Consider the following 70,764-nt stretch of genomic DNA (forward strand, 5'->3'; position numbering starts at 1 on the left):
ATTAGGGAGGAAATAACAAGAAGGATGTTATTTAACAGTGCAAATGTTTCTATATCCTCACCTGTGCCTGGATATTGCCACTGCCCACACCTCAAAGAGAGTTTACTCAAAGAGAAAGAAAAAGTTAGTGAGAGAGAAAACAAAAATTGTATTGAAAGATGGAAAAGTTAAGCAGAAAAATCTTGTACCCCATAAAATCCTCTGGCTTGTTAGAAAATGTTTATCCCCCTTAAGTCTAAAGGAAACGAAAACTTCCAGTTCCACAAAAAAGACTGGAAAATTATTTCTGTTTGCCCACTCTCATCACTTCTGCCCCAGGGACAACCTCACCGTTTTAAACTGATTTTCTAACTCTGCAGTGGTAACCATCCCCAAAGTACATGTCTTGCGATCAGCTTTGAATCACAACGGGACAAAAAAGCCACTTCACTTCTCACACATGACTGTCCCACTCACTCTCCACTGAAGACAAAAACCTGGGAGGGAGTTATTTCTGTTTTCTCTGAGATGCTGATCCTGGGGGGACAATGAAGCCAACTTTCCACAAACATCTCAAGACTAAGACAGCTTTTAGAAAGGGGATCAGGCATCAACAACACACCTGAATGAGGGACCTGACCTGGCTGGGAGGGAAGTTACCAGTATCCCAGTGGGATGTGACATAGGTGAATCCTTCTGAAAGCACGGCATCCTCAGCTCCTTCAGCTTACTCTAAAAGGCAGAGCTTTGAAATGAGTCATGTTCAAGACTCCAAGTGGGAGTTGGGGACAGTCATGTTTTAATGTCTTCGATGCAGCAGCCCAGACAGCACTCCCTTGTGATGATGAGGACTGGTACTTGGCTTTTTTCTTAAGATACAGTCAAGAGAAATGGAGTCATATACCAGGAGAGAGAGATTTATCTGCACTAAAAACTGCAATAATTCCTTTTGTCTTCTTTTGCAGAAATGCCCTGCATACAGAAAGGCTTCCTTACGCTGTATGTCTGATAGGTCCTACAATTTCAAAATGCACTTCTCTGCATGTAGTCACATCCTCAGAGAGGGCATTTTTGTTCATCTTTTATATCACACTGGGGGCTCTAACTGCTGCCTGACTCCTCCTGCCCCTTGAAGCAGTCACATTTCCACCTAGAAGAATAGCAGTGAAGCCCATCCCAGGCACATCTCTTATGGCTGAAGTGCCATTCTAGAGAAGAGGAGATGCTTTAACTTCTGCTTCTTTTTGCAGCTTTCTTATGACTGTTCTCTTTATGCTTGGCTTAGCCTGTTTCCCAAATAGGCAGGACCACTTCCCTTCCTGTTTGGGGACAGTGCCACTTTCTCACTCTCATCTTCTGACATGCTGTAGATGTACTGAGGTGTCCAGCTCTCCCCAGGAAAGACGTTTAACAATCATAAGATGTCTCTGCGGAAAATGCACCACTTTTCAAGTATGTCAATATTCATACAAGGCAGGAAAACCCTTACTAAAAGAGAAAAAAATCACTACATTTTTGTTCATTCTTCTTGAGGGTGTCCCTTCAACAGCACTCAACAGCTGTTAAATGGGATAATCGCTTGCTAGCCTCATGTCACTAATTCAAATGCTAATGGCTCTCAGTGCATGAGAGGTTATTCAGCCATCCGGCACCCCAGGTACACTTTGCTTGAGGAGCATGATGAAGGGATTAAGATCCCTTCTGGGATTCTAAAAACATTGGAAAGAAATGCTTTCAAATTAATTTGGAGGGGAGATGATGGCCAAGACAGTGTATTTGGTTTGTATGGCAATGTTTTTGTAGTGGGGTGCTCTAAGTGTGGCCTCTGTGAGAAGCCGCCAGAAGTTTCCCCCATGTCCAGTGGAACCATTGCCAGCCAGACCTAAATGGACCTGAAGCTGGCCAAAGCTGAGCCCATCACTGATGGTGGTAGTGCCTCTGTATAAGGGGAAAAAGTTGACACATCAGAGCAACTGCAGCTGGAGAGGTTGAGTGAGAATATGTCAGAGAAACAGCCTTGCAGACACCAAGGTCAGCGAAGGAGGAGGGGGAGGAGGTGCTCCAGGTGCCAGAGCAGAGATTCCCCTGCAGCCCGTGGCGCAGCCCATATGAGGGCAGGCTGTGCCTCTGGAGCCCACGGAGGTCCACAGTGGAGCAGATATTTGCTGTGGAGGGCCCCACACCAGAGCAGGTGGATGTCCAAAGGAGGCTGTCACCCCATGGGAAACAGATGCTGCAGCAGGCTCCTTTCAGGATCTGCAGCCCTGTGGAGAGAAGAGCCCACCCTGGAGCAGGTTTGCTGGCAGGACTTGTGACCTTGTGGAGACCCACACTGGAGCAGGCTGTTCCTGAAGGGTTGCACCCCACAGAAGGGACCCATGGTGGGGAAGTTAATAAGGAACTGCAGCCCATGGGAAGGACTCACCTTACAGAAATTCATGGAGGACTGTCTTTCATGGGAGGGACCCCTGACTAGTTCAGGAAAAGAGCTGGAGTTAAGCCTAAAACTACTCTGTTATGAAACTGCTGATAATACACGACCCGTGGGAGGTGGGCCATCACTGTCTGTTCTTCTACACAGCATTATGGTGATGATAAAGGAAAGGAACAATGGTGAATTTGGCTTCCACTGCAGGGACTGTTTGATGTGCTTTACCTGTCCCTTCTATTCTTAAAGAAGGGTACCCAGATCCCTGGTGTCTTCTGTCTCAAAAGTGGCAAGTAGGAAGAGAAAAAGAGAATTAACAAATCAATATAATACCCTCGAGCGGGATATATAGAAGGTGATGAGGGTAAATGGCTGGAAAAAAGGACAAATTTTCCACAATTCTCAGCAATGCTCCCCTGAAACACTTGTGACCACATTCTCCAAAGGGATCAATAATCAATGAACATGCACTCTATCTGTTGGAAAAACTATTTTGACGTGAAACCAATGATGTGTTTCATAACTAGTCTTAAGTCCATGGAGGACGCTATTATTTAAGGAATTTTATGGCCAAAGCACTTTTTCAGCCTCATTATTCAGCCTTGACTTCCTTTTTAATTTTGAAAATGATCCTGTATTCAGTTCTACTGGCTTGATATCTCCAGTCCCCTCCGTAGGTTATTCCTAATTCTAGTTCCTCAGCATCTCCTCCTCTGAAGAGTTACTTATGCACCAGAAAAGTTGCTCTCATTTCATGTTCCGAAAAAAATGTGTATGTGTCTGTTGCCATGGCAATGGTGTGGGTTCCAACCAACCATTTTAGCCACACTAACTTTAAAATGGTAACCAAGTTTGAAACTCTTTGGTTTCCTCCCAGAAAACACAGAACCAGTGCAGTCAGCCCAATAATGAGTGCTGGAACACATCTGCCCTTGTGGGCTTGCAGGTGACCCCAGGCAGCCATGACTGGTCCCCTCCATGGGCTGCAGGGCTGACCCAGTTTCTCCTCAGAGCTGTCATGGCAACCTCCATGGTCGTGCTTGTTGCTTTGTGTGGAGAAACCTTCATTTTCTGGCTACAGCAAAGCAAGAACTCAATGCCAGTGGCATTGCAAATTGGGAGAGCAGCTCAGCCCTTCAGCCCAAGTCCTGATCCTGAACAAAACCCATGTCATGTGGTAGCAAAGAAGTTGCACACAGCAGGAAAAGCAACCTGTCTCTTACTCTTTTCCATTCTGGTGGTGCTCTGTTCCTCATCAGGCAGCACATTCAGGCTGGCTTGGTAAAGAATTGAGGCACATGGAGCCATTTCATGTGTGCACACCATGAGGCACAGCCTGTCCCTCTTAATTTCCAATCCTCCCTGAACTCAAGGTCACTGCCCACACAGACCTAACTCAGCAGAGGTTTAATACCCTCAGATCCACAAAATTCACAGGAAGAGTCCAAAAAGGGGAGAGTGATCATGACTCCATACAGAGGAAGGCAACAGTGGGAGCTCAGTCTGTACTGGAGAGTTTGCATGAGCAAGGCACAGGTTGAGGGACACCTGCCTGGGCTGCTCCCAGGACCTCTGGTTGTGCATTTACCCATTTCCAGCCATTCATTACTCTGAGAGGGAGCTGCCCACAGCAACAAAAAAATGTCAGCACTTTATACTAAAACCCTTGCCAGTAAAAGTAGAGAGAAAAATGTTCTGAACCATGGGGCAGACACCCAAAAATCCCTCCTGTGTGGTGGGGAGAAGGGAAAAGGAGAGATATAAAAAAGAATAAATTTAAAAATAAGAAAGAACTAGAAAAAAAAAGAGAGGAAAATGCCTGGGAGGTTTGATTTATAAAGGGAAATGAGCTGTAAGATAATGTGCTTGGACTGGCCAAGCTGAGGCGGGTGCGAGAAAAGTGGGTGACAGCCAGCAAGCACCAGAAAGAGCCCAGGCAGTGGAGAGGGAAAAGCACAGCCTGCTCAGAGGGAGTGAGACACACAGAAAGTGCATGCTAAGTAGGAGTGCCAGGATGACATATGAAAAGGGGAAAATTTAGGCTGAGTGTCAGGAAAAGCTTCCTGACAGTGAGATGCATGCACTGGAGCCATCCCGCGGGAGAAGCCCTGGAAGCTTCATCATTTGGCTTGCAAGGGCTGAGCTGGAGGAAAGCTGCAAGTCCTGGAAAGGCCTTGCAGAAATCCAGAGCTTGCAGAAAGTCAAAAGCAAGGTTTGCTTTAACTACGGGAGGCCTGGCTCAGAGGTGAACTCTGCAGGCAGGAAGATTGTCCAGGAAGAGGGGAACTCCCAGTAGGTGACTGGGAGGCAGCAGGTCCCAGGCACAAGCATCATTCTCCTCATGGGAGCCTAGAAACAAAGGGGTAAGCAAGATAGTGAAACAGATAGGGAAATTTTAAAAATCCCTTCTCCTTTAAGGCAACATTATCTCTCAGCAAAGAGCTACTCTGCTCTGGCCAAGGCACAGTCAGTCAGGGCTCAGGCTTCTGTTAGTCTGGGCCCCTGGGAAGGCCAGCTGCCAAAAAAAGAGGGAAATTTTGCTTTAGTCAGGGGGTAGGGCATGGGTGTATTGGGAGGGAAATGAGGGAGAGAGTGAGGGAACTTGCACAGGAGAGTGAGGGAGAGAGGGGGACATATGTATTCACTGTGTCTCTGGATGTGTAGCAAGGCAAGAAGCCCAGCAGGATGGCTTGGGAGTGGGGGAAGAAGGTAATGGCTGCAGGCAGAAGCCAAGGCAGAGAAACTTCAGGAATGATGCTGTTTCTCTCCTATCAAGAAGAAGCCTTGTCCAAAGAAATCTGTATTAAAAGCAGTCAGGGCATGGACTCTGTCCCCAGAGTTCCCTGAGCCACCCACCTTCCCTGTCACAGGAGGAAGAGGAGGTGATTTCCCCTGTGAGGACGCAAACAGAGGTAAACAGCTCTCCTGCAGGGAGCTATCCCTGTGCCACATCCCTGGGTACGCCGCTGGGCCAGCTGTGCCCAGCCTGGCAGGGAGCAGCCTCTCCATTGTGGCACATGAAGACCTACAGCACACAGCTCTAGAAGTGTCAGCCAAGCTCACAAGCAACCTCGTGTGAGCTGAATATCATCCCACAGTTCCAGTGGCCTTACTAGGAGCTGAGATCATCAAGTCACTTCCTCAGCATGAAACCTAATTTGAAACTTTGACCCCTTATGAGCTCCTTCTACCCCCAAGGAAAGCATGTCTGTGCCAAAGGTAGCCACACATTCATGCAGGAGATAGTCAGGCATGGGCAGTTAAAGCAATAACTGAGCTGTGGCACAGCTGCTCTGGGAGTGCCATCCTTCTCCCATCCCAGCTTTTACTGCTGTGTTCCTTTATTCGGATACACCGCCCTCTCCATTTAAACAGCAAGCCCAGCAGGGCAGGAAATGACAGCCCATGCTCTTGCCGAGCCAACAGAAATGAAGCTAAAGTGGAAAGCCTATTTTAAGAGTAAAGTATAATATAAAGAGGTTGCATTTATTTCCAGACCAGACATTACAAACCCAGGGAATTCAGAGTTAAAGTTATGCTTAAAATAAATTCAAACTTGTTGAAGTGTGGCAGTGTGCTACCAAGGAATACAAATAGCCTTAATTCTGCCCTGAAGTGACACACAGCCGTATGACTGTGATTAAAATGTTTTAGTACTTGTGCTCCTAAACTAGATTACCCTGATAAATACAATTTTTTTCCATATTCCCTTGCTTTTCTCCTCCCCCAACAACCATGTGCCCCAGATATAGCCACTAGCACAGATTTCACTGCCTACCAGGGGAAAAAAAAAAAAAAAAGATATATATCACAGGTCCTTCACATCTGTAATGAGCGCCCCGGGCTAAGTGTTCTCTTGGAAATACCCTCCCTCCCATCGTCAGCCAGATCCGCAGCCACCCCTGCCCAAGGCTCTGGAGAGCACAACTGAAGTGTGCACCAAGTGATCATTTAGCCCTGCTGAGGAGAAGGGAAGGGCTTCCCTCACACCTTTGATACCACTGTAGTCTACACTCATGTATTTATTTCACAAGCCCATTAAAACCTTGGGTTTAAAGTGTAGAGAAAATAAAAGAGAGAGAAAGAAACATCATCTGGATAAACAATTATGGCTTTTTGTCAAGGATTCAGGAGCTAATCGAGTCCAGATCTGTTCCACATTTACATTTACATGTGAAATTGTACTTACTGAGCTAGAAAAAGTCAGATTAGCATCAAGAGTCAGCTCTGCCCCTCAGCTACGTAGTGCAAACCCTGGAGTGAATGAGCACCCCCGGGGTGTAACAGAAGGCAAAGTTTGGTCCCAAATACTTAAGGGCCATTTGGCTGAGATGCACATGAAAGTGGCTGCTCTGCACTTCAGCCCAGTTTGAAATGATTCCCCAGAAGTTGTATTCACTTAAAAGAGTGGGTGGCCTGAATTGTCACGATGTGTTCAAATATTTGGCACTAAATCACAGCTGTCCACTTATTTGCACTTTTGCTGCTGGGCAGCAGGAACACCCCTGGAATTAGTCAGACACATTAATGAGCTAACAGATATATTATGGTTTACAGTTTGGGCTTCTTTTGTCCACATAAATACACACCTCCTCTCCACTTGTTTCCCAGAACGGCATATCTTCTTGAACATGTTGACTTTCCAAGCTTTATTTTATCTGGCCTTTATTAATGAGCTTTCAGAATGTTCTGTTAAATGCAGAAAAGCACCTTGCCCTTAGCAGCCTTTCTGAGCAGTACATGCAATCTTGGAGAGACTCAGGAGCGTGAGGGGAAACGGTCCAGCCTCCGAGAAGTTCCTCTTCGCAAGCCAAAAGCCATCCTCTGCATGCAAAGATCCCAAGCAAATATGGAACCAATAACAACCACGAGCAAAGACCTTTACCTAAGGAAAATATTTACAAAGTCCCTGTTACAAGTCATATCGTCTTGAGGAAAACTCTTGCACCTTTGCTCTGCAGAAGGCAAGGATTTTGTTGCACCAAAGGAAAGAAAATCTTGTTATCTGGGTTAACACTCCCATGATTGATTCATCCCACTTCTCCACTGCCAGAAACCTTTTATAAATCACAGATATAGCATAGGTCATGATTTAATTACTTGCCAAGAAAATTTATCCTGTGCAAGAGGACTTCAGGACCAGTGTCAATTCTTTGCAACTTGTATGCCTAATGGATGCTAATTGCAAAGCCTAGTCATTTTTATTAAAAAAATCAAGAGAGTTTTTACCAGGGTAATGCTCTAGCATGGAATCAGTGGAAGCCAGGTTTTTGTGTGTGTGAATAAAACAGTTTTTCAGAAAAAAATGCTTATTTGCTGACACTGAAGTTTCTTGTGGGAATACATCACTTTCATAATTAAATTTTCATCTGGAAGGTTTTTCAGGTCAAAAATGGAATTTCTGGTCAGAATCATAGCAGGGAGGAACACACAGGAAGCCAGGCTCTCAACTGAGCACAGCGAAGCCTCTTGCATCCCGAGCACTTGGCTTAGTTACGGAGCCAGCAGCTCATCTGCCATATGGTTGCTCCTTACCTGGTCTTGACCATTCTTGGCCATACTTTTCCAGCACCATTTCCTGCTTCTCCTTCCAGCCCCTCCCAGGAGCAGGAGGTGCAAAGCCACGGACAGAAAGCAATTGCTCACTGTACAATTGTATTTTCCAGGAAGCATCCCCAAATGGGTGCTCGCCTCCAGCCGGAGGAGCACAAAGGAGCAACCCCACTGCCAGCAGCCACTCTCACCCACGCAACAGGATCTGGGAGAGGATGTCTGGCTATATCTGCCTTCCCCTCCATGTGCAGGAACACACCGTATCAACAGAAAACACCTCTGGTAAGGGCACAAATGCACCTCCCTCCCCGGGAGGCTGCACGGCGTTATCTGCAGCAGTGGAAGGAAGCAGGAGAGCCCAGCTGCTGGCAAGCCTTCCTACCCTCACAGCCTGATTCACCAGAACAGCCCGGCTGCTTTTTGCCACCGCAATGACCACACACCAGAGCTGCAGCCTGGTTTCACTGGCCAGTTTGTGACACTCTTGTGCCCACAGAGTGGTAGTGAATAGCTGGAAGGGGCTGGGGAGCCCCTCCACAAGCTCCTCTGCATTGCATACCTCAGCCAGGCTGCTGCAGCAGAGGATGAAACCGAGTTGTCACCAGCCCCATCACACAGCCTTGTCCTCTGGTCACCTTCAGGAGGGCAAGTGAGAAGTGGCTCAGCTCAGCCACCACAGTCAAATGAGTCTGAAACACTGTTAGGAGGGATTAAAATCACATGTGAGTGTGTGTGGATGTGTGGTTTCACAACACCTCCCTCTCCCCACCACCAGCCACACCAGTTTCCCCAAAGAAAGGCAGAACAGTAGAGCACAGACCCAAAGTTATGCCGTGATGCATTAAAGCCTTGTTTTCCCACTGCTTAAAGAACTGACCCAGCCCCCTCAAATGTTCCCAGCATACTTGAATTGTGAGTCAGAGACCACAATGGAGATACTTGCCTAACTTGACAAAGTTTAAGTATCTCCTGCCAAACAGCAATCACTGATTTTTTGCTCTGTCACTCATGAGTCCTGTTCCTGCTGCTCTAACCACACAACACACACTGCCTCATTGTGGAAGCCAGGATTACTGTTTGGGTGCTTACCTGTAGCATCTCCAACTTTTCATAATCCCTTTAATGAGGAGTGCTGCTAACAAACCAGATGGAAATTTGCAGGTATTGAAAGCTCATGTCTCTGTATCCACTGTGGAAGCAATAGAGGATGGAAAGAATAGCAATACTGAAAAGTGAGGCTAGGAAACACTTCATCTTTGCAGGCACAGTCTAAGATTTAAAAGGAATAACAATTCAAGAACAAGATTTCCACAAACAGGTCTGGCACCTCACTTAGCAAAACACCCTAATTCTTAGGAGTTAATCTGTGATGAACCCTTCCTTGGGCATCATTTGCCATAGCTAAAGCAATTGCCTACCATGAGTTAGCATCCAGAGTGGCAAAATAAGTTTTTACTCTTTCAGTTGCAGTGGCAAAAGGCCTGCAGCACTGAGCAGGGCTCCATTTTCTTCCACACCTCTGCTGCACCACGTGTCATCCAAACAGCTCATACAGCCCTGCTCAGGGCAAAAATATTATTATTTTACTCACTGTAGGTCATATTCATTTCCTATTTGTTAATTTTCCTACACAATCCTGAGTGTAGTGCTAAAAACCTTTTCTTAATTAGCTTCCCCCCACCCCCCCCCACCCATTTTTCTTCCATCAAACGGCACAATTCTCACACAATCTCAGCACTCTGGCAAAGAGGCATGCGGGCTTCAAGGAAATCCCCCAGTAACAGAGTGCAAGGCTTGATCTGCAGTGAGGAGAGCTGGCAGCCCTGCACTGCACCTCAGCACGCCAGCTGTTGTTCCAGTGGTGGAGCTACACTGGGAGGAGTTCAAGGACCAGCAGCTGAGAAAAAAAGTCAGAACCAAACCCTTCAACGTTACATGAGGTCGAGGTTTTGTGTGTGCAAGTGTGTGCATTTTCTTTATTTTTCTCTTTTTTCCCACCACAACTAGATTTAGTATTTCTTCAGAGGATTCATGCTTGTACTTGTACCAAAAAATGATTCCCATTATCTCCTCCATTGCCTGGGCTGCAGCACAGAGAGCAGCCTGCTGTTATCCATCCCTGCTGTCTGGGGTTTGGGACAGCTGGGCTGCAAGGCTGGAGAGATGGGGGAGTATCCAGGCTCTGGGGTGCACAAGGACGAGAGAGATCATTTTGTGTGCTGCTAATCTGTCTCTGCAGGAGCGCTGGTTTTTGCCTCTGTAGCACCTGCCATGGGGTGCCTGGGGGTGGGACACAAGAGCAGGAATTAAAATAACTTCAAGCAAGATTTACTCCCTTCCTTATTAGTTAATACTTGCCAAAAAAACTTATGCAGAGGCAGGGGGTTGAATAGGTCTGAGTGGACTTCACATAACTGATGGAAACATTACACTTTGACATCTCTCTCCTTTCAGGAAGGGGGAATCTTTGGCTGAAGCTGTGTCCAAAGCCCTAGACAGAAACCCAGGAGCTCTAGGTTGTTCTTTTCCCAGTTCTGCCTCAGGCTTGACATTTCAGGACCATGGTGTTTTGCTGACAAACCTGAGCCATGCTAAACTGAAGATAAAATACCAGTGAGGGTTTCAAACCTCCCATCCCCCACCCCCTTCCCCGAGCACAGCACACATTGCTCCGAGCTGTGCACATGTACTGACCTCTCCCAGCTTGGTCCTGGTGACAGGGTGATACACGGCCCAGACCTGCACTCCCTGAACTCCCCACAGGCGCTCATCTAGCACAGAGACAGCACTGGAGGTGTGTAACAGGGAACAAGGAAGAAAAAGAAGCTGTTTCACTGTGCAAGTAGTACTGATCTTAATATTAATCTCTTCTGAGCTGAAAGAAAAACCCTGTTGTATGGTCACAGTAGGTCAGACCAGCTAGTGCAGGGGGAAGCAATGCATATTTAGAGCACACTATTCTGAACAACAAGCTTTGGAAAGTGTTTCTGGAGGTTGGGCCAACCTCACAGTGCTGGCCCCAAAAACATTTAACGCGTGCTCTTCTCAAAAAAGTCGTCTGGATGGCAATCTGAGTGCAAGCAGCTTCTTTCAGCTCTCCATCCTCAGAGGCAGTGCAAGCAGATCAGGCAATTCAAGAGGCTTAAACTGGTCCTGGTGAAGTCTCAGCACTCAGCTTGCTCCTTAAGCCAAAAATAAAGAATACATCGGCAAAACCAATGCATATTCCCCTGGTAAGTTTCTAATGCTGTTTGTCAGAGCAGTGGCTGCCACCAGTGCACACCACAGCCCTCTCTGGTTTTGTGCCACCACCGAGCCATCAGCTGGGCCGTGAGAGTGTCAGCTGCTGCTTGCATTACAAAATCTGGAAAGGATGGACCCTGAAACCAGAGAAGCAGCAAACAAGAACCGCAGCAGAGCAGGACAGGCTGCTCACCAGAAGTACCTCCAGCACTTAGGAGATGACAGATTTTCTGGGCACTCAGAAAACCTACATAAGCACATGCATTTGCACAATGTGCAATGAACGACTGGCTCTGCTCTTTTGAAAAGGGCATGTCGTGATGGGACAAGAGGTAATGACTTTAAATTGAAACTAGATTTAGATTAGATACTAGGAAGAAATTCTTTGCTGTGAGTGTGGTGAGACACTGGAACAGGTTGTTCAGACAAGCTGCAGATGCTCGACTCCTGGAAGCGTCCAAGGCCAGGTTGGACAGGCCTTTGAGTAACCTGGTCTAGTGGAAGGTGTCCCTGCCCATGGCAGGCGGGCCTGGACCTCGATGAACTTTAAGGTCCCTTCCAACCCAAGGCACTCTGTAACTCCATTACTGCACATGAGACTATAAGAGCACCATCTCCTCACATCTGACATTCAGACCTGAGGACTTCAGAGGCCTAAAACAGGGGGTGCACCTCTCCCTTGCCCCTGCTAACTCACAGCAGTTACAAGGCAGGCAGCAGCACATGTCCTCACTCCAACCCACTGCTGGAATCACCAGCAATCCGCCAGGCTGTTACACCCTTACAAAAGGGCTTGGCAGAGCAGCTTCCCCAGCCAAGGCAAGGTTTGTATCAGGGGCTAAAGATCAAAATGTATCTATCTCTGAACACACCTTTGTTAGTTTTGGCTGCACCCTTTCAGGTATCACCTGCCTCCCCAGGCAAACACGTTCCTATCCCGGGCGCCACAGGCCTGCTGCACTCCTCTGAGGGCTGCGTCCGCCTGCCAGGAATCTGTGGACCTACTGCATCCACATCAGCAGCCAGCAGCCAGGGAGGGAGAGCCCCAGCACTAATGTGGCTGTAGCAAGGATGTTGCAGGGAGCAGAGGAAGGAGCTGGAAGCAGATTCACGGTCAGGCTGCTGCTTGGTTTTGTTGGAAACTGGAGTGGAAAACTGGCACCGGCATCCATCCACCCCAACAAACATTGCATTCATATGCAGAGCTACAGAGCAAACGATCTGTCAGTTGTTCATCTGGAGAACAGGTTTCACCAGCCTGGATTAAATGATTATGTTGCCACAGCATGTGCTTCTGGCTGCTCTTGGAGATAAAGGAAGTAAAGCACAAGGAGCCTTACAGGAGAGAGGCCTGACCCTGCAACCCAGCTCCCAACACCTTTATGCTTGAAGAAGGTTCAGACCAGCACAGAGCATGGGAGATGGGGAGCAAGTGTGTTTAAAAGGATGAATTTTGGTGCTGATGCGCTGAAATCAGTAATGCAAGAAAACACCTCATTGAATCGAGAACAGAAGGTGCACACTTTACCTCCAATTACTGCCTCCAGATGTGCACCAGACTGGCTGTATTTCTGAGCCTGCTGCTCCTCGCTCACACAAAGCTGAAGGCAGAGCGAGTGCAGTTGGAGGTCTAACAGCACATGTGCAGCTCCACCAGAGCCTGCGTCCTGCCTCCACAAAACCCCCGTTGAGTGACTCCCTCAGGATGTAATTGCAGTCGACTTTATTCCAGGCCATGAGCATATGTCTGGCTATGGACATTACTGCAAGCACACAAGGAAAGAAAAAAAAAAAAAGAAACATAAAGCAGAAAGTGCAAAAAACTACTGGTAATCCAAGCCCAGTTAGGATAATGGGTGTTTTCCTCCATAGAAAAAGGTTACTTTGCTACCTTTGGCAGTCTGACCAGCTTCCCTGCATTAGTACCTTGTAAGGCACAAGAGAAAGGCTGGCACCAGCTTTGCAGACTCAAAAATACTGCACCAAACCCATGAGCCCCAGCAACAACCCCTGAATCCCTCTGGAGCCCACAAGCGTAAAAAGCAAAGGCCCAAAGAGCTAAAACAGCAATTTTAGGACTCTCACAGACTTCAGAGAGCCTTGAACCCTTGTACCAGGGAGCTCAAGGCATCTTTTTCCACTCTGTGGCCTTTGATAGGTTCACTCCCACCAAAGTTCACCCCATGTCCCATCTCTCAGGGGATGATGTGTCTGTGGTGGGTGCAGTGGGAGGTGCAAGGGTGCAGTCACAGCACAGTGTGGGCAGCAGGAGCTGGAGCCACCACCCTCTGCCCCCAGCATGTTTCACAAGATGAGCAGCAGCAGCAGCACTGTTGCTTTCATATTTGCCTTTTTTTTCTCTCAGAGAGTGGAAACCCCTGCTCTGAGCACTGGGAGCTGTTACAAACACTGCTCTGGGGAGAAGTCCCTACAAATAGCCTGCAGCAAGCACCCAACACTCCCAGCTCAAGCACCTGCAGGCTGGCAAAACCCTGAGCCATCCAAAGTAAGGTCTTATCAATGGGAAGTGCCAGCCAGGCCTAAGCAACACTGAGCTGCCCTCCCCACCTCGAGTGGCCATGAAAACACATAGGATTTGTCCAGCTGGGATGGCTCCCGGTCAGGCATTTACGTTTATGGCTCATGGACAGGTTTTTAAAAATACATCCCAGTGCATGCACAGATGTACTCCAAGATACACTTATATCCACAAGCACATGACCTAGGAGGTGGGTTAGAGCTGAAGTGACTCAGCCTCCTGGTTACAGGAACAAAATTAGCAACCGCTCATACACGTCTTATGTCTTAGATGGGGCTAGATGGCACTGTAAGTTAGTTAATGTCCCTTTGCCTCAGGAGATTTCACTGTGGCATTAAGATCAGTGGAAAACCAGGAAAGCTGGTGCTCCCTAGGGTATATTTTCCAGAGCTGGGCTAGTAATTCACACCAACAGCCTGATTCAACACATTTTCAAGGTACCTAGTTAGGAGCTGTGTCCAATAATTTAGTCATTCTCTGGAATTAACTTATTTTTTTGAGAAAATAATTCTTGGCTTGACAGCATTTAAACATATGTTTTCTCCAAATACTTGGCCTACATTTTCCCTTCTTTAATTTATCCCATTTCTCCTCATTAACCCCTGCCCCCCCACCCCCGTTGTTCCCATGCTGGATCCCTCTACCTCTCCCGGGAGAACAGTGATGAAATGACATTCGCCTCCCAGACCTCTTGGCACATCACCGTTTCTCTTCAGGATCAGCCCAGCGGGGCAAAGAGCCCTTTGGCCCGGAGCCCCTGAATCACTTAAGGATGCACAGCTGAAATGGAGCAAAGCAAAGTGGCAGAGGGAGGCGAGGACCAGCCTTGGAGGGACAGTGCCTGGCTGCATTCAGGTCAGAGCATTCCGGTCCCACGGCCTCGGGTGTCTGCCGGAGCTGGTTGGGAGATGAACGAGTAAAGATCTGCCCTAATCTCACACCCAGACCTTCCAGAGCCTCTGCGCTCCGGCGAGCACGCTGTGGCTGATGGCACCGTGCCACCGCAAGGGAACGGCATCCACGTGGCTGGGGAGGAAGGGGGACGTGCAGTCCTGGTGCAGCACATCTGCCCCTGGGGCTGGGAAGAGGGTGGCCACCTCTTTAACAGAGACCCTATCCATGCATCTAGCTGCAGCTACTCCGATGGGTATCTCTCCCATCAGTTAACAGAGGGAGCAACCCTCTAGGGGAAAGAGAAAAAAAAGCACACCAAACCCCCAAAATCCCCAAAACACTCCTCCCAGCACAGGATCCCATCAGCTCCTTGACTGCCTAGGTCATTCATGCCTGTGAATCGTTTCCTCAAGTAACAGATTAGTCACGTACATTTGCAATGGCAGCGATTCTGCCAAATAGCTGAGGAGCAGGGCAGGAGAACAGCAGCATGACAAAAACAGGCAGAGGAGGGGAGAGGAGAAACAAAACATTTCTTCCTGTTCTCCCATGCCCCTTTGGTTTTCAACAGCGTCTGCATGCACAAGCTGCTAAACAGCTGCATCACGTGGCGGTGAAATCCGGGCGCTATCTGGCCAGAGACTTCGACAGCCCTGCCTTTCCTTTTTCACCCCCGGGCTGGCAGAAGCATTGCCCAGCAGCCAGAGCACTGACAGCTTCTATAAGGTTGGGACCAAAAGCCTCCCATAGTAGGAACAATGTTTGGCAGCTGGGAAAACCTCTCCGTTGAGCTCCCATCTTTGGAGTGACTGACAAATGCCAGACCCCGGCAGGGCTGACATAGGCTCGGGGCTGCAAAGTGTCCCGCTCAGAGGCAAGTCACTCGGAGAGGAAAACAAACAGGAAAAGGTCCCCAAAAGCTCCTGATTAGTATGTGGCTTACTGCAAGCAGTTACTTTCTTCTTCCAACAGCAGGCATGACAAATCACCGCTGTCACTAGAGCAGCAGCGCGTGGAGCTGTGAGCAGGTCAGACTGCTCCTCTGTGCTGTGCATGCAGTGTCAAACTGCCCCTGTCCCAACAAACTCCCAGCCACGAATGGCCTGGTAGGTAACAAAAAGGGAGATTCAAAGCAAGAACACCTGAGTGATCCAGTAACAAGGGGGAAAAAAATGCAGGCTGTTTTGGGTCATATGATTTGTGTGTACATTCCCAGACACTCAGTCTGTCCCTTGTAGTTCAGGGAAATGCTAAATGGGCAGCATGGCCTGGAGAAACTGTAAGGAGGGGAAAAGCAGACAAGTGCCTGGGGGAAAGCTGATGAGCTGGTTTTCAAGACAAGCGTTACTGCTGCAATAAGAGATAGGGGCACATGTAGGCGTTCCCTGTCCTGGTAATAAATAACAGCTACAAAACTCTTATTAACCTCTGTAAAATATGTTGGTTCTGCCAGCCCATCCATCACAAACCTGTCTGTTACTGTGGTACTCACTTCAGCTGTCCCAGAGAAAGACAGAAAACACAGCAGGACAGCCACAGCATCCCACATTCCAGACAAAGGGAGTCACAATTGCAAAGGATGCATCCTTGTTGTCATAAAAATTACACTCCCTTCTTGTATCTTCTGCCTTAGGGGGCAGCACTGAAAGAGGAGACTCATCATTTTTGAGACCCGAACTTCACCATAACACAAAATACAGAAACAAAAAAAAAGACTACCTCAGGAATCTTCTACCTTTCCTTCCCAGGAACAAGCAACCCTGGAGCTTGGCCTGAGAATCTGGCCCGGTGAATTCACTTGGAGCCCAAAGAAAGCCTGGCTCCATTCATCAGCAGGGATGGGAAGTGCTAAGTCTCTTCTCCTCTCACCATCCCACTTCCTGGAGGGGAATTCAAGGAACAAGTGGCCTGATAGCGCTGAGAGGAGTTCTGTCCCACATGCTGCCAGGCTTCCCACGCTGTCCCATTTCAGAAGTAGCATGGGGAGGAAGGGGAAATGCATAAATCAGAGCTCTGATACTTGGCACTACACCAGGACATAGATTAGACTACTCAATCATTTTAATTGCTATCCAACAATAATAATCTATTTAGGTGATTTACTCTAAAACATGCATAGCACTTTGGTATGTTTATAATGCTAATTGGGAAGGTCCTGAACCAAACAGCCACCCTGGGTAGCAAAGCTGTGTATTTGGGGAGATTTATTTGGTTAGCTGTTTTCAGAACTTCACTAGAATGCTGCTTTTCTTAGCTTTTTTTGCTTCAGCATATATATTTTTGTCTATTTACTTGTCAATCTCATGTATTTGGCAGGCATAAAAAAATGCAGAGCAGTAACCAAAATTACACACACTTCCCATGCAACACAGGGTTATTCTTCCATGTCTTGTTTCTGCCCTGCATATTTAATTTTTGTACTCCTGTGAGGACTTGGGTGTTCAGGAAGAATGCCATTTTTAGAATTACCAGACCTAAGTAGCTGCAGCTACATAAATAAGGAGTATGTCAAGATCTGAGGAGGGCCAATTGTTTTACTAGGTCACCAGTTAACCCACATGGCCAGGAGTGCAGGTGTGAAGGAGATAATCCACCTCCAAGACAGATCCCAGCATGCCTCCATGGGAGTTTTGTGCTTCACAGAGGTACTTTGCTCTCCCTTAAGAAAGATGGTACATCAGGAAAAGTTCCTCCTGCTGTACTTGTACTGTTTGTACCTGTGTTATTGCAGGTAGGCACTGGGAAGGATGTGTTTGGCATGCAGAAGCTATTACCTACAATACACTGAGCAAAACCACAGTGAAAAAGATGGTGCAGCCTCTGCTCTGGCTGTGTTTATCCCACATGTCAATGAACAATAAAAACAGGGCACTGAAAAATAAACCTCACTGCTTCAAAAAGCCCCCAGGAGAGTTTCTTCATTGGTATCATATTTTTGTTTCTTTCTGATATTTTTTTTACTGTTGAAGTTGACATCTTTTTCCTCTTGCTGAACCAGCACTTCCTGACAGCAAACCATGGTCAGAAATTTTCCATCCAGCCCTGAAGTGTGTTTCAACATTTGGTGCTTGTGCATGCTTATGAAAAGAGGTTAATATCAATCTCAGAAAATTATCTACATGATGTTCAAAAGGGTACCAACAGTGAGGAGCAGCACCTGCATTTGGGGAAGTCCAGAAGTCTCTCATTTCTTTGCCTCAGAGTTGGGGTCAGCTCTTCTCTGCTCTTTTACATTTGTAATGGTGATCCTCCTTTGCATGTTTACTGCCCAACTGACCTGTCACTTGGAAAAAATCCTTCCATGGGGAACACTCTTTCGTGACACAGCACATCCCCTTCCAAACACCCTGGGGACATCCTGATGGTTTTAAAACCAAACATCTTGGAAAAGAGCAGTGCTCTCCCAACAAACAGCAGTACAGTCAGTCCTCAGAAGGCAAACAAGCAAGGCAGGAGCTTGTGGGAGGAGATGGTAATAAATACGATAGTCAGCTTCTTAATCACCATCCCCAGTGCCTGATAACCATTACCTTGTTTCAGCTGCCCTGTGCATAACAGTGACAGGACGGCCCTCCACATTTGGAGGACTTTACCCAGCAAAATCTCCTCAGGGATGAACAAGCACTGAAGTGTAAACACACCCAAGAACTTTTTAAGGTTGGAAAAGGAAAATCTCTTATGCTGTGAGAGTCATCAGGCATGAGGCAGCCTGGGCTCAGCAGCCTCCAGTCTGCAGCAGTCGCACTCAGCAACCCCAACAGTCAAGGTTTTTTTTGGGAGCAGGGGTGGACACAGTGAAAACCAGCCTGTCCTTACTCAGAACTCCTGCCTGCAGGGCACTCAAGCCAAAGCTGTCTTAATGTGCTTTTAAAAGAAGGCAAATGCAAACAAGGCATCATTTCCTTCAAAGCCCGGCACTTCTCCTCCGCTGAGACATCTAGAGCTGCTATCGTCAGCTTAGGGGGCAGTAACTTCACCAGGAGGCGAAGCTGGTTTATGAGGGGGAGGAGGAAGAGTTAAAGCAAACTCATCAACCCACCCAGTGTCATCAGCCAGCAGCTCTGAGCACACTCTCACCACGGGGAAGCGGCGGAGAGACACGACATCCCAGCAGCACGTCCAAGAGAGGATGTGCCCTAAAGGACGCAGCTGATTCATCATCCCGCTCAGGAATCTCGGGCAGTTTCAGCTGCAGAGGCCTGACCTGCTTGGCAGCCAGCCGGCCGGCATCAGCTGCCTCCTGGAAAAGGGAAAGAAAAAATAAAAAGCTTTGAAACGACAGAGTGGGCAGAGGAATGGGGAGGAGGGGAAAGGAGGGAGTGTGGGGGGGAAGAGGCGGCCTTGCAGGCTCTGGTTGAATAAGAGGCTAATTCCCCCCCCCACTCCCTGACCGCGACTCCATCTAATTACCCTGTTTCCTCTGAGCTGATTGGAAAGTGGCCTTGTGTCTGGAAAAGGCAGTAAGCATCTTACATGCATCTGTTCCACCTAATCCCTAATAACTAGTGCCTGTGTGTTCCGGGAGAGGAGGAGGAGGAGGTGGGGGAGGACAGGCAGGGAAGGGCCGGGAAGGGTTTCCCATGTAGGCTGCCGTGTGGCAGAGGGCAGGGCGGCCTTGTGGCCTGGGCTGGGGGCTTTCAGGGAACTAGCATTGTTCCTCTTCCGCCTGTTTCACAATCTGGAGGCCCTTTCCTCCTTCCCCTTGCAATAATAACAAATTTTATTTAAAAAAAAAGGAAAAAAAAAAAAGGAAAGAAAAGAGAGAGGCTTGTGTTGTGGCTGGGAATAAGGACACATTTTGCTGAGCCTCGCTGCACTTGGGATCTGTTTAAGCCACTCATTTTCCCCTTGCCCTAATCCTGCATTATCCTTTAGGCATGACGTTCAATTCCTGAAGGGGGGTGGGAAGTGCTCTCCAGGGCCCTGCCTGGTTTTCCCAGGAATTTGGATTGCACTTTTTATGTGCAGCTCCGGGAAGGGGCAGAGGGACAATTACGCAGCTGTTTAGTAGCCAGGCAGGCACATTTTCAGCGAGCTCTTCCTAGTGGGAGCTAATTCAGCTCGAGGAGCGCACAGGGATAAACATCTCCATTTGCCAGTAAAAGGATTGTCACATCTGGAATTTACACAAGTTACGAGGAGCCAGGAGCCACTATTTCGTTTCACTTGCGTGGCGTCATAAAACATGTTAGCACTTTAAAAGTGTTGCAGGGCAGATGGATGCAGGACAAGGACAACAACTCCCACAGCCCTGCCATGCCCCTGCCCGCCCCTGCCACCATCGGGGGACACCAGACTCAGCCCTGCATCTTGCTCAATGCCCTCAACTTTGCTCCAGCCCCTGGGAAAGGAGGCTTTTGGCCTCCGACGCTGCCAGCTGGCTTCTCTTCTCCACATTATAGTCCCAGGAGGCTGGGAGAGGGACCCGCTGTGCCCCCTGCGCACCTCGCAGGGAGTGCCAGCCTTCCCCTGAGGCTCAGCCCACATGGAGGAGGACTCAGCAACCAATGGCTTTAAACCAGTTTCAAAAAGGTTGGCTGTGCCTCTGTGGGCTGTTTATTTCCAAGAGCTTTCCACATTTATCCAGCCAGTTTTCCACTGTTTTGCTTTTGGATTTTTGCAGTTGCAAGCTTTGAGCGCTCCTCCTTGCAAGAGCCTCCTCGCTCATCCCTCAGCACATTAATGGTGCCAGAGGTGGTAACGGGCCCTGGGGGCTGAATTCCCATAGGAAGCCCCTGTCCTCACCCCAACAAAAACACTGGGAAGCATCCTGAAAAGAGCAGTGGGATACAGGCATCCACAGGCTGGACCCATCCCATTCAGTAACAGTGGATATAAAAATTAAGGGGAAGAAGATGAAGTCAATGGCCTTTTGACCTTTGGCACTTCTCATCTGCACAAAGGCCTTAAGGATGAGCAAGGTAAAACCCAACAGTCTATATTTCCCAGTTTGTTTTTTCTCTCACTTTTTCTCATGGAGCAGTGGTGACCCAAGAAATCTGCTGCCTGCTGATTTTCATTAGGGACTGAGCCACAATGAGTGGGAAAACCAGAACAAGCACAAAAGTAATCTCTTGACCCCCCTTGCTGCTTGTGAAACACTATGCAGAGGTAAAGGCCTTCAGGTTACCATGTGGAAACCTGGCTGTGATTTACACCTCCTCCTCATCCTCCCTACAAGGGACAAAGGGCTGCCTTGGGGAGGCTCACTTTACCCTGCAAAGGACTGGCAGCATCACTGCTCAATTTGCTGCTTGCAGACAGGGCACAATCCCAGCTTTTGTGAGTCATCCACCTAGCCCATGCAGTATGGGATCCACAGCCTGGAGTCCCACCAGTGCTCACAGGAGTCTCTTGGGGAGCAAACCTTATGCCAGGGATGGCTGCCCTGCAGTGGCATACACAGCAGGAGCTGTGCAAGGGTGATGGGAGATGGGGAGAGTTGGCTGCCTTCTGCTTGAGCTCTCGTGACTGACCAGAAAAGTGAAGTGAAAGAGCACAGTGGGAAGCTGCAAGGTCACACTTTGCTTCTAGTGTTGTCCAGATCCTTCTGCAGAGCCTTCCTACCCTTCACATGCATAATTCATCCCGTGTTGCTCTAACTAAAGTTAAAGCCCCTTGAGGTAAGTTGGTGCAACTTTTCCATGAGTGCAGGCTCCTGACACTGTAAGATTAGCAGCTGAAAGAAAAAAAAACCCGAAAAACCAGCACTTTAAAGTGTCTTCCAAACCTCCATCTTTAGGTAACAGATAAGTGGTGTAAACAAAGTAATGTGCCCACAACCACAGGCAGTTTTCTGTTAATTCAGGCTGAAGTACTCCGAAAAAAAGGGAGGTCACCTTCCTCCCAAAGCTGCAAAGATGACTTCAGGGAGGAGCTGTGACCACAGGTGTCCCTGTAGCACAGACTTGCCTGTATGTGTGAGGGTTGGCATGGACTATAAACAGTAGCAAGCAGATGGTGTTTTAGGAGGAGAAAATATCAAATTTATGGCCAGAGGTTGTGCTTACAGTTACAACTGCAGCCTCACCACCTCCTCCTCAGTATTCTTACCAGCCATGCCACAATGGCTCCAGCCCTCTGAACAACACCTTTTCCATAGCCTGGTCATTGGACCCTCACAAAAAAAAAAAATCCAAACAGGCTAACCTGCTCCTCAGAAGACACACTGGCATGAACTCTGCTCCCCAGCTACATCTCCAAATGACAGGAGCTGCAGAGGGGGAAGAAGGAAGAAAATGTGGCTCAAACAGATCTCCTCTATCAAAGAGTCAGCACAGGAGGTTTACTTGCACCAGAGTGCAAAAGACTGCCAAAACTTACCTAGCATTTATTTGCAGAGCTGGGAGGAGAGCAGGGAGGTGTGGCCACCTAGGCTTCCCTCAGTTAGTGCCTGTAGCAAGAGCAAGTGCTCAGTTCAGGAGCTGTGTCTCACGGTCCTGTGCCATACATAGAAAGTGTCAATCAATCCCTCAATATCTTGTATTCTTTGAGATCCCTTTCAAAGCCTATTTAAGGGTATCTAAAACAACATAGGTGTTTGCATGACAAATCCCACACGCTGCATGCACAGACATGGTGGTGTTCAAAAGTGCTAAAGAAATAAATTCACCGTATCCTGCATCATGCTCTGTATATGGCACCGTGCTCCCAGCCTAGAAGGAAATAAGACAATCACTATATTGTATTATATGGGTTAGAATGAAGTGGCTATTTTCTACTGTGCTTTCACTAAGGTCCTGTCTTTCCAGGATGAAACCTTCATATTTGGGAATACTAAGCAGATTTATTCTGACACCCGTTCTCTGGGGAAAGTCTGCAGCTTCTCAAAGACAGGTCATGGATACAGCATCTTCATGGTCACAACCCACTGAAGCGCACTCATTATCACCCGTCCCAGCTGAGCTAATTAATCCTCAATAGTAATGGCTTGTTTTAATTGTCTGAGCTCTGTTAAGGCAGGACCAAGTGCCCTTAACTCCTCTAATTCTAGGAGCTGCATTTTGAGCTCACTTCATGATTTGTTTTTTTCTTTCACTCTTGCACTGTCTTTGCACTAAATCACATACCACAGACCACACCTTGGGAAAACCCATATCTTGAGGTTCCTGTCCTAGCCCAGGAAAAAGCTGATTTTACATGAAAGATGGCCCTACTTTGAAGGTGTCCCTTCCACCCAAAATGTCTGTAAGATAAAGATATTATACTACTTGAGTGGGGATAAGCAGAGTCAAAGCTGCGTGAAGCTGGGCTGACCCAGAGCATGGCCAGGGCACTCGGTTCCTCTGAGAGGAGATGCCTGGCTGGGGGCCAATGCCTGTCCAGAGATGTCTCCTTTGGGGCTGTTGATACTCAGCAGTGAGTATAAAATAATATCACATGAATGGGCTTGGGGGCAGAGTGACCACTCCTGAAAATCTGAGCCAGAAGCACTCACCCAGGGCTAAGTAGCGAGTGAACTGACAGAAGCACAAGCCTTCATTCTCCTTCTTGCTGGATCTCTCCTTTAGCCACAGACTCCATGGTGAAAACTTAGCTGCAACTTTATATAACAATTATGTCACCATTAGATTTCAGAAAGCACCTGCAGAATCCAGTTAACTTACCACACCAAAAACCAAGAAAAAACAAGGTACTTCAGATGAAAAGATAAAATGATGACATTGTTTTCAAGGGCAAAGCCTTTACAGTTTATAATTAAATATAACCCTCTATTTGCACTATTAACCAAACTTTAATGGAAATCCTTGAGAACTTTACTTAATACACTTTAATGATAAAATGTAAATAAGGCCTTTTTAAAGCAGGCAACAAACTTCTTTTGCAAACAACAGAAGGTATTTTGTCCACATCACCAATGTTACAGGTGATCCAGCTGAGGGGCCGAATGGACACAAACTGTACACTTTTCCCTTTCTGTATGAACTGGTGTAAATCAGGAGAAATTCAACTGGTCATTAAGCATAAGAAATAACACTGGGGTATGCTGTGGCTCTAGCATATTCAGCTATGGGTTTATATTTAAATATTTTTACAGTATCTTTTACATTGGTGCTTGGGGACTCCCAGGTAGTCAGAGATGCAATTAGATAAAAGAGACTATTTGACTTTTCATCCTTATTCCTTCCTGCCTTGCTTTTGTGGGTTTAAAGCACAATCTTTGGACTAATTAAACACATTTGAATATTCTGTTGCATGTGCAATGAATGAATAATTAGGCTCAAGAGAAAGATTATGTGCTTTCGAGCTGACACTAACACTTCAGCATAAAGGTACCCCAGGCACCACTAAATGTAACCCATGAGCTCCTGCTAATAGCACGCTGCCTCTGATCTCCAGAGGATTATCTTACTCTGGAGCTCTTGTAGGAGCTGTATACTGAAAGGGGCCTGAAACAGATACCCTGTAATTTACATCCCTGCGTTAGTGCCTCGGTGAGGAAAGGCGGCCTTTGCTCCAAATTGTAAGTGTTTCTTTCCTTCTCTGCTTTTCAGGTCTGAAGTTAAGGCACATGATCTTCAGGGTGCAGAATGCTGTAAGAAACCTCTGGGTGGTTTCAGGGAAGAAAGTGCATTTTTTTGCCTTTTTTTAAAATTTTAAATTCATATTCAGTACCACCTTTTTCCCCTATAAACACAGAGAAAACTCTAAAATAAATTATATAGACAAAATCCCATCTCTCTGCTCCAAAGTTAAAGATACCTGCTGCTTTATCCTCACCAAGTGCTATTATTTACTATACCTCATAAATATCAGTCCTTTTCCTTTCCTCTACTTGGCACTTTTCCCATCAATTTTATGCTGCTGCATTTTGTTTTTGTTGTTGTTTTTTAACAGAGGTTACCCTCCCAGCCACCACATGATAGTGATTTTTTTTCCCCCCATTTTGTGGTTGGACCAGCTTAGACAACTAGATAAATATTGTGGGGAGCTGACCCTCAAATATCAGGTTTTTCTGTATTTTTTCACAGAGGTCTTTATTTCCTCAAGTTCTGGGTGGTCCCCTTAAGACAGCAGGGAGACAAACCTGGTGTAGTGAAAGGAGGGGGGAAAGAAGAAGCAGAAAAATCCCCTTAGGATGTTTCCTGTGGTAAAACAGAGTAAGGAATATTTTCAGAAACAGTAAGAAATATTTTAGGGCAGCTCCAGAAAAATTGAAATCCAAGTCTTCTGTGGGGTTCAGTGAACCCTGCACATTGTGCATTTCCTCCAAAACCCAAAGCCAGGCAACTTGAACCTGATTTTGGAGTGAGTAATGGGGACCCTGGCATTTCTGTACCCCTTGGCAGCTGTGAAGAGGGTTGTGTGGGATTTTTTAAGATGTCTGTTTTTTCAGAGTAAAGTTTTGCTTAAAAAAACAGTGGGCTAGCTACTGAAAATCAGCCCCTATCCGCTATTGTCAGCCACAGATCCAGATGAGGGGCAAAGCTCCTTTACCAGCAGTACGGCTTTAGCATAAGCAATCTGCAAATTTCCTCTTATTTGAAAAAGAAAATGATACCTGGACAGGCCAGGAGATAACAACAGGCATGTAGCCTCAATGTCAGCAATACCTGTGACATTGCTAGCATTTCCCTCTGGTTAGCATGGCATATCACACGGTGCCATTGCAGTTCAGTCACTTTTCCATAGGGTCAACCCCCTTAAGAAACCTCCTCCAGCAGGAGGCTGGCTTACGGTTGTTGTTGTTGTTGTTTACACTGTCAATAGGGCATGTCCTCTGCCGGCACTGAGGAGAACTGTACCGGAGAAGATGTAGGACCTGTGTCAGTGTACTTGATCCCTGGATTTCATCACACATGACTTCACTGCAACTGCTTTGCTTTACCCCTTGCTCAACAACAGAGGTACCTCGACTTCAGAGCTTTGTATCTGTGCCCAGACTTCAAGGCTGACATACCTCAACATTGAGAATAAAGTGAAAATCTCCTTTACTGTTCCAAAAGCATGCAGTTTGCAAAGTTCAGGGATGAAACAGGTGCTTAGCTAGGGAACATTGTCTGCTGGTCCCAGCTTATGGTGGCCAAATCCAAACAAAGCTGCTCCTCTCCCTGGGCCGTAGGTAGTCAGGTTGGCCCCACTGATCCCCTTCTGCAGCCGACCCGCAGCCATGGTGGAGCTGCTCTGTGCCACTCACAAGTGCTCTGCTTGTCAGGCTTTCAGGGTTGCAGGTACCTGGCACAGGGCATCTCCTGGGACCCTTCTTCACTTTTCTCAAAGCCCTTTCTATTGGGAAGGAAAACCCAAAGTGCCTGCCTACTCACATGGATACCACCTATCTCAATGGGAGCTGCTGAGGCAGATTGCTAAACTTAATTACCAGTTCCAAGGGCTGAGACAGTGAATGACAGGTCAATTCATGCAGTGAGCTAGCAAAGATTGCTGATAAGTGCTTTCTAATTGAAAGGATGATAAAACAACTATTAGTCACTGAGGAGCTTGAAGAATGGGTTAGTCCTGGGGTTTTTTACACTATGAAGAGCAAGAGGTGCTAATCTCATCAGCACTCTGTTGTCATTTCCTACCAGCCTAGTCACTCAAAAGGTCCAGGAGGGATCATGAGTGACATTGCAGAGGGGTGACCAGTCACCGCTCCCTCAGTCCTATTAAGAAGATTGAATAGAAATAATCATTAGCCATGTGGATAAAGTCTATTGGACTCTGGAGAACATCAGACATTTCTGTGGATTAGGGAAAAAACAAAGAACAAAAAATAACCTCTTGCACAGGTCTCTCTTGGGAAACCAGTTGTGTTAACAACACGATGTATCCTTCACAGAGCACTTTTTTACCCAAAGTGTAATATGGAGGCTGTGGCATCAGAGGTCCAGGTACTCCAGTCCCCGCTCCAGCAGCAGCAATGATCTGCTGCATACAAGTAGTTTGAAACTTGGAGGCTGAACTTTGCACTAGAAAAACCTCTACATGGGCACACGTACCTGTTTGTCACTCAGGCATTAGGACAGTCACTCTGGCAGCAGGGCACAGCAGTCATACAGGATGAGAAATGCTCTGAGGTTGTCACAGCACGAAAAGTCGGTAGAGCTGCTTTGCAAAAGCCCTGTGCCTAGACATGACCCAAAAGTTACTTTCTGCTGCATTAAGTGACACAACACTGGGTGCTGAGAAGGCAAGAAAACAGCAACCACCCATTAGCAGGAACCTCTGCTGCCTTGTTTCCACGCTGTGCAACCCTGGATGATTTTTTTCTGCTGCTTCTCTTTCCTTTCCTCCTCTTTTCCCAGTCTTTCTAGACAAGGAGATGTTCAGAGTGAGACTGCCAGTGTACTTCTTCTGTGCCTAACACGAAGGGCTACAGCCCTGGCTAAAGGCTCTGGGTGCTGCTGTCACATGGAAAATCATCCAGGGCACTTGTACACACCACCTTGCTGAAATTATAGCCATGTTAGAGGTGAGCCTGGGACGTGGCCAAGTGACACAGGCCACAGAACACGTATAAAGTGAGGTTTTGCCAAAGGCAAAAGGTCAAGGCATTTTTGCACCCTTAAGAAGCAGACTTCACTTTCTGCATTAGGAAGAAGTGCCTTACTTTCCCTTTTTTTCCCCACCAACATCCACACAGAGTTCTCACTATATGGTATTTGGCATCTGCAGTGTGAAACCCAACATTTTCCAGGAGGTCTCAGTACTCCCAAAACTGTGTTTTCCATGTTTGACTAGTGACAGATTTGCTGTCTGTCCACCAAAAATTGTGTACATTTTTTCTACAAAGAAGACCATTTTGCATGGGAAAGAGTGTGCCTGGCTGGTGCATCTGACTAGATATTGACATCAGGGGAGAGAGACCATATTTACACTAACCAGTGTGTGAAAGTAGTCCAATGATGGCATGATAACTGCTTGTATTTATGGATTCAATGAGTTTGCAAATAATTCCAGATTCCCAAACTCTTGGAAGTGCAGATCAATCTTGATCAGCTCATTCTTTTGCTCAGTATACTTTACCTCAAGTCAAAAGCCCCTGACTATGGACAGACACCTTCTTCACAGTCAGATGTGCAGGTAGATATTTTGACAGAACTGCATGAGACAAGTCAGATCAGCAGCTCTGCCAGTAAAATCTTTTAGATGTAACTTGCAAAGGTGGGACAGGGCAAAACATTCTTCCAGCAATTGCATCCAAAACATTCTTCCAGCAACTGTGGACCAACATGTCCAAAGCCAGGAGTGTAGTGACTACAATATTATAGTAACATTTAAACCAGGAGCCTCATGTAGTGCCTGACCATGAATGAAGGTCACCTTGGGCCACGCTACACCACATCTCAGACTTGATCTCCATACACTCTCCATGTTATAATTATCTATCAAATATAGTTACGCATATATAAGTATGCATCAAATATATATTGGTTTTGTTTATGTAGTCTCTAAGAGTACTATCCCTGTTGCACAGGAACCTGTGTTGGTATAAAACTTTTCTTCACTGACTAAGTAAAATATATTCCTATAATATATTTATTTATGGATATTTTTAAAATTAATTGTTTATACTTACATAAATATTTCTAACTTAGAGATAAGCTGTGCCACTCTACATCCATACAAACTCCTATGTGTCCATTCTCACTGCAGGCTTTTGTACTGGTGTTTGGAAAAGTGCACCTGCTGAAGCAGCCCAGTCCGTGGTTGTGGTGGTTATAAAGCTTCAGCATACCTGCCAGTAAAGGCTCCCTTGCCATTTTCACACATACTATGGAATAAAAGAAACATATCACAATGCCACAGAAGCTTTTCTCCTTCACTCCATGTTTTCATCATCAGTGAACATCCTTTGGATCAAAGATTGATCCCAGGAAAAGGTTAACAACAGTGTCAGCAGTGCTTAGGCAGTTCCTCCAAATGGCCTACCTAGGGGTGCACTACAAATCAGATCAGGCAACTGATCCCCTTTTATTTTAATAAAAACATATTTAATTTTTCAGGGTCTCTTTTTTTTCTTGAAACATTTTTTCAAGCCAGCTGCAGCTGCATCCTTCATCTCCTCAAGCCACAGCCTGAATTAGCATCCATTTAAATTAATAAGACAGATATCCCAAGTTTTATGTTTCATACTCACAGCCAAGCTGAGCAGATGTGATGCATGTTTACAAATGCAGAGACATTTTGGGAGTTGCCCTGTTTGATGTCTGGACTTGTTTTGTACACACTCCTCATATTGCTGAGAGTTCTTGGGGGAGGATTCTTCCATGGTGACTTTACTAAATGAAACAAAATGAAGACTCCTTCTGTTTAAGTCAAAGAGAACTTGGCTTAAAGCTTTTTTTTCTTTTTTCCAGTTGCAAGATATCTCTTTAGCCTATATCTAACTATGTCATCAGTAATTAGGCATGTAAAGGAAATCAATCTCAACAGGGATGTAAGATTCAAAACCTGCCAGTAAGCAGTAGATAACAACTCTTTTTAAGCACAAGCTCTTCAAAATTATGCTTATTAGTGGAATACAGTCTCTGAGTCAAACTCCCAGATAACCTAACAATAATTAATTTTGTTGAAAAGAATAAGCCTGAACTGTTGTGCTGACCATAGGAATACAAACTACTAAGATAAAGCCTGGACAGAGTTCCTCTAGGCTGGGAAGTATGAGCAGCAGCGTGACAATTGCAAGGAGGGACAGCAATGTAAAAAACAAACTTACCAACAAAATAAAAAAAAAACCTCCTAACACAAATTTAGGCCTGGGAAATGCATGTCAGCCAGTAAGGAACTCTCTTGAAGTTACCTGGAGATTCCCGGTGTCCTGACCAGGTGCAAACCACAAGGACCACTTTGGGGGAATTTGTTTCCTCCAGTGGTTGTTTGCATCAAAAAGTTTTCTCTGATAGTTACTGGCACTAAGATTTCCCACCCAAGCAGACAGGAAAACATGGCAAAGCATAATTATTTTGTGATCATACATGTACTTCCACATCTCTGTACACACACAATCACATGCAAACACTGAGAAGGGCAAATGTGGAGCTGAAGAGAGGCAGTGTCCCTTCTTGGTTAAATGTCTGCACACGTAACATCAGGTTCAAACACTGAGGTGATGTAAATTGGAAATGCTGTGTTTAAATCAGTAGAGTAAGGCCGTTTGATGCTCATCCAAAATGTCTTCTCTAAATACGTAGGCAGGCCATGCCCTCCTAAATCTGAGCAGATCCACTGAGTCAGAGGTAGTTTACAAATAATCAATTTTATTCTTTTTTCCTTTCACCTGGAACATATTAATCCATAAAATTTGGGAAAAAATGAAAACCCACTGCAGTGTATTATTAGATTTTGAAAAATCCTGCATTCAACAGTTGGAGTTGGAGTTACTTCCAGGAGTTAGATTAACTAAGTTGCTCTAGCAACACAGTTCTTGAGATGCAGTCAGCAAACCAAGACTACAAAAACAAAGAACCTACAAATCAAGCCCACAAGGACAGGCAGCTAGTTCCATTGCTTCTGACAGCAAGGTAGTTTAAGCCCTGCTTTCATTTGGCCATGTGTGTCCTTAGTGATTTTGAAACTGGGAAGGACCTATTAGATATGTTGAATTGGGGTACTGCCAGTAGCTATTGCTTTCAAGACCTTTACACAGTGAGATGGGAAGAATGTGTCCGTGAAATAGATACTGGAGCCAGTGTGTTTGTGCATGTGTGTGTCAACTTCAGAAGGAAAAAGGCCTGAATGAGTTAGATCTGTAAGCTTAGCTCCCTTTGGGAGAACTCCTCCTCCAGAAACCTTCTACTTTTTCAGAAAATACACATTCTTATTATTCCAGCTCTCTCATATATTTTGTAATTCTGACATGCAGTGAGATCAGTGTCTACCTTGGCATTAAGGACTCCTGCAATTATGGCACAAATGAGGAATAAAATATCGAGACTGCTGCAGAGATACACAAACTGATGTATAGGAAGGTTTAACATGCTGCTTAACATTCACGAATAAGAGTGCAGGTGTACCCAGATACATCTCTATCTTTGCTTTTATAGTTTCCACTGAATGACTATTTAGTCAAAATTCTTCTATATCACAGAAAGAGCCACTAGGAAGACACTTGGAAGTTGAAAGGACATCACAACACTTTGCCTGTCTGTTTCCATCTTGCATCCATACCCTGTGATTTCAATTCCTTGGACTGAAGAGGAAGATAAACCAGCTGCCACTCCAGAGCATCACTCTGATAGGGAGGCAAAGATGTGTGGATGGAGAACAGCTCAGAGGACACACAGCTGGCCGCTGGTCACACTGCATTGCTTGCTGCACCCCTTGACTCGGTGCCACTTCCAGACTTGCCTTGTAGCTCCATGAGCCCTTTTATCAGCCCTGACACCTAGGAATTGCCTCTCTTTGTGATTTTAGAGCTCCCTGCTCCCTCCATACTGGTAATGGAAGCAGCCAGGCATCTGGAACAATTGGCAAGTCCCTATTGCCCTCCCACAGAGTGGGGCAGGCCCTCCCATCCATTTGCTCTCTGGACCAGGAGTGTGGGAGGGGACAGGGGTCCTACCCACATGGCAGCCATGGCAGCCGAGCTCAGCTGGGAGGCGCCTGCAGCTCCCAGGTTCAACCCCTCCACATCAGCAACTGGAATTTCTCAGATGAATGCTCCTGACCTGGAACTCACTCCCCTTGGCAGCTGCTCAGACCTTGAGTCTAATAACCTTCAGGGCGCCACACAAACTTCATTCATTTTGTTTAACCTTCGATTAACTGAGTTTCTTCTACAGTTTTCTCTGGGATTGAGCCCTCCATGGCAAACAGGAGTGAAACAAACTTGTTAAGTTTTTCTGCTAAAGACAGCAGGGCAACAAAGTATCCCATGCTATCTAAACCAAAAAACAGTACTGAAATGTGTACAAGAAAACAACCTTAACATTGATAAACCTAAAAACACTGTCTGTAAAGAGCTGACTGCCTCTGCTTGTCTCTTTGGTGAAGAAAACATTTCAGACACAGAGCAGGGATATAGCAAAGGGCCAAAATAAAATGCAGAATTAATATATTTTTTAATTTGTATAAACACCTGCTATACTAAGGATGCAAGAAAAATATTTCTTTCCTCTCTGAGCAATTGCCAGAGCTGCTGCAGAGACATTTTGCAATTGTGAATACAAAAGCAGGTGGTTTATCTGGCAGTGAAGCTGTGGTTATGATGAAAGTCTGAGGACTCTGTGATGGCATACACATGATCCCCTGTGCTACAGCTCATCCAGTCTCTCACCTTTTTTTCCATGACATTGGATTTTGTCATGATGTTTTTGAACCCTTGCCTGTGGTTTCAGATCATCTCCTCCCTCAGGTGAAGGGACTGCCTCAGGGAAAGACAGCCTAGCCAAAGGCTCTTGTCCTAGTTGCCAGGATGAAGTAGGGGAGGGGAGGAGAGGTTTAAGGGATTTTAGAGTGTTCCCTGTAATTTGACAGTTGTTAATCATGTTCCAGCTCTCTTAGTGCCTCCAGCTCCTTCATAACTTGGTATGTACCTGCAGAACTCCAAGGGTTTCTATGGAGCTGCATAAGATGAAAAGAAAGAAACCTGAGTTGTTCCCAAAGCACTTCAAAATTAATTGGCTAGATTGTGGTGTGGAGGTTTGTTGAGCTTTTTCAAAAATCCTGACAATTTCTGCGGCTCAAAGCAGGTTAGAACTGACTTTCAGAGTCAGCATGGTTGGAGCACATTGCATTTCCTCAAAGATAGGAGAAGAGAATCATTTCACACTTTGCCTGGATTTGCAGTAACACTGGAGGTATGTGAATCACAGCGATAAATGTTGCAATGCACAGCGGACTCCTGATTCAAAGTCTTCCTTTATGAAGCTTTCCTATCTCTAAGACAGTATGATGTAGCTCTTGGGTAGATCCCAGATCTGGGATCCCACTTCAGCACAAACCACTCTGAGAGCTTTGTGGCAGAGATGAGTCCTCTCTTCCTGGCCAGACAGTGCAAACACAGCTCAAACCCGCTCATCTCCTTTGGGCTGGACCTGGTGAGACCTGGAAAAAGGAAGAAACAAACACTACAACTTTTTGTGCCTCAGCCATAGTAAAGGACAATCTGTACACGGCTAACACCTATTAACTCAACCATTAGTGGTCCATACACTGGGCTTTCAGCTCTGCGTATTTTCAGTTTGATCCCTGGTAAGGCAAGGTAGCATCCACCACAGATATGGCCCCAAGCTTTTGGGGGAACCAGGCAAAACCCTGTGACTTCAGAATCTAGATCTGCATCCATATTTTGTAGCTACTGCCCAGCCCTGCTCTGCATTAACAGTTTTGGAAAACACCATCACAAGAAGAAGGGGAAAACAAAAGTTTCCTACTCTGTGTGATGAAGATCCCACTTGGGAAATCACCTACCCCACTACTCCTGCAAACAAGATGCCAGGCATAAATATTTCACCCAGCTGAAAGTAAATACAGATCCTTCTGCTAAACCTGCAGCTCCAGACAAACAGAAAAAGGCTTAAATGAAGGTGTGAGACCAAAAATGAGCTTCAACAGCATGAGTAGGCACAGTGCTGGGGAGCACAGGGAAGCAGAGGTGAAATCATTTAGCAAGAGTACATGGTGGGAATTTGAGTGACTCACAGGAGCAGCAGCTTTCATTATTTCAAACCATTGAAAAACACCCTTGGTCCCCACACCAGGGTGTGGCTGCACATATTGAAGCTGTCTCAGGTTTCAAGTGGTGGAGGCATCAGTGGGGCATCTGGGTACCCCTGGGACTCCTCCCTGCCCCTTGATTCCCGGGCAGAGTGGCAGGATCTGCACATGCTGTGGAGGGCTGCCGACATTCCTGATGTTTCAGGCGATCCATGTGGTGGGGGAAGGTAGCCCCCTGCCTGGGGTGCCCCCCTTCAGGGATACACTGGCAAGGGGATCAGCCTGTGTGTTGCTGTGAAGACAAAACTTTGATCTTCCATCTTCTGAAAAAAGTAAAGTGGTGGGAAGGATAGAGAGGGGAGAGGAGGTCACAGAGCATGTAACCACCCAGAGATATTGCCCACCACCTGGGAATCCCCCGAGCATGGGAGAGGGCTTCCTTTGCCAGAAAGCTCAGCCAGCTGTTTTCCCAAAGGGCTCATTGGGGTTACAAGTATCTATGCATAACAAGGAGCATCTTTTAGCCTGCTCTGCTTTATATTAAGGACTTAGTAAGCACTTTCTTAATTCATTTAGTGACATCTTTCCTTCATTTCCCAAAGTCAGTCACCCACTGAAAAGACTGACCTTAGTAAACACCAGAAAAAGAGTACCATTCTTTTCACAGAAAAGCTTGGCATTAGTTCCCACTAACAACTGCAGAATCCTTATGGAAGAAGCCAATTAAGCAATAAAGCACAATAAGGTACAGGCTATTACACTAACATAATAATTCACACCTACAGTATTGCTACTAGAATCACACCTGCAGTGTTGCATAAAGCCAAAAGCCAGGAACTGTTAAAACAAGCTAGCCAGTTTATTATTACAATATAATTTCTGCCTGGGGATACACTGCAGAAAAGATAAAATATTGGTATGTGCTCTTATTAGAGTGTTAAAAAAAATCTGGGTTTTAAAAGGGAAATGAACAAGTGGTTTAATAGTAAAGTCCAACGGAGCTTGCTTAATTTAAAACTATACAAAGCCAAATGCTGAAAATTAGCTAGTGGGGTGGGAGTCTGCAACAGAACAGGAAAGGAGTGGGTGAGGTGACACCATGGCATCTCGCATCTGGTCTGTGGCCTGCTATCATGGGGCAGGTATTTAGCTGACCTTAACTGAAGGACCTCATTGAAGCCCACAGAGCTATTATGTACATAGAGCTAGCTGCTGGGCTGGAAGTAATTTGACAGAAAAAAAATGAAGTGCTTAGTCTAAGTATCTAGCATGCTTTCTCTTTGAAACATCCCCCAGCGATAACTATCATAATTATACTTCCTTGCTCAGGTTGGTTACAGAGGAATTAGGCAGCCATCACCCATTCTTGCTCTATTGTGAAGAGTTTCAGCTGCGTTAAAGGCATGGGACATGGCAGTACTCAACTGTGTCAACAGAAGGTCATTCCATCCTAAAGCACTCCCAAAAAGGAAGAACTAAAAAGATCCAGACAGTAGAGACCCCCTCTCTTATGGCACTCCCCAGATAGTTAAGAAAACAAAAGAAAGGTATTGTTTTCTTACAGAATTAATGGGGCTGGATGTTCCCATTTCACTTGGTTATGTTCCCATTTCACTTGGTTATGACCCTAATTGGACCAGTTCCAGAGGGAGTGGTGCTCTGGTACTTGGGAAGTACCTTTTCCATTTAGAATTGTGGCCGGCCAGAGAGCAGATGTAGCCTGTTCCTGCTCCAACACCTGGCAGGTTCTGGGGGCTCATGGGGGAGCTGAATGCTGGCATTCAGCCTTAGTGCACCTGTAACAGTGCCTGAAGCTGCCTCTGGCGTCACAGGCAAAATGAAGGCACTGCCCATTCCCACTCACTGGTAAGAAACCTACTCCTTACTGTGGGCTCCTTTGGCAGGCTGGGGCCCTGACTAACAAGCCCCACAGCTTTTGTGTCTCCTCATTGCCCTGATGGCCCCAGGCCGGTCACCTCAGCCCTGCTATCACATCCTCCTCCTGCCTGGCCTCCCCGGCCTCTGCTTTCCTGTCTGCCTGACGAGCTGCCGCAGAAAAAATCTTCCCTTCCCACTGCTCAGACCTTGTCCCCAGGTGCCCCTGGGTGGCGATGGTCACACCAGATCTGCTGTGTGGAGGCTGCAGCCACCTTCCCTGGTAACACTTTAACTCTAAGCAGCCAGGCAGGCAGGTGAAAGGTCAGGGTGGTCCCTGCATTGCCCCTGCTGACAGAGTCCTTTTCCCTGCTGTGGCACACCAAGGTCCCATGTGCAGTCAGCCTCCTCAGACCGGGTATCCATCCTGCCCATGTCCTATCCTGCATTCTGGATCCCCAAGAGTCCCTTTGGGACAACAGCCAGGCATGATGCTTGCCCACCACCAGATGCAGAGGTCTGGAGGGCACTTGACCTCAAGCCATGTCCCTGTGCCCTAAGTGGCCCCTCAGATCTGCAGGCCATGCCAGTCTCCAGGAGTCCATGTGTGACAAAGCCCAGGGATCCAGGCACTCCCTGAGGAACTGAACATAGAACCTGGTGGAAACCCCACAAATTAAAGGCCACAGAGTTATTAAGGATTACCACTAATTAGTTAAACAAACCTTACCCTCTGTGATTTCCATGGAGACTCGGTGGCCCCAGCCTCCACTGCTTCTCTTTGGAGCTGAGAAGTTATCAGGGGCACTTCCCTCAAAACTGGGCTGAATTGCAACATTTTTCAGTGGCAGTGTTTGCTTTGGTCTGAGGATTTCTGTGTGCAAAACAAACAAAAAAAAAAAGAAAACCCAAAACACAACAAACAAGTAGATAATTTCTAGGAACAAATTAATGTGTTTAGGGACCAAGCTGGAAGAAGGGGGTGAGGAAAAAAAGCAAACAGTGAGGGACTTTAGAAATGCCTGGAACATGCCCAGAGCTTGTCCCAAAGTGAAATGGGGTGAAAAAGGGTCAGATCTTTTTCTTTCAAATTTGTATTCTACCTGTTTAAGTGGCTCCTTGAAAACTTGTAACAGCCAAAAGTGTGTTTCACTGCTCTGAAGTAAAAGTAATCTGGTCTTCCTCTGCTTTTTTTATGAAACATCCCTTTACAAAGGTATACACTGCTCTCTGTTCAGCTCCCAAGCTACACTACTGAACTACCACACACACAATTCATTCTAAAACCTAGGAATATAGGGGAAGAGGAGTGACACTCTGTACACTTCTTTCTTTTTTCTGTAGACTTCTTTTTTTTTCTTTCTTTTTTTTTTTTTTTTTTTTTTTTTTTTAAAAAAACTTTTTTAAAGTTGTTTTTAAGAAGACATTTCTAAAGATGTGGCAAGCGGGGAAAAAAGGCACAGAAAGAGACACATTTTATATTAAAACCAGATGTGGAAAGGGGGGAAAAAATTAGGTTTGTGCCAACCGGCATCAAGGAGAATTTTTTGTGTTTCAGCTTCGGAGTTGAATCTGCAGCATGCCGCGCCACATGCTGATATCCATCAGTGTAATGACTACGGCATCTTAGCAGCATAACACTCCTGCCAGCAGAGAGAGGGGAGTTGGTAAACTAAAATCAACCTCTTCTCTCCATCTATTACAGTATAACCTTTTGGACAGTTAGTGAAAACTGGTTCAAACTGTGCTGCCGTCCAAACTTCAGACCCATTGAAAGGCCTGCCTTGGCCCCAGGCCAAAGTCCAGTGTTTTATTACCAGTCTCATGTCTTTCTCTCCCTTGCGTTCCTTTACCCACTTATTTTCTTTAGCTTTTTATTTTAAAAAAAAATAAGAAAAAGAAGAAGAAAATAAGTATCCTTATAGTACAATTATCTTAACAAATTCTGGTACATGTCACAGACCTCATTAATTGATTCCACATCCAAAACAGAAGACTTGGACTATTTTTGTTGTTCAAAGCTGTACATTGGCCAACATCCTCTGCATATAATTAACCCCCTATTTCCATGGAATCTCTGCATTAACTTATTACAGACTCGGCTGGTAATGAACTCCCTGGAGAAGTCCACACACAAACATTGGCCATTGGCTTCGCTGCCCACGTGGATTAAACAAAAATTAATCTCATCTATTTGGTTATTCATTTGGTGTCTTTAAATTGGAGGCATTTTTCTGCTTCGTTTGATGCACACAAAGAAAGAGGGATCTGGCTACTGAACTTTATCCAGAAACATCCATGTGTGGAGCAGATTAATGGGAACTTTTCATACCCATAATAGCTTTACAGCAACGAAGTAGAACACGCAGTTCTCCCTGGGTGACTATAATGCTCTGGGAGACAGGGAAAACAAATGTGGCTAGAAGATAGTAATGTTTTGCTCATCAAGTGCTGTGTAGTTTAGACATCACTGAAGTGACGTGTTTAGAACTGAACCTGGAAGGAAACTCACATTTTGTTAATGTGGGGGGGTTTTGTATTGTTTTGATTTGTTTTTTGTGGTGCACTCAAACTTCTAGACACTGAAATAAAAAGAAGGATGTGACAGATAGAGATGTCCCAAAACAGCTGCTGGTATCAAGTGACCACATGTAAAATGGTAAAAGGGAATTGACAGGCAGACTAGTAAGGAAAAGTGGAAGCAGCAGGGATTGCTGACTCTCCCTCTACCCACTTCTCACTGGAAATGGTGATTTCTAAATAAAGAGAACAGAACAGATATTTTTATATGACTTATAACTTAACTGGTAGCAACCACCTAGCTGAAATCCCAGAGAGCAAAATCCCTCCTTCTCCAGGCTTTGCACTGACCACAGCTCAGCCACCTTACTGCTGTGCTTTTCCCCATGGGATAAGGCAGGGTAAGAATAGCATCGTCCTTTGGAAAATGCTCTGAGAGCGACTAGAGAAGGCTTTAAGTGGATAATTCTAAATAAACTCACTTCTCCCCTGCCTCCTCTCTACCTCTCAAACTCTTTCTCAAAAAGAGGGCAGCTCCTGAGTTTTGGTTGCAGTCTTCAACAGCAATCATCACTATACCATGTGGGGATCTCTCTGGTCCCTTGGGATCACATGGATGTGTCCTGAAGAGGTATCATCAGGAGTAATGGTCTTTTCTCCCTGCTGTGGACACAAAAACTGCTTCTTGGCATTAACTGCCTTTGTCAGGTCAAAAGCATCAAGGTCGTTCCATCTGTGCTAAGGAACTTCTTCAACCAGACCCTTAAAATTCATGCTCTAACTTCTGTGGACAGTACTAATCCCGTTTCTTGCATGAGATCCAAATGCAGCAAACCTGCCTTTCCCGTAAATGCCCCTCCCTGCCTCTCATGTGATTTTGGTTCTATTTAGAAAATACTCATTACTTGGAAAGGTATTTATGCAAATTTTCAGTTGAGGGTGTGCCATGTGCTGTGAAAACTCACAGTACTGCCTAAGTCACCTCCTTGTACAATATTCCTGCTGTTGTAGGATATTGTGGGAGATGAGTAGACCCGGCCACATGCTTCAGAGCCCTCGGGATTTCCCCCTGACAAGGGCCCAGACAAGTACTCCTCTTCCTGCAAGCCAGGGACGGAGCCCCTCCAAGACTAGCACCTCAGAAGTGGCCTGAGCAGACTGAAGGACCACATGCAGCACAGCCCATTTCTCACAAGGGAGCTGCTAGCCAGGATCAATGCTGGACAAAAGCTCTGCCTGTCTCTGCAATGCTGTCATTTTCAGACCGAGCTTTTCAGGCTCACCAGGCACTTGCTCAGGTGATTAAAGGTTGGGGTGGCAATTCCCTGCCTAACAGCCCCCAAGCCAGCTGGATTAAACTTCCCTGGTGCTTGTTTATGTGCATCAAATCCTCCCCCTGCAGAGGAGCGGGGGCAGATGGGCTTGGAGGAAGGTGAACATGGTGGCCCAGCTCCTTCTTGGAGGCATCTCTCTCCTCCTGCCCCCCACCTCTGCAGCCAGCATCCCCCCAGGCAGCAGGGCTGAGGCAGCAGCTGGCTGTTCCCCTCTACATCCCCAGCAGCTGCTGTACTCCTGCCACCTCAACATCCCACAGGCATGGTGAGCTACATCAGTGGGAAAGCAGCCAGAGGTCACTGGTGTACAGCAAGAAGCAAAAATTATCAATGTGCATCAAAAATGGTCAATGTGCCATCTCTGCAAACAGCCTGGAGCCCCACAGTGCAGGAAGCACAGATGGATGAAGCCCCTCAGGGAGGAGGGGACTACCTGCCCTGCACCTCAGCCTTGCAGGAGGGAGTGGCAGGAGCCGTGTACGTTGTAATACCTGTTTCAGATACACCTGAACAGAAAGCATGATAAATCGCTGAAGGGCCTGGGAAAAGAGAGAGCATTCACATCCATGGCCTTAAGTGCTCTTCACCTGAAAACCACCTGCTGAGATGTTGCCATGACTCTCATGGCAATGCCTCCAGGGTGGTGTGTCCTGAGGTGACATTGCCATTCATCTCCTGCAGTTTGAAAGACGAGCAACAGGACGGTGACTGAGTGCCCCATGCCTTCTGTGTCTTTGTCAGGATGGACAGGGAGTGGATAGGCTTTGTTCATCCAGCAAATATCTCCAGTCACTTCTGACAGGCTGCCACAACCTACTGGCCGACATCTCCTGGCAAAAAAGAAGGAGAGCAGAAAGCAAAGGGTGTACAGAAAATGGAAATCAGGCTTGAGGACAAATACCAAAGCCAGTGAGGATGTGGCTGAGACCCACCCACTTCTGCAAAGCAGCTTTGCAAGTTCTTTTCCCACCAGTATTTAACCAGTCAACCAGTTCATCTAGTCAGCTACGTCAGCAAGCACCTCTGCTCCAACCACACCACTCTGGTCCTCCAAGCAGTTGCTGTTCAGCCCTGCTCAGGCACACCTCTGCCAGCTGGAAACACACCGGCTCAGGTACTGAAGCCATGCAAAAGAGCAGCAAGGCACAGGGGATCAGCTAGCTGCTGGAGGCTGACACAAGTTCTCCAACACAGCTGCCCAGCTCGCCTTTTTCCAGGCCCAGGGTGCCTTTTCCCAGGAACAGGGTGTCTCCGGCTAGATTACAGAAAGCAGAGCACAGCTAAGTCCAGGGCACAGCAAGAAGAGGAAGCAAAGCAGAAGTGTCACGTATGCTCACTGCATCAAACCCAACATCTGAAGGACGCTACTGTCATTGACTGTACGTAGATAATTTCTGCAGGCAAACACATCAGTTGGACGTGTCCAGGCCCATGTTCATTACCAGCTTGGAGATGAAGCTGGTGGGATTCCTGCAGTGCTGAATTACTTGGCTCATTGCTAGCACACATTCTCACATACGAGTTTTTGCACCAGAGTGCAAAAAACATTGTGTAAGAATTGTGACTTTAAGATCAGGATTGCACCTAATCTAGCAGTCTTTATTTCACAGTTCCCATGAAAACAACAGTGCAATTGCCCTTTAGTCAACATTTACTAATGCTTCCAAAATACTGGGAAGAATTTTGCTGATCACCCATTTCCTTACACTTCACAAAGTAGCTGAAATAAACCCTTAAAAATTAAAAGACGTGCAACAACCAGGGGAGGTCTGTAAGCTGCACCAGTTGAGTAACCAGCCAGCAGATTACAGCACAAAAACCTTTTCAAAGGGAACTCGACAGCAGAGCATCGCTGAGAACTCCATGAATGAAGATGCTGAGTGGCCTCTGAGGGACGATTTTGCTGAAAGTCAATGAGACCCTAGGGGAGAGATTTAGGGAATTCACTTCTCATTCAGCCTAAAGTATTCTCAAAGCAACTTGGATATCCACACCAACATCCAAAGCCTCCTGCTCAAGCACCCAAAATTCAGACCACCCACAGCTTTTGCACACATTCAGGCCCCCAAGGAGAGTCGAGGCTTGTCTAGTGGATCCAGAGTTTCCCACTTCTCTGCTTCTCGTATTTCCTGACTCCACGGAAACTACTCTCAGCACAGGAGGGAGCTGCCTGTATTAGCAGGAAATGTAGCCTGGAGAGGAAGATGAGGAGAAAGCAACTCCTACTGCTCTTCAGCCAGCCAAAACCATCCTGCAAGCTTTGCAAGGCTCTGCAAGGAAGAGCATGAACCTCAGGGAACCTGTGGGGCATGTGATTGCCAGGTGACATCTTCCCAGGAGTCTGGTAAAGGGCCAGCTGATGGAAACAGTGACCAGGCAGCAAGTGGAAACCCTGGGATTTCAAAGGGTTCCTTGAAGTTTAAAACTTTATGTCCTCCATCACACGCTTCCCAATCAGACTTCCCATGATCACCATACAATTTTTCTTTACTCTTGATGGTGCTCTGGATGAAAGATACCAATCCATCTGTAATCACAGAAAAAGAACATTATAAAAAGTCCCAATAAGCTGTTGGGACCCAGTAATTTCTATGAATTTCATTAAGTTCAGGAAAGAAAAAACAGGAAATTGATCTGCAGTAAAAGCAGACAATGCTTTGTCAGGAAAGAGTAGAACTTCCCTATTTATCAAGCTGGGAAATGTCAGCTGGGGTTTTAAAACCCAACCTTTATGTGTCAAAAATGTAAAACTCACAGTAGAGCCAGGCTTCCAAAAGTTTATCTACACAGTTGCAAGCCTTGTATAGACATGAGGAAGTACTACCAGCTCAACAAATACTGTGATTATTACAGTGAGTTATTCAGGCCAGCTCTGTGAATGTGTATTTAATTTTCAGTTTATTTTGGTTTTGATTAAAATTGACTTCAAAATCAATTATTCTGGTTTCTAACCAAGTTGTCCACTTTGTAACAATTTTAAATTTTCCTCTCGGTTGTGGAAAGCAACTTTCCCACAGAGCAGAGGACAGGACAAGTTTTATTTCACACCTTTGTTTATTTGTGAACCCCTGTTTGGAGCTAGTCTTATTTTAGAATAAAAGCACTCATGCAGGGACTCAAGTAACAGGAGAGTTAGACCCCATATAATTATTTCTGAACATTTTGTGTGTACACCAGCTTTGTATCACAGCACCCATGCTGCATGCCAGTTCTGATGTCATGACATAACTCATTGTAATAGATTATTTGGGGATTAAAACCAAAACAAACAGGTATTATAAGGAAAAAATATTGCCACATGAGGGCATGCTTCATCTCTTTCAACAGCTTGCCTTTTCAACTCAAATCTAAGTCAAGTTATATTTTAAGACCTAGTTTTAGAAAAAGGAAAGCTCAGGTTTTATTTATGATTTGCTAGGTTTGTAACATACCAATTAAGTGCAAAATTAGCACAAACCTTGAAAAGAAACATTCTTTGCTTCCATCTGTGGTCACACTATTTTCCTGTGGTGACAGCAACATGCACTTTGGGCTTAGGGCAGAGGAGATGAGCTATCTCAATGCATAATACTCGTGTTCTGTACCACGTTGTACAAAATAAGCACAGCACAAAATCCAAACACAAAGTTATGAAAGACATAAATTTCACCTTTTGCCCAATGGGAACAGCTTCCCGGCTGACGAGGCACGTCAAGGCAAAGGGAGGCACCTTGTACTGTTCTCTTGCAAAAGAAGGGCAGGGTTGCAGGGTTCCCCAGGGTTTCCCAGCTCTAACACACCACTGGATCCGTCTCCTCCCAGAAAAGTTTGAGTCTGCAGCCCCTTGACCGTGAGATTGCTGCCAAACCTGCAGCAGACATTCCTGGGGATTCCTCAAGTCACATGGTCACCCCAACGGAGTGTCCCCTGCTAAGTCCCTCTTTTAGGCAAAACTACCACTATCAAGATTTCAGAGCCTACCAAGTCACTTGTGCTAACAGCCCAGAAATTAATTGGGTCTGCAGACCGTACTGCAGACGGGCAGCAAGAGGTTAATCTGTCCACCCAGACAGCTGCACCAGAGCAGGAATCCTCAAGGCCACAAACATTCTCTGGTCCTGAAAGGAGGATTTTGGACCCATGGTGGAGCACAGTGATTAATTAGGAAACCACAGCACCCAAGTGTTTGAGTCACTACAAGTAATTTTTCTTCTAGTGAGTCAGAGTATCTGCACATTCTTGCTTCCTGAAGACTTGAGTACTTAAGCATGCAGCATCCCACTCTGGTATCATGTCTGTGTCATGGAAATGATTTCACAAAACATTAGGATTCTCCCAGCTAATTCTGTTCTCTAGTCTGTATCCACTGATGTTCAACATGCTACAGGATCTGGCTTGTGGTGATTTGTTAAAATCAATTGGGAGGGTGTTTTCCCACATTCCAGAGGAGCAGGGTCACTCACAAAGTTTCAGAGCCTGCAACTCACCTGGCCTGGGCTCAGCCATTCCTGCCAGAGGAGCACCAGATCCTGGAGCCTTTACCCTTGGCTGGTCCAGGGAAGGAGGAAGCTGCAGGGGCTGTAGCTTTCCCAGCACACGGCTGCACAATTTTAGAAGTCTGAGCTTGTGCTGACTAAGATGTTCACACTGACGATAAAAGCCAGCTCACAGGGGAAATCTTTCTTCAGTTTCTCCCTTTATCCAAGAGATGTAAATTCACTGTGTGTGTCTTTCACCACCGCACCCATGCTCCAAGATGACTTCATCTGGCCACAAAAAGACAGACGAAACACGAATGATCCGATGCTTGTGAAGACAGGTGCAGTAAAAGCCTTAGGTGGAGCGGTAAATAAGTTGAGAGACGGGCTTTTAATCCGATGATGTGGAAAATACTGAATTCCCACATATTTTTGTTGTTGTAAACATCTTTCAATCATAAAACTGAAAGATGCCAGGCTTTATGTTCTCACCATAAAATATCACAGGAAAATGCACTGTGGTATTAGATGGGAGCATCACGAGTATTCTGTGCTAATGGTGACTACAGTTTTGCTCTTTCTTCTGTGTTTGTACCAAAAGTAGTTTTGAATTTATGCCAGAGTACATAAATACCTGGACATTTACATTTGCACTATGCCCCTGGAGGGGCAGACCTGAAGGAACAAGAACCCTGGTTGTTTAGGCAGGGATCAAGTTTCTCCTTATCTCCTTTGCCAGGCCATGAACTGCTTTTTCATGCACCTCCTGGCTTCTCCACCAGCTTTTGCACCACCGCCTGAACCACCCATACTCCCAGGATCCACCCATCCCTGCTCCAGTGTCCTTCAGCTCCTGGTGGAGCTGTAGCCAGCCACCCCTGCCAGCTGGCTCTGGCTGCTGCCCCTTCCTCAAGGACTTTGCACAGCCAGGCGGTCACCAGGACCCAGAAGGGCTGCACTGAGATTTGCTAAGAGGTTAGAAAGAGAAACTGGATCCCCCAGAAATAAAAGCAAGGGCAGGGATATGATCAATCTGTCCTGCTGAGTGCTAAGGGAGAAGAGAGGCTTCCTGCTCGCCTGCCCAGCCCCTGGTACACACAGCAGCAATGTTATCTGCACCTCTGAGCATCCCAGGCTTGCCTGGCATTGGGAGATAAAGGAATTCTATCATATCTTTAAAGAGGGACAGGCTGCGTGAGAGATGGCCTCTGGCCCCATCTCAGAACTGGCAGGAAAAGGTCATCGAGTGTCTGGGAGCAGGAGTGAGGGACACCTGAGTCACACATAGTAACAGCAGCCTGGCACAGGCACTCACCCAGCTGGGATGGCCCTCCCACAGCTTCCTCTGCTGAACAGTGTTCCACACACAGGAATGAACTCCAGCACCTGAGGAACAACCTTCCCATCAAGCAGGGAGGGAGGTGCAGAGAGCAGGGTGAAAGGGACTGTCAGTCTGAAGAGCACACAGGGGAGACAAGTAAAAATGATGGAGCTGAGCCAAGTAAATAAAAAAAAAAAAAAGAACAAAGTGAAAATCAATACAGCGAAGTAAAAAAAAAAAAAAAAAAAAAAAAAAAAAAAAAAAAAAAAAAAAAAAAAAAACCATAAAAAATAAAGGGGAAGAAATAACCACTTTTCTTACTGGCTCCTGCCTCAGCAGGACAGTCCTCTCCTAGCTCATGGAAGGACAAGAGTGGGTCTCACAGGGTTTTTTTCCTGGAGGAACATCACCCAGTGGGCAGATCCCACAGCAGGAGCCTTCTGTGGACAGCAGAGGAGCTGACCTCCACCTAGATGGCCAAGGAGGCTGCCCCATGACCAGGTGGGTGACAAAGGGGCCTCCACTCTCCCTGGATTCCTTGGACTCATCTCAGCCTCACCCATACCACCATTTCAGAGGTGGCTCTGGCTGGGAGTCAACAGGAAATCAACACCCCTGTCAAAGGCTGGAGTAGCTCAGAGGCCACAGCAAGCTCCCTGGCAGAGCTAGTGCCACTACTACTCCCAGGAAAACACACAAGGGGAAAACACTTCTTTTTTCAGCTCACGCCCTCCTGAATTAGGCAGGACAAGGACATTTTACATCACCTGGCCATCCAGGTGGCCTGTGCACATCCCTCTGGAGGGACTGCCACCCAGTACAAAATCTTCAGGGTACATAAGAGGGCACTGGAGATGTTGTACTTTTTCCTATGTCCACGACATTGGCTGGCTCATCAGCTTCCCCAAAACACTCTGGTAGGACAGATGCAGCAGGGGCAGGATGCAAAATCTCCAAGTCCTTGATTTCATCTGAGCTTTGGTGTTGTTTCTGACCAGCCACCACTTCAGCATGCGCACTTGGAGGTCTCTCTGCCAAAACCTGTCCTTTCTTCACATCACTGCAAGCATGGCCTGCCTGGGACGGTTCCCTGAGGCCTGAAGAGGATGGGAAACAGCAACATTAAGCTTAAAAGGCAAAATCACAGCAGGATTCAGGCACTGAACTTCCTTTTGTGCCACTGAAAATTCCATCCAAAGTCCCAGCAAAGGCAGGTTATACAAGTCAAACCTGCCCACACACAGGCACCGCTGTCCCGGGGACTTTTGCCCCACTCACAACAATAAATCTGTTTGTAAAGCAGCAGCTTCCTGTTCCAGCTTCACCACTTGTTGCAGCATCAACACGCCCCCCCAGCTGCAAGGCTGCCCCTTGTCACTCATCCCATCTCCTGACTGGAGCCAGCAGGACAAAATCCTGTCCACCCCAAAGCATCTCCCGCTGCTCTGCCCACCGTCCTCCCGCAGCAGTTGTGGCGTCGGTGGCTCTTGGGAAGCCGCCAGGCTCCACGTGGCCACGGCCGAGGTGCGAGCACATTCTGCTTGCAAAAACCTGCGGCAGAGAGGCGGCCAACAGCTGGGCTGAGAAAGCTGCTGCTGCTTGCCAAGTCTACATGGTCGCCATAAAAAAAAATATTGCCAGGCTTTTCATGGAGTAAGAGCTAAGCACAAGCTCCCACTTCAGCCCAGAGACAACTGTGCCTGCTTCTCTCTCTGCAGAGGAGAATTCCTCTTTGACTGCACAACGGGCATAAGGGAAACAGCACACGGCAGCAATCATGGGAGAGTGGCAAACAGCCATCCCAACTGGTGGTCACAAAGCTGTCCAGCAGCTGCAGAGAGAGGAGGGGGGAACTGAGCCAGAGGGGGATGGAGTGGAGGAGGAGGGGAAGAAGCTTTAAAGACAGGCAGATTAAGGGCAGCCCCTCAAATGAGTCAAAACTCACTGAGACGTGGTTGCAACTCCCTGTTTAGCAGAAGGCATCCACAAATTAATAAAAAGGAATAAAACCTGGACAGCTAGGAAGTCGTCAATCACATTCATACATATTTAACAGGGACATTCATCTGAATAGAGGCCTGCCTGTAGCATGCTAGAAACAAGTCACACTGCCTGGGAGGCTCACACAGAAAGCTTTGCTCCAGGCCAGCATGGGACAGAAAGGCAGGGAATTGTTTGCTGTGCTCAGGAAAAAAGCAGCCCTGATGTGAACAGAGAAGATGAACATGCTGGTGAGGTGCAGGGGAAAGGTTGTCTCCCGTGCTGGTGAGATGCAGGGAAAGGGCATGCTTTCTGGACCCTGACCCAGGAAGGACAGGATAGACCATGCTCTGTTTCACAGCTGAAACCCGCCTCCTGGCACACGCTGCGGGGACAAGAAGGGCTGCTGCTGTGGAGCCAGGGCAGCTGAGCTGCAGCCCAGGAGACAGCACAGCTGCACAGGGGCAGTCCCAGGAAAAAGCTTTAGCTCTTGTTTTCTGGTCCAGAGCTCTTGCTGTCAGTGCTGGAGCACAGATTTGACAAGAAGCCTCGGAAAGCTTCTTGAAACATGTGCTGGGATCATCACTGATGTTAGGAGGATGAGAGATGGAGGGATCACATCTCCTTTAATCTCTCTAGCAATGGCCTGGATCTAGTCATGAACTTGGGCTGTTAAACCTACTGCCACACATCCTGGTGGGTCCTTTCAGGACATCATTAGTGGGAATTCAAGCCTAAGAGAACCATGCTGCATCAAACCACATTACTTCTGCTGCACCTCTGCCTGGGCACTGGCTGAACCAATGCCCTTGCACAGGGCTCTACAATGGCATGTCCTGTATCAGAGTTGCTCCATGGGCAGCCCTCAGCAACCTTGGCATTTGATGTGAATCCATTAGTATAAAAACGCGAAACCAAACTGGGTACCACTGGCTTGGGAAGTGTCATCAAACAGGGTTCCCCCTGCCTACTGTCCTTCATTTTGCAACCACATGGGACACAAAAACAATTGTTACTAAGGCGAGGTCCCTCTCTGTCCAGCACAGCCTGTCGCAGGAGTTCTGCAACCCAGGCTGTGTCCTCACTGACACCTGCTCAACCTCAGAAACCCTCCAGAGGTTTGCACAAGCACAACTGGCTGAACTTTCCAGTGAGACACGGGAACACAGACACTCATCCCACAGGAATTGCTGCAGCCCTGCTGACATGGAGGCTTGTAGGTGGTGTTTCCAGAGCAGATTCCCCTCCCTCCTCGATGTGGAGGCTCTCCCTTGGGGCAGGAGCAATGGCTTCAGTCCATCCTGTCATCTGTGGCAAAAAGGCATCAGCCAGACAAGGAGGGACTCTTATCGAACAGATGGGAGGCAGGACATAGCTGAAGAAAAAACGGGGTGCGCACCTACGGCACATGACAGTAGTACGTGATATGTTCCAGAGATACGGGGAAATGACGGTTATGAAAGAGACAGGAGGGGAAGGGAAAGAAAAAAAAAAAAGCCTTTTGGCTCAAGTCCAGGGGGGAAGGTTCATTTCTGTCATCAGACTTAATGGTTCAGCCTGGGGAGAAATGCAAAAGGCACCAGGTCCTCCCTTCCCAGAGAGGGAGAGCAGGGTCAAACGCAGCACCCTTTCCTCTCCCTGTGCACGCCACCTGCCTCAGCCTGACCCGAGGCAGGAGGTGTCCTGAGCTGCCATTGGAGCTGGGTTTACAGAGAACAGCAGTGGCCTGCTGATCCCTGCATCATGTAGGGAATCAGAAGTACTTTTGCCCCAGGCCATACAGTAAGCTCAGTAGGAACCAGTTTTCATGCATCAGATATATTACATGGATGCCACATATCCCATTTGGCAGCTCCCTCACAGATTGCAAGCTTCTGGACAAAGGGACTCCAAACTCTCTGGATCTGGCACAGCACTCACTGGGCTTGAATTTAGACATACATTCTTGGCCAGCAGCCCCGAGCTCTGGGAAGGAAGCATCCTTTTTCCCCCTCTCCTCCCTCCTTCCCACTCCTGCCCCCGGACGGAAGGCATATTGGATCACTCCTCTCTGTGAGTAAGGGAGTGCTCTTCTGAAATAACACCCTCTGCCTGGGCAGCTCTGCTGGTCCTGCTCTTCTCAATCCACCAGGAAAAGAAATCTCTGCTGGAATACTGTTTTGCTGAAATGAAAACACATCACAAAATCCAGCTGACTTGGTCAGGATTTTCCTTAAGAAGCAAATTAGGGAAACAAGAAGTTCCTGGTAGAGTGCATTGAAACATTTTACAGCATGTTTAAATGCAGCATAGCTGCTTTATTATTCCTATTTCAAAGCTACTTGAATTGTAATTTTGTCTCCTTGTATTGTATTAGGTAAGCTGCAAAACTCTAACTAAAGCTTCCTGTCAAAAAAAAAAAAAAAAAAAAAAAAAAGTTGAAAGTAAGAAAACTGAGGATTTTAAAATTTGCCAAATCAAATTCTGAACAGTAAAATCCTCAATAAAACCAAACCTAAATATCAATCTTCACCCTTGTATAAATATTAAACATTATTTGAATGCAGTTCTGAGTCTGTGAAATCCCCTGGTGTAGATAAGCCTTCAGTACTAGGTAGGATGATAAAACTGGTGTACAGTGTAAGAAGCTGCTATTAAATTATTGTAACTCCAGTAGGGGGTTCTACAGCAAGTACAACATCTAAATTTTTGAAAACATACATATATTCTACGACCAATAAAAATAGGCAGCTAGGAGAGAAGCTATCTATACATCAATATTTACAGGTTTAGGAATTACATAATCCTAAATGACGTTTTTCAGCATTCATCCTCCACACAACTTTTCAAAACAGGCAAACAACTTCAGTATCCTGTTAACTGTATTCTCATGTGCATGTATGCAGCTCCATTGGACTCACAGGTGTAAATTAGGGCAGGATTTGGCCCGTGATATCCATAGCCCAAAAGAATGACTGCAAACCCTTAAAGGAGCAGGGAGAAAAAAGAGACAACAGCTCTAAAATAATTCGTGAGATTAGAGACAAAACAAAAATAATTATATTGACTAAAGCAATGCTCTATGTTAGCTTGACCCTAAATAAAACCTTAGATACTGGCTAGTAAGTTCTGTGTTGAAATCACTGAACTGAACACTAAAACAAAATGCAGTTTGGAGAGGGGCAGCAGCTTCAAACCTACAGAAAGCAGCTTTACATACCAACCGCAGGCAGCAAGTAAAGATCACTGTGTTTAAGCAGAAATTGCAGGAAGTGTGTGGGTGGCAATAGCCATCCTCCACACTAGAGTTTAGTGGAGGACGCTGTGACCATTCCTGTGGCTGGTCCAGGAAAATATCCATGCCGTGGTGAGACACACTGCCAAGATGCATCCCTGCTTTCCAAAGGCTCAGCAGCTGGACTTGGGATGAGCCTCTCAGATTTGCCAGGGCCTGAAACAAAATTAGACGAGCCAGAAATGAAAGGTGAGATCTTGGACCAAGTACAATAGATCTTGGATCCTGTACAAAAGTCACAGAGATCAGATGTCACCCAGTGATTAGGGGAAGTTGGGATAATATCAAAGAGAAGGTAGGCCAGCTGTGTCAAGAGGAAGAAAACTTCTTCAATTATAGCCCAGATTTACAAGTCAGAAGATATAGTTTATGCTCTTGACAAAGCTGAAAGCTTTCTGTGACATCTTAAGCAAACCAGTTTGCTCCTCGATCCAACAGGATAATAATTTACACAGTCCAGAGCTTTCCAGTAACTGAAGTGCACAGACTGCTTGCAGCTCCCAAGGAGAAAAGTGCTCTTACCTTAAAACACAGAAAAAAAAAAACCCTCCCATCATCCATCTTCTGAGAACAGTGGGAATGCTCTCGGTGGGGTACCACACACGGCCAGCTCCCACGGATGTAAAACATATTTTAGTGCTTGCTCCTTAGTCCCAGCGTACCGCCTCCTATCCCTTATAACCATCTCTATCCCACCACATTTTTCATGAATGAAAACTATTCCTATCGCTACACTAGAAATAACCAAGTAAACAGGAAAAAACCCAGATTTGCCAGCAGGTGCTACGGGAGGGGAGAAGGCCATGGTGACCAGCAGCTTTGGCAGACGTGTAAATGGTACCAAGCACATCAATTTAGCCACCTCTCTGTCAAGAAAGTCAGAACCACGGGGATTCATATTTAGAGAAGGCTTTCCAACACACTGTTGGCTCTTATCTCAACCCAGCATTGTTCATGCTATTCATCACAGGCCACGACAGAAATTATATCAGCATCAGCAGCAACCAGAGTAGCAGAATATTCTGCAAGGAAAAAAACCAACCAAGAAAACCACCAGTGTTTACCATTAATAATATCAGTTGTTCTACAGTTTCCAACTTCCAGTTAGGGTTATTTGGCTCTGAGCACTTTGGGAATGTCGGCTGGAAGGAGGGCAGCATCCAGAGGTATTTGACAGGAGTAAAAAACCTATGTAAGCCCTACGTTTCTTGTCTAAAAGTCACCACCCCAGAATAGCTTGTGATCTAGTTATTTTTATTCAGAGAAGAGCCTGTGCCTTGAGTTTGGATCAGAGTCCAAATTCCGCTAGAGTTTCAGGCTGTTGTTAAGGTAGGATGCTCCAATCTGGCCCAGTTTGGAAACAGGATGATCAGTAAATTAGGGATCTCATTTAGAGTCAGGCTCAGACATTAGAGGTGGTCCATTTTGACAGATTTGTGTCATACATTAAATGAGCAATTGTAAATGAAAAGTAGGGGGTTTTTCCTCAAGAAAGGAGGAATTTAGAAACTGTGTCCCAGTCTCCACATTTCAGAAAGGCTGCAGGTTGTTTCATGGATGCTGGGAAGGCTTCTGAGTCTCACCAGTCCTCAGAGGTTACCATTTGTTAAAGGAGAGCACATTTCACTAGCTGAAAATCGTAGTGGTGAGTACTGGCAGGTCTCTCTGGGTTAAAGCACTATCAGCACGCACACACACACATTTACCATTAGGCCACACAGTATTACAGCTTGCTCTTTTTTGTCTGGGAGTGCAACAAGGATTCTTTGACAGTTTTCTATATTTTGGAATGTGGAAAGCCTGTAGGAACTACAGGATCTTTTAAAAACCACCTGCCCATTTTCTTCCTCCTTCCTCCCATTTATCAATGATCCCTTGAGCACAGGAGCTTTCTTCATTGCCCCAACTGGATATTCTTGTAGATTTTATTATAACTCACTGGTTCAGCTTTAACCACAGCGGTAATAACGTAATAATTAATATCAATTTCTTGTAAATTCTTTGTTAGTAAATTTGTAAATAATGATCTTATAGTTACCTGGGCTTCTACCCCACTGTGTACCCATCCTAGAGCCTTTGCTTACACAGGAGGCTGGCACAGTTCCACATACACCATTTTAGTTGCTCGTGTAACAAATATACTTCACACATATTTTACACACATGCTTGGCACAAAATTTAGAAGTGCACATACACATGAAACAGGAGTAATATAGTCTGTTCCAGCAGATGCATCCAGTCCCACGCACATCTTCAGACCTGTAGGAGGCAATGCAGGAACTGTTTGTGTTCTGTGGGAAGAATTGAGCTGCCTTCTCTCCTCTCCCTCTTTTCTAAAACTCAGGGTAAAGCAGTGTTAGTAAAAGTGCTCTCTCTTAAATATAAGGAATGTCAGCAGGCTTGAAAAGCACTACCCTTGCCCGCACTTAGAACTAACTGAGAGGCTTCACCTGACAGATAGGAAGACCTTGGACAACCTTTCCTAAGAGCAGAGCAAGGGATAAAGATGCCATCAGCAGAGGATTGGTAGCAAGCATCTGGAATGGCTGTAAAATTTCCAACCAGCTCAGCTGTTTGAAAATAAATGCCATCCCCAGCCTTATGGAACTGAGCTGGTACATCTTCAGACACCCCTTACATAAATCTCTTGTACACTCAAGAGATTTATGATAAACACTTGCTCTTTCCTTAACCTCCAAAACCTTTTCCACCTGCTGAATAACTCAAGAGTCTTTCCTCTCACCCAGCCTGTTCAATATCTATATAAAGCCTCTGGAGAAGATGCGGTGGCACCATAGACTGACTTGTCAGCAGTACACATATGACACCCATCTCCACGTTATCTTCACCTCCCATGCAAATAACACCATTACTCAACTCTTCAAGGGTTTGACTAAGATCAGCAAATGAATGAAGTTGGCATAAGCTGAATTGTTGCAAGAGCCTGGGCTGACGATGACATAGGAAAGTATTTTACACTTTGATAATGTCCATTGCTGGCATTAAGACTAACTCAAGATTTAGTGTTAATCTGAATTCCATCATCCTGAAAACCCCATAACTGTTGCTGCAAAAGCCTCAGTCCTTCAGCACAATTTCCAATCAGATAACTGAAAAGACTGGACTTGTCCCTAATGCTTGATTTCTACAACATAGTGGACTTAGAAAAACCCATGCAAGAATGCTCCTGGCCATTTACTCAGCAGCACAAGACCACCAAACAAGCTTAAGCTCTGCTCTTTGCTCTGCTGACTACTCAGTCCCAGCTTAAATTCAAGGCTTTGCTCTTATTTTCAAACCCTCCATGACTTTAGCAAAAGTTGATTTAAGGGCATCCACACCTCTGAAACATGACACCATTGAAACATGACAGTTATACTGCTCTGTAACAAAATAAATGCCCACTTTGGAGGGTGTGCGCACCAGGGACAGAGATCCCCTGCTGCCTAGGACACAACCTGCAAGAGACACCCATAAATCTCAGAAGTGCAAGAACAAGAGAGAAAATCCAGTTGTTTTTTTCCCTTTCTCTGTTCCAACTGTACCAAAACCATCAGCATGAACAAGGAGTCCATGACTGCGAGATTGGAGGAAGTCTGACTTCCAGGGGCCTCCACTGGGAGTTCCCTGGTGTCTGATGAAAAGGTGAGCTGGGCTGGTAGCATGTTGATGCTTCAGCACAAACAGGCTCTTTCATGTACACATCTGCCCCTCTCTTTCAAATTCACAGGAACTTCACTTTCAGATCTGTATTCTGTTATCAACAGGCTCAAACTTTTGCGGAGATGAGAAGGGAAGGCACATGGAATCACACATACAGACAGACACACCTAACATGAATTCAGATGCTTTGTTTTACCAGGAAAGAGTTATTGGCAAAAGCACCTTATGTAAAAAAATAGGAGAGGAAATGAGAAAGAGGGATGTCAAAGATGTCTTGTGTTCATTCTCATGAGCTCATAAAATGATTGCAGGCAAATAGATAAAGGTATACAGGAACATCTGAGGAGTCATTGCTTTCCAACACACCAGTAATAGCCAGCAACTCAGAACCTGGAGAGAATCCTACAAACATTTCCAAATGACAAATGAGTCACTGATGATAATTAGATCTGACAGAAATTTATTTCCTCCTAGAACAAATCCAAAGATTACTTTTCAATTATATGAGATGCAAAACAAGGCAAAAAGTTGAGATACCACCAAAATACACCTGAATCTATGTCCATAACTCACTGCTGCACAGGGAGAGGACATTGTTTTAAGGTTGCACTTCCATGTTACTTTTTCATTCCCTGACCACTGCTCACTTGCAATGCATCTAACTATATTTGAATTCCCCGCCAAGGAAAGTAAAGCAGAGGTGCCCCAATAGGGGAACCAACCCCACATGTATCTATACACTATTCAGAATAAATGCCCTGACAATGCAGAATTTTGTGATGCATCTAGCATTCCATGAATCCTCCAGCTGGTCTTGCCTGGGAGGAAAAATATGCATGTATGAGCAGGGATACCGTTCAGAGACACTAAAACAGGTTCATAATAAGTCATCCTGTTTTCTTCAGCACAAAAATAAACCTATATCAGGCTTCTTTTTTTTTTTTTTTTTTTTTTTTTTTTTTTTTTTTTTTTTCCTGACAACAACTGGCAGTAACTTTGTGCATTTCAAATGCAAGGTAGACAACTTTTCGAATGGTTAAAAGGTGTGTGAAGTTTGAAAAGCTGGAAGTCTTGCCAAACTTGATAAAACGTTGCTGAAATGTTAAACAGAAGTTTCCATGAAATTTTCACTGCAACAACCATTCAACTTGAAATCTGCCTAAATTTGTTCAGACCTTTGGGCTCATGTGACAATAAGTAAGTGGCCAAGCAAACCATCAGAACTGAAACTTGGAATCACCAAAGAGGCCCACGCCAAGCCTCTGCTTTGGTGGGGTTATATCTTGTCAGGCTCCTCCAGTGCTTGATTCCAGCAGCAACATTTGGGCTGGCACATCATGCCAGAGAGACAGCATTTTTGTGTTACAACTGAGAAAACAAGCAAAAAAATAAAAACAAAAATTATGCCGGTTTAATCATTTGGTAAGGCAGCTAGCATCATCGTGGAAGTGTCCAAATTTTAGTGCAAACCATCCTCCTTCCCATTCTCTCCCAAAACTCTTATCTTCTTTTCTTAAACTGACAATTCAGAAAACAGCCGGAGTGCTGCTTCTTTTTTCCTTGTATCCCCTGCCACGCTTGCACATGTGCTTATCCAGTAACAGGCATCACTAGTGAAATGGGATTACGTTCCACTGGTTAAGCGCATGAGCACAGCCCTGGGTGGGGCTGCTGGAGGATCAGCTCTTAATAAGGTGTCCAATTTATAATCTAGCAGGGCGAAGAGCAACTGGCTCTCAGAATGAATAGCTCTTCTGTCTCACCATCTCCTGAGGCTGGCTGCTGGGCCGGCCCACCTCATCCTTTTTTTTTTTTTTTTTTTTTTTTTTTTTCCTCTCTGTTTCTCTGATGCTGTTATTCTTTTCACTAAGTTTTTGCTGGAAATATAAAGAGGAAGGAAGAAAACAAGTATCCACCCGTATCTGGTCACACACTGCAAACTGCAGCAGGATGAGCAAACGCTCTGCTAGCGCAACAGGCTTTACACCCTTGCTATTGACTTTTTCCAAGGAAGTTTCATTTCAGCCTAGGATCCTGCTCTCGGGGACCGCCTTTGTGCCCGGCGATGTCTTTAAAAGGGATGCTCCGCGCAGGACGGGCCAGCGGGCATGCCCAGGGCGTGCAGCCAGGGGCCAGCGGGATGCGGCGCGCGGGTGATGCTGTCCCCGCCGCTGTCCCCGCCGCTGTCCCCNTCTCCCGCGGAGGCGCGCACGGCGCAGCGCCCTCTGGCGGCGCGCGGGGGCGGCGCGGGCAGCACCTGCCGGGAGCCGCTCCGGCGGCGGATCCCTGCCCGCGGCCCGCTCCCAGGGACAGCCCCGCACTCACCCGCGGCCGGGACACCGCCGCCGCTGCAGAAACGCCCCGCGGGAAGGCTTGGCGCGCCGCTTCTGCAAAGGCTGGTGGTGGCACACCCGAGCATCTCTCTCTCTTTTTTCCAGATTCCCCCTGTCCCGGGAGGCTTGCCGAGAGCCTCCCATACCTCCAGGAGGCACGTTTAATAGATTTCCTTTCCATGGCGGTGAACTTTTCCAGCCTCTGACAAAGCACACATGTGCAGCGTGCTGCAGTCAGGAAGGGCTGCCCCTCAGGAGTGACTGCTCCTTGCCACCCACCGGCCTCCTCCCTTTCTGTCTCTGTGCTTGCACTGTGTGGTGTAGAATGACTCTTTCCTGTTTGCAGCACTTAAACAAAACACAACAACAACAACAACCTTAAATACTTTCTGAAAGTACCACCTGAAAACTTTCCATCATTCCGTGCTTCCCCCCCTTGCCAAAGCAAAGTGAAAGGTGATACCACCAGCCACTCGATCAATCTCTGTCAGGATCGGGGGCATCTGGCTCCCGTAAGATTTTTTATAGTAGGAGTCTGTTTCTAGGACCATTGGATCTTCTGCAGCAGGATGCTGTTTTCCAGATCTGATTTAAGCTGAACTCCAAAAGACCAGAGAGAAAGAAGAAGCGGGGAGTGTGCACCCAACTTCCTGGAAAAGACACCCGAGCTGTTCTTGTAGCCTGCTGCAACCACTCTCCATCCTCCCCAGCCCCTACAGCTGGTCCCAGCAAATGCCGGCTCTGAAGGCACGGGAACTGGCCCGCAGCTGGCCTGGGGAGCCTGCCTGGTTTTAGCAGTGTTTTCAATTACTAGCCTGCTCAGCAGCCACATCATGTTCTGTAAGAAATGCTAAGTGCCACTAGCAGTCTCTTGGTCCAAAATGTTTTGGAGAGCCACTGTTCTGTCCCCAGCCTCACAGGGACTTTGCATCTGGGAGGAATGCCTGGGATGGAGAACACAAAAGGACAAGCTGGACTGGAGCACCCATTATGCCATTGAAAAAAATGAAAATAAGATGTCAACAACTTCTATGGGCCTAATTGTTTCTTCTCAAACAGATTGTTAGCTTATGTGAATCAGGATAGCTCTACTGAGTAAACCAAAGAATGGAAGGGGGGAGGGGGATAGCCTTGGGATCAGAAAGGCACAATATGGGTCTATATCCCCATTGCTTGCTGGCTACTGAGTAACATTAACTTCTTGCCACCCCACCCATGCACCCCCCAAGAGATAGTGGCAAGAGAGATGAAGAGACAGAGGGCAGTAAGACTGCCTAAGTTTCTGCAAACACCGCCACACAAGGACACCTGAAGGACTGGGGCTTGACTCCCTCCCTCTGTCTGCGCCTGCCCTTGCTGCTCAGCTCTACCATCAAACTGAAGCACACAAAACTAAACTGAGTAAAAACCAGAAACTGTAATTTTCTGAGCCAGATTTCTCCCCTGAACTGTTCTGCCTTACAGCCACATGCACTTTGGACCAGGCTTAAAGATAATACAACTACTTTTTTTCAGTATTTGAAGAGCACATCAGACTGCAGCCTGGTGAAACACTGGGAAATCCCACAGTGAGCCACAGACTAGGAAGCTGTACTTTAATTTCAGCAAAACAAAAATCAGGCAGTGAGTGAGTGATGCAAAAGCACCTAGTCAGATTTCTCCACTGGACCTTCAAGAGAAAAGAGGTAAAACATCAAGCACAAAGGGCAGCCTGACTTCTCCAAACACAAAATCAGGACAAGCCAAATCCTGTCCAATTGCACAACATTAAAGAGTGATTCTGTGCTCTCTTACCTTATGCTAAGGGAACAGCAATGTTCTGACCTGCAGTGATTTATGTGTAGCAAATTCGTGCCATAAACAAGTGAGAGAAACCAAAATCTCATGCCCTAATCCCTGAAAGCAAAACAAAATTCTTTATGGTCAGCAAGCCTGCTGATGAAGGAGGTAATGCTTATCCTTATTTGAATCCAATAAAAACATCCAAACAAGAGAAACAATGCTCTAAGAGCTTTTCTCTGTTACATTTGCAAATAATGTTTAAAAAATAATTAATCATTCCACATGCTTTATAAAATTAATTTATCTTGATGTCTCCCCACCTGGACAGGTGTTACTTACTACTTCCAGTGAACGTAGGAGCAAGCCGAGTAAGACAGACCTGGCCCTGTTTTTTGAAGTAACATCTAATTTTCAGTGCACTTCTATGTACGCGCAGCTTCTGTTAATTTTGGCTAGAGCTGTAAGTGGTTAATACACATGTAACACAGATTCTGGATATCTCAAGCTACAGGGCTAAAATTGAAGCCCGTGCTCGAAATTGTGATCCTAAATGACTTGCCCTTGGCTGGGCAAGGCAGGGAATCTGTTGCAGGATCAGGAAAATAAGCCAAGTCTTTAGATTCCTTGGGGCTTGTCTCCACAAGAAACCTAGGGAAGCAACACAAAATTGCAGCATGCCAGGAACATTCTCCCCAGGTGGACCCTTCGGTGTTCACTGCTTTCAAAGAGCAAATTTTAACCCATCCAAAAATTCATCCCTTCCCCCACAAACACAGAGAGACCCACTTCTCAGTGCTTAGCACCATCACTTGTTGCCACTTTCTAAACTGAGAGGTGCTCGCGGCAAGAGAAGGATGTGGTGACTCCAGAGGTAGCAATAAGAAAGCTAAGGGTAGGTTTCACTTTGGTTTCAGCAGAAAGCTTCCCCATGAAGATGTTTTGGTTGGCAATCAGCACTGAAGCAGCTTACCTGTGTTTCAAAGATGGGTGAGCCACCTCCCACTCAGCATACTCAAGGTCGTGTGTACCCATTTTAAGCAGACATATGGAAGATCTGAATAGCTGCCCACACTAGCTGGAGGACAATGCCAGCCCAAAGGAGGAGCTGTGTGGTTTCATGCTAGTACCAAGCAACATTTGTCTCTGCAATAAACCCTCTAAAGATAATTTAACAATGTCTGCACAGGGGACTGGGCTACAGATGCACATCCTCCCAAGCTGAGGTGCTGCTGGAGAAGTCTATCAACCCAGCCTGTGGCTACCATCCCTTCAGGCCTGCTCTGTTCAACTGTGCTTGAATGCTTTTCACAATTTTTCAGGCTGAATGAGGTAGGTTAGAGGGGGCCTAGTATTTTAACATTACAAGCTGCCACCAAATGACAGGAAGTGGTCAACCCACAGCTTACTCCCTGGATCTGAAGCAGCAGGAACCTCTGGCAGTAGGGGAGAGCTGGAGACAGAAACTTCTGCCACAGCCGACGTGAATGTCTGTGGCCTAAGTGCAGGGTAACAATGTCCAGAAGTTCATCCTCTGGCTTGTCACATGCCAGCTTTCACATGGAAATGAGCCTGGTGCTAATGCATTAAGTCCTGGCTAACATCTAAAATGGTGTGGGCATAGCACTGCCATTATTTAAATTTTGAAATTGATATGATATAGCTTGACTGGCAACAATCAGTGCAGACTAGGTCTGCCAAAACTGGTGGGTGCAAAGGAAGTGCCACAGTACCCTGTGGTGAGGACGGCAGCCAGCCACAGAGTGACCACTCAGTGGGTGCATGCACCACACAGGCAAGCCTGAGGTCACTTCATGGTCTTGGTGGACTTGAGAAGAAGAGGAACACTTCAGGTTACAGACACACAACTGCTGTAGCAGAGCCCTTTGGTGTAGCTCCCGCTCATTCCTCACAAACCCACAGAGAGACTTACACCTGCTGTCCCATGACATCAAGTCAACTGTTTGTGTAGCTGAGCTCCAAAGACTTTTTTTAAGGAACTTTGGGTTAAAAAAACCCCCACCATGCATTCTTCCCAAAATGCATGTCTTTTCTTCGAAATGGATCATTTCACAGGACTGGCTTAAAGGACAGCTAGACAAACAGCTGTATCAGCACAGCCGCTGAAGCAGTAACCTGGGGCAGTGGAGAAGGAGCCGGCCAGAGCAGTGACCTCCCTCAGCTATGAGCTAAAGCTGGACACCTGTCTGTGACCCAGCTCTACCTTTACTTTCCAAAGTGTCTGTTTTGGTTTGGATTGCTTTTCTGGTGGATATTTTTCCCCTTACATTTCCTAGATAAATTAGACGTATGTAATTGTTCTTTCAGTTTTCCTGTAATCTGTTTCAAGTCTGTTGTCCCATTGTCAGTCAAATCTGAGTTTCACACATAGCATGACCTTCTAAATCTGTCAGTGTCTGGGTAGAGGCCCAAACTTGTGTCCTCTGCAAGGGGAAAAGCAGGCAAAACTCAGCTGCTACCCAGTGCTGCCCTTTAGCTGACACACAGCTCTGGCCTGTTGCTTTAGAGGGACAGGGAGGGAGCTGAAGTGGTGAATTTGATGCTCATCATACAAGGCTAGGCTTTGGCACTGTAACTGCTCATGCAGAGTCTGCCTTTAATCCAGACTTTGCACCTTATGGCATGTAGACTTCAGCGTATACTTGTGTTTCAAAAGAAAGCATCCTGTCAGAAGTTCCTTCTCTGAGTCATTAAAATGTAGTTAGTACTTTTAAATCCACTCAGTTACTTCTGCATTGGACTATTGTAAGATAAATTGTCTTAACAACAAAAGCACTACAGAGATCCTTAGTGAAAAAGGGTGATATTTACTTCTGTGCAGGGGCTTATGTGTACCATTTCTAAATTTGATGACTGATGCTGCATTTATACTGCTAAAATGCGTTTTCTGGAGGGAGCTCAACACAGAGATAAATTTCATCTAACATGAGAGGAAAAAGGTAACTTGTCAGCCAAATAGGTTATTCTCTGATCTATAAATCAGAGAGAACAACAATGCATACTGTATTCCCGCCTGTTCCCACACACTCCTGCTTGTCATCGCAAGAGCTCTTTAGTGCCCTGAAATACAGCTTGACAATAAAAATTAATTGAAAGTGCACTACAATCATTAACTTTTGGAGCTTCACAGTTTGCCCATCCTTAAATAATGCTGGTTATAAAATCCTGTTTGCACTACAATTCCTTGGCTCTGTGCCATGTAGCATGTAGAGAAATCAGCAATATGTGCAGCAGGGACTTTACTGGCTATAATATGAATGCACATAATAGACTTTCTTCTTTAGCTCAGCAGCAGAACACTGACTCAGATCTAGAGACCAGTTATAGTCCCAGTGGTGTTTACTCCGTGTAATTAGCAGTATCAAGTGTGTTGTCTTTTGGGTAGCCTGATTGTTTCCATATGCATGAGCACCTTCTGTGAACGAAGACAGGGCAAGAGGCAGACAGCACTGTGCAGCATTACGGGAAGCACATATGTTTTAAATACCTTATCTCTACAATTAAGAAGAGTTTAGAAATTGGTCATATAAATCTTGGGAAATGGGGCCAGCAGAGAGAGGAAAAGACCTTCTTTCCAAGCAACAACTTTGCCTGGGTAACAACTCGAACCCAGGTGCTGGAGGTGGCACAGACATCTCCCTGCTTGCTGATGGGAGAGCAGTGTGAATCAGTAGCTCATGCATTGCTCCAGGAGGGAGAAGGCTGTTGATGCTGTGTTGGGGCCCGGAGGAAGACAGGGCTGGCATTCGAGGTGGGGCGTGCCTGGGAATGCTGCACAACATTCATCTTAGGGGCAGGTACTTGCTGAAATTCCAATTACTGAGAGAGATGGCTGAGGCAGAGTGAGGCTTTCTTTGCCTTGCAAGGCAATGCTTTTTTTTTTTTTTTTTTTTTTTTTTTTTTTTTACCTCAAGCTTGTGTTTCTGACCTGTCCCAAGGTAAAAAAGCAACTTCAGCCTCACTGCAAGGCAAAGCAGGCAAGGTCAAGTGGGGCTGCTGCTGGACTCGCCTACATCAGCAGCAGTTACAACAGGGTTTAAAAAAGAAAAAAAATTAAAAAATCCTTGAGCACAGGAAAAACTGGCTCTAAGGTCTGTTTTGAAAAAAAAAAAAGTATTAAAAAAGGGGTTGTTTGGGCTTATTTATCCCTTGTTCTCCCTCTCCCTTCCCCACCCCAACATTGCCACATGTGTCAGGCTCTCTCACTCCAGCCCTCAGGCCTTTGCCCCGTGGCTGGCAGCACGGCTGGAAGCTGCAGGGAAGTGGGGAGAGGCAAGGAGAGCCATTTCCATTGCAGCCTGTCTCCTCCTGCTCCGTGCTGTCCTCAGGATCCTCCACAGCCTCTCCTTACAGCAGGGCCCCTCTGCACCCCACCCTTAATGACGGTGCGCCTCGAGGCATGCCTTGCTGATTGGGAAAGGCTCTCCCAAGACATTCCCTCGCACACCTCTTTTTATGGCTGCAGTAGATGCCTGAATAAAAGCCATCTTAAGTAACTGTCTTGGGCTGTGTGCTCCATGTGCCATCCCAGCATCCCAGGACAGCCTCCCCTCAACGCTCTTCCATGTGTGTCCGCTTTATCACTTTGCTAACAGGATTTCGGTATCCATTCTGTAGCACACCACTCCACTTCCAACCTGGACTCACCACAGGAGAGTGCATGGCCAGGATATCACAACTACTTTGTTGTCATTTTTGCTGCTGCAGATGTAGTAAAGATTTAACCTCAAAACTTGCCTTGCAGTACAGAAAACACATCCTTGCAGAGCACCTTTAAATTTGAGCAAGTGCAGCTAGGCTTACTGGCTGTACCAACTTGCATCACCTAATTTCACCTGCCCTTCTCTGCTACCTCTAGGAACTACCAGAAAAGCTCCCCAAGCAAGCATTTAATTACAAAATCTTCACTAGAAAATACTACAAAGCAATATTATATGCAACAAATCCAGAGAAAACATTCTTCTCTACATGTCTTCTTGAAAATATTTTGTACTTTTTGATTTGGATAGAATTCTGGAAGCCTAGTAAGAATAAAAATCTTTTCTTGAAAAAGGCATACGCTGCTCATGGTCGATCATTCATTAACCAGACTAGCAGTTTGTTCCAATCATGTCTTCTGACATTAGGAATGAGGATGCTACTATTTTAATAATAACTTGTCAAACTGTTTTGCAAATAGTCACTGCATTTTAATTTCTTGAAAAGCCGTGAAAAGGTGAAAAATGCATTTGCAGCACAGCTACTGCTGCCTATTCAGAAGAGTATATTATTTCAACCTCAAGATTTGTTTATCTCAGTGAAAAATACTGCACTAAAAATTAGTTTAGTAGTTTTTATATCTATCACTGTTGACATTCTGCATTTATTATTTTCTCAGTGGTTCCTGCCCAGTTTTTTTTTCTATTTTTTCTTTTCACATTTCCAGTTAAACATCTGCCACAGACAAAAGCACTTCACAGCATGCAGTCACTGTCATTCGTGGTCACAACAGATGCAGGGAAGCCCAGTGTAATCACTCAAACTGAAAAACATTTTCAGGCAGTGAAATAATCTGTGTGCAATCTTGTGTCTTTACAAACCTCCCTGCAGGTGTGTAACTCTTCCCTAGTGCAGAGGAAAGTTTAAAGATGCTTGAGGTATTGCTACCAGCTTAGTACTCACAGCACACCGGACAGTGCACGCTATTTTAAAGTTTATGTAAATAATAAATATGTTTTGTGGCCCTTTTGTGTGTAAAATGTTAGGTTAATTGAGAATTTAGTTCAAATTTAGTAAGTAAAAACACAAATTCACTTCATACTGAGTACCTAGACCTCTGCTACATGCACATTTACATAGAGAGAAAGAGAGAATATCTGGAAAACCACTGTTTGCACTGTGATGGAAATAATATACTGTTTATGTGTCATGTTATTTTGAGACATTATTAATCTATTACTCAGCCAGGTTTGTAAATGTGGTGCAGCACTAAACATTTAGGGTGACATTGAAGATTCTGGCCCTGGCCTCCACAGATGTAAGCATATGTGTAACATGTGCTGAAGTGCTTACAGGAATGGAGCAGAAATATGTATCAAGCCCAAACTTGAAAACAGGTGGGTTTAAGTTATACAAGGACAAAAAACAGTGAACTAATTTTTAAGCAGACGCTTCTAGTATTCGGAAATTAAATGGCTCCTTTTATTCCAATCTCTACCTCCCCCAAGAAAAAGAGCCCCAAAAAGGGTTGAGAGAGAAACACATGAAATCTAAGTCATAATTTTAAAACTGAGGCTCCTTTTCACCATGGAGGAGGTGGGAAATCACTTTTTTTTCTTCCTTTTTTCTTTCTTTTTTTTTTTAATTCACCAAGGGCTGCCTGTCCAGCATGAGCCCAGGTCCCCAGGCTGGCAGGTGTCTAAAACTGCAGGACAGGAGCCCTTCCTTGGCACAAACCAGGGCACTCCTGGAGGCTGGGCTCCACTTCAAGGAGCTGGTCATAGCTGGTATTTTGCAATAACAGAACTGAAAAATAAAAAGAGGAGAGGAGAGGAGAGGAAGGTTCTATTAGCACTTCTCATGGCCACCTCATGCCCCAGCAGCTGAGGTTCTATTAGCACTTCTCATGGCCACCTCATGCCCCAGCAGCTGGGCTCCCCTGTCCCCCCGGCACTGTTCCCGCTGCCGTGCCCTCAGGCCAGGCACATCTGCATCCTCGGGGAGCTGCCCCTTCCAGGTCCCGGTGTGTAGGGAGCTCCCAAACCCAGCACCTGCTCAGGGACCCGGCCGTGCTGGGGGCCACCCTCCTCTCTCCTTGCCTCGGGCACGGCTCTGTTCCCCGAAGGGAGCCAGGAAAGGTGGAGCCGGGCTGGCAGCCCCCATCCTGGACCTCGTGAGCCCCAGCCCCATTCCAAACGCTGGCACCCTCAGGGTGGCACCTGCCCCCGGCTTGTCCACACCCCCTTCCCAAACATCAGGGCCCTCCCACAGCCTGGAGAGGCCTCGGCTTCCCAGAGCACAAGGCCGGGGATAAGCGGCCTCCTGGGGGAGGTGGGCGCGATGTCTGCCCCGGCGTGAGGCGAAATCCCTCTCAGCTGCCCGCAGGGAAAGGGAGTGTCCGTCCCAAGGGAACTGACGGAGCACCCTCCTCTTACTCACCTGCCTGCCCGCCACTTGGGGAGGCGGGGGGAGGTGTTGCAATTATCTGGGGAAAGGGACGAGCGCCAGGAGCCTGAGAGTGGGACAGGAATGGCGGGGTTACATAAAGGAGGTGGCGAGAAGGGGAGCGGGGCAGTCAGGTGTGCGCATCCAGGCTGATCCGGGGGCGAGGGGATGGCGGAAGGGGTGCTGGGCAGAGGAAGCTCAACACTCGTCCAAGAGTGGCTGGGAAAGCAGAGGGAAGAGGCACAGCCTCACGCTGCTGAGGGTGCAGGCATCGATGCGGGTCGAAAGGGCCGGACAAAGGGCAGGAGCAGCACCGCTGCACAGACAGGCCGGCGAGAGGGAATTCCCTCCTTTCCCGGAGGTCCGCAGTCCCCCCTCCCGTTGCCCGCCTGCTGCTGGGGAAACCTGCGCTGCTGCTGCCTGCTAGGAGACAGCTCGGGGGCTGCGGGTGTGCGAGGCTTGCTAAATGGAGGCTCTGCTGCCCTGCTGGCTGCTGCTGTGCTCGGGGAGGGAGGAGGAGAGGGAGGAGGAGGAGGAGGAGGAGGAGGGAGGGATGTGAAAGTGGGTCAGGAATGTAACTAGACTCTGCCCCCCTCGTTGCAGGCGCAGGCGGCGCTGCCTTAGCGATGGAAAGCAGGCATTTGAGTGTTGATGTTCCCCAGTCCTGGCGGCTGACGGTTACTAGGGGATCCTGAAGGATGTGTTTCCCTGTGACCCTTTGAGAAGAAAAACTTAGTTGCCGCAGTAACCAAGTTTGGCGTGGATGCAATGATGCAGTAAATAGCATAGGTGAGCCTTGCTAAATGGAGGAGGAGGAAGTTGGAACTGTACAGGCTGGACAGCTCTTGCAGTCGGGAAATGTTTAAAAAATATCCCAATGAACTGTATTAGTTAAGTACAAGACTTTTACATTTTCTCATGCAACAAAAATCTGTCAGAATTTATCACCTATTTGTTGTAAACTGCTGAGAAAACAGAGATAGAAGTAAACTGCCTTAGTGATGTAATATCAGGTGCAGACCTCATCCACAACTGCAGTAGCCCTGAGCAGCCCTTTTCAATGCAAAAAAAAAAAAAAATTTGTTTGGATATTTGAAAGCTAAGGGGTGTGAAAGAAGGTGAAGGCTGGCTCAACACCTTAAGTTTTCATCCATCTTCTTTTAAACATTCTTACTTTAGACTAACAATTTTCAAAATTGTTTCTTAGATTAAAAGAGAACCCATCAACCCTGCTTCTAAAGGAAATTCACAAACTACTTTCGAAGTGGAAAGCAAACTAAAATAACTAGCAAATAACTTGAGGGCCCTTTATGCCTAATTTCTCCCTGTTCCCTCCAGTTGATTTCTATCTGATTTCTATCTTCCTCTAATAGAGAAATACTTTCATTCACAAGAGTAGAAAATAATTTCTCAGAGTTGGAATGAAGAACTGAAAGGAATCACAGAACACGTATACTGTGATACATCAATTTCTTCTTTAGCTTTCTTCCAGAGTTATATCTTTTCTAAAACACTGGTATCCTGAAGAAAGAATGGGTTGCTGTACCATGACTCATTCTGCTCCCAGCCTGAGGACCCACAGAGCTGTCAAGCTTACGGATGCATCAGGACTGAGGGGACACACGGACTGCCAGTGCAGGCCACACAGCAGATAGGGGTGCATCCAGTCGATGGATGAGGGTATTTGTGTACATTTCATTAAGGGAACAAAAGTCACTGGAGCAAACTGTGCAGCTATTCCTTTTACTCCTTTGAATATTTGTCAAGGCAGTATTGCTGTGGATAAACATCCCTTTAGCTTATTCCACCTCTGAAAGCTACTCGGTGTTTAAAAGCAGACATGCCCTTTAATTCAAGGACATTCAAGGATGCATAATGAATGTTACTCTTTCTACTTTTTCCATGAGATAATTTTTCCAGTTGATTTCCCCTATCATTTTCTACTAAAAGATGAGTTTAATTTAAAAAAAAAAACAAAAAAAAAAAAAGTAGAAACTAAAAAAACTACCACAAAAAAACACCACCAAAAAAACAAACATGGATATAAGCAAATTGTGGTGAAATATAACTAATATATTGTACCACCACTCCTGTTTTACTAAAAAAAAAAAAAAAAAAGTAGAAACTAATAATAGTTTAAGTGCTATGGACCACAAATCTTTTCTTTAACAGAACTCAGTGGAGGGCCTGGGTGATACCTTATAGATTAATGTAGCCTATTGACTCCATAAAGGAAAATATTTAGACAGTCTTCATCCACAGTTTTAGTATCTATAATGGCTTAGGTATGTCATGCTTATTTTTTTGGTAATATTTTGGAATATTACTTGGTTTTGTCAACTTTCCTGGCAATGCAGAGCAGTCAGTGGACAGTCTTTCCTCCCATCTGCTTGCCAGGGCCTCTGCCATTGAGCTGTCCTGCAGGTCGGGGCAGGGGCATCCCACAAGTCTCTGTCATTGTCAGTGAAAATGCCAGGTTAGAAACTTTCTCTCTGGGGACTCCCACAGAAAGTTTTGATGGTCCCACCTATTGCCAGCATATTTTCCCTGCGTGTTGAGGCAACCAATGAGATGGGAAAATTACACATTATAGAATAAGCACTTGTGCTACCAACCATTCCTTTCCTTACTGGCAGGGAGGATCTGTTTTTGTTGTTAGTCTGGGACCCTGTTTATGCCCCTCTGGCCAAGCAAAGGGCACGCTAAGCCTTATGGAAATGTGAAAATCCTCCTGTGCTCTGTGCAGGAGCATGGTGTTTCCTATCTATTCCCCCGCCCCTTTCTGTAGGGATGATGTGAGGAAGGAGGTGTGACCAGAAAGTTGCTGCTTTCTAGTTTTTCTTGGCTCTGGCAAAGGCCTTTCTATTCAAGGGTAAATGACAGGGACCTTGATGCCACTCTAAATCTGCAGGGATGTCTTAAAGGTCCCCAGAAGGACCAGATAATGTGACAAAGCATGAAGCACAGCTTAGGTATAACAGAGAATTTGACCTTAAACTGTGGCTGCTTTAAACAGCATCTCAGTCTAAACCTCTATTGCCAACTTTTGGGCATGGGCTTAGTCTGCAGTGAGAGGCTGGTGGTTAATGCACAAGTGTGGAAAAAGAAGCATGGGAAAGTTCCAGGTTTGATAGCTAAATCCATCTGCCAAGGTATTTTTGCTTTGTTTTTGCTTTAACTTGCTTTGTACACTGGAAAATCAGGAGGGGGGGAAAACCCCACTATTTAAATAGGGCTTTTTCTAGCTGTGTTCAGCTGAGTCCCATGGTTATTAGACAGAAGAAAAAGATGTATTAATTTTTACCAAATCATGTTATAGCAAGCTAGTGTGCATAGTTTAGTAAAATACTTATTTTCTGAGTAATTTTAGCATGTCCTGGCTTTTAAAAGCATCATTTCCAAAATAGGTAATAATAATATTAAAAAATATGTTAGCTCATTTTGCTTCTACCTAACAGAGGAACCATTTTGCATCCTACTGAAGTGCCTGTGTGGCTTCAAGGGGAGGATAGATAGGACCTTATTAAGATAGACTCAAAGATTTGGCCACATGCTATTTTTGAGCTTTAGTTCCTTGGTTAGTATCTTGCTCTTACCAGACTGAATTGCAGAAACTTCTGTGTGAGCCAGATGAGACAATAGCAGCAAAGGTAGGATGCCATACCAAGCTGAATAAGGACCTCAAAGCCCATTACCATTTTAATGATGACATTGTTAAGCAAAGTAGCTTCAAGATTAAATCGTCTGCTTAATTAAGAAAAACTAGCTACTCATGGAGTGTTTTACCTCTAGCAACCAAAATACAGCAGTGTTTTCTTTTGGAACTCAGCTCATGTAGTTTCAAAGATGCTTGAAGCTGAAGACTGTCAGTCACTCACTGCACTTACGAAACAGGTTTAAAAGCAGACACGGGTAACAGGATGTGACATAGGCGCTCCTCAGCACAGCATCTGACGCATCCTTGTACTTTTCTAATAACTTTGAAAGAGGCTGCTTAAGTCTGAAATGCAACAGGTCTCCCTAAAGTTTGAATCCAACAATAAAGCCTTAAGAAAGGTGTATCCCCACATGTATCTTATTGGGAATTATTTCAGTGAACTTTTGCTTATCAGTATTGAAAAGATGTGTTAAAACCAGTCTGACAACTTTTTTTTCGTAACACCATGTGCTGGAGGGCCTTGAGAAAACAGTTTTGAAACAATATCAGAGCTGAGCTACTGAAATGCTTTGAACAAGAAGAATGTTCATTAAACATATTTCCCTGCTTTTTGTACTGTCCCAAACAACAAAAGTAAAATATTTTACAATTTATAGCCCCTTTTCCAGTGAGATGCTACAGCAAGAGCTAGGAAGATTTGCATCTTGCAAGTAAGAACACGATGGACTTAAAATGTTTAACCTACTCTGCTTTTTTTCAAAATTTTAGCCGTGAATTTACTGGATCCTGTTTCAAAACATGTATGCAAAAGCCTTAATTACCCACCCAGCTCCCCTTATCTTAATTCACTGTAAGTCAGCCAACACCCACGGGAGAGGCTCTGCAGTGACTGGACCATGAGAGATGCAGACATTTCGTACTTCACTGGAAACAGTCACCGTGGTATAATCCTGCTTTCTCCGAGTTCCTATTAACTAGCACTCCTTGAAGTGAAATTAGGTTTCATTGCCTAAGGCTGTACTCTTTTCTCTCCCGCAAAAGGGCTGTGCTTCAGGTCACAGGTCTGTGCATGGGTCCTCCCACCCAAGCCCAGGGCACAGTGAGAGCGCCTGCCTGACAGATCAGCTCCGCTGCAGCCACCTGGCAGTGCCTGTTCTGCGCTGAAGGTCTGAGGAGGGAAGGCACGGATACGGAATTTGCAAAGCACACCAGCTTCCTGACTCCCCATTTTCCAGCCGCAGATTTCTCAGTACTTCTCAGCATGCCATTTTTGGATGTGTAACAAAGCATTTCAGGTCAGAATGGGTTATTCAGCACCTCTGAAAAGTACAGTCTCATTGTGTACAGCTTGCTCTGAAAAAATGGAACTGAGTGCCACAAAACGAAAAAAAAAAAAAAAAGAAAAAAAAAGATGTAGAGGAAATTGTAGATGTCATTTTGCAGGAGATGTTTCTGACACAAAAACTGATGCAAACAAATAGTAGCATCATGCTAGAGTGAGAGGGACTGGGTTTGAAGCATACCAGCTATGACTAAACATGAAGTTCACCTAGAGAGTAAGAGCCTTCCAGTACAGCTGGTCAGCAGCAGAACAATTTAAGAAAAATCGGGATATTGAGAGAAATGTATTGCAAAAATGTAGGGCCTAACTCTAGAAATGTTCACGAGAGATGCTACCCATCAGGGAATGATAAAAGAAGAATCACCTTTACATCTAGGGCTGTTTTGAAGAGCTGCCATTGATGGAGGTTCCTCATAGGCATTCCTGGGAGCCGTGTCTGTGTCTGTTTTAGTAACTAGGAAATAGATGGTGGATCCTGCTATTGGCAGGACCTTTTACACATCCATCTTGCTATTTTCTTTGAAGTCTTGGGTAATCGCAAACAAGAGTCTCTGTAGAGATGATTTCTGCAACACAGGAAACACCTGTACACTCTCCTCAAATTATTTCTCCATGTGACAAACGCACACCAGCTCTGCTGTGTCACAAGGTCTTTTCACCCTAAAAGTTAAGGTCAGGAGTGAACCACACAAAAAAAGGACTGGATAAGGAAAAATCCTTCCCCTAAACCTTTCTTCCCTTTGCCTCCTACTCTGTCTTCTCTGGTTTTTATTCAACCCACAGTTTGCCTTCCTAGAAGCATCAATCATTCCCCATATTTATTTTTGT

The 70,764-nt window shown here is 46.0% G+C and overlaps 1 protein-coding gene and 2 long non-coding RNA genes across 8 annotated transcripts; 1 reads left to right on the plus strand and 2 right to left on the minus strand.

The window, feature by feature from the left end:
- Positions 1–6,979: 6,979 nt before the first annotated feature.
- Positions 6,980–14,700, minus strand: LOC121357833. 5 transcript variants are annotated; one of them, XR_005955783.1, is made up of 6 exons: positions 14,387–14,700; positions 12,732–12,966; positions 10,655–10,748; positions 9,050–9,149; positions 8,520–8,657; positions 6,980–7,292 (listed from the first exon to the last, which is right to left on the minus strand). XR_005955783.1 is itself a non-coding variant. In XM_041475489.1 (5 exons), the coding sequence occupies exons 1-5, from the start codon at positions 14,591–14,593 to the stop codon at positions 10,070–10,072; spliced, it is 786 nt and encodes a 261-aa protein (XP_041331423.1). In that variant the 5' UTR covers positions 14,594–14,700; the 3' UTR covers positions 9,908–10,069. The 5 variants fall into 5 exon arrangements, 3 of the variants coding, with proteins under 3 accessions (XP_041331423.1, XP_041331424.1, XP_041331425.1); XM_041475489.1 differs by lacking the exons at positions 6,980–7,292; positions 8,520–8,657; positions 9,050–9,149 and adding exons at positions 9,908–10,226; positions 10,315–10,451 and having other exon boundaries at positions 14,431–14,700; XM_041475490.1 differs by lacking the exons at positions 6,980–7,292; positions 8,520–8,657; positions 9,050–9,149 and adding exons at positions 9,908–10,226; positions 10,315–10,451.
- Positions 14,701–24,009: 9,309 nt separating this feature from the next.
- Positions 24,010–28,461, plus strand: LOC121357829. Its single transcript, XR_005955781.1, has 3 exons — positions 24,010–24,099; positions 25,347–25,483; positions 28,233–28,461. It is a non-coding gene; the product is annotated as an uncharacterized LOC121357829 (long non-coding RNA).
- Positions 28,462–29,864: 1,403 nt separating this feature from the next.
- Positions 29,865–56,269, minus strand: LOC121357811. 2 transcript variants are annotated; one of them, XR_005955779.1, is made up of 9 exons: positions 55,986–56,269; positions 52,192–52,256; positions 49,923–50,153; positions 45,511–45,840; positions 44,738–44,914; positions 43,432–43,710; positions 39,553–41,492; positions 35,842–35,985; positions 29,865–32,624 (listed from the first exon to the last, which is right to left on the minus strand). It is a non-coding gene; the product is annotated as an uncharacterized LOC121357811 (long non-coding RNA). The 2 variants fall into 2 exon arrangements; XR_005955780.1 differs by lacking the exon at positions 52,192–52,256.
- Between the last annotated feature and the right edge of the window lie 14,495 nt (positions 56,270–70,764).

This window comes from Pyrgilauda ruficollis, unplaced genomic scaffold, assembly GCF_017590135.1.
Source record: "Pyrgilauda ruficollis isolate IOZ18807 unplaced genomic scaffold, ASM1759013v1 scaffold35, whole genome shotgun sequence".
In the NCBI taxonomy this organism is placed as follows: Eukaryota; Metazoa; Chordata; class Aves; order Passeriformes; family Passeridae; genus Pyrgilauda; species Pyrgilauda ruficollis.

What these genes read in the sequence shown, in the direction of transcription:
- LOC121357833 (XM_041475489.1), bottom strand. Translation starts at nt 14,593, where the DNA reads ATGCAGCCAGGCACTGTCCCTCCAAGGCTGGTCCTCGCCTCCCTCTGC. An exon ending in TCTGGAGGCAGTAATTGGAG is followed by an intron (nt 10,749 to 12,731) that starts GTAAAGTGTGCA and finishes ACACACCTCCAG; the next exon opens with TGCTGTCTCTGTGCTAGATG. An exon ending in CCAGGACCAAGCTGGGAGAG is followed by an intron (nt 10,452 to 10,654) that starts GTCAGTACATGT and finishes GTTTCTGTCTAG; the next exon opens with GGCTTTGGACACAGCTTCAG.